Source organism: Coprinopsis cinerea, assembly GCF_000182895.1.
Source record: "Coprinopsis cinerea okayama7#130 chromosome 3 map unlocalized cont3.3, whole genome shotgun sequence".
NCBI classification, from domain to species: Eukaryota; Fungi; Basidiomycota; class Agaricomycetes; order Agaricales; family Psathyrellaceae; genus Coprinopsis; species Coprinopsis cinerea.
In genome coordinates this window covers 2,155,176-2,223,021 of record NW_003307542.1, presented here as the reverse complement: position 1 = coordinate 2,223,021, position 67,846 = coordinate 2,155,176, and the positions used below count along the sequence as shown (strand labels likewise).

At 49.7% G+C, this 67,846-nt stretch overlaps 12 protein-coding genes across 12 annotated transcripts in view; 6 read left to right on the top strand and 6 right to left on the bottom strand.

Annotated features, from left to right (window-relative positions):
• Positions 1-1,959, top strand: part of CC1G_14226 (CAP-Gly domain-containing protein) — a gene marked incomplete at both ends in the record, with an annotated part of 3,714 nt that extends 1,755 nt beyond the window's left edge. Inside the window, 8 exons of the mRNA XM_002911647.1 lie at positions 1-150; positions 200-664; positions 715-873; positions 925-1,109; positions 1,159-1,267; positions 1,320-1,487; positions 1,539-1,583; positions 1,636-1,959. The exon at positions 1-150 is cut by the window's left edge and continues 1,132 nt beyond it. Of these exons, the coding sequence (XP_002911693.1) occupies positions 1-150; positions 200-664; positions 715-873; positions 925-1,109; positions 1,159-1,267; positions 1,320-1,487; positions 1,539-1,583; positions 1,636-1,959 (1,605 nt within the window). The remainder of the gene's footprint in view (positions 151-199; positions 665-714; positions 874-924; positions 1,110-1,158; positions 1,268-1,319; positions 1,488-1,538; positions 1,584-1,635) is intronic.
• A 90-nt stretch (positions 1,960-2,049) lies between these two features.
• On the top strand, positions 2,050-3,063 carry CC1G_14225 (hypothetical protein; the record flags this gene model as incomplete). The annotated part of the gene is made up of 4 exons (XM_002911646.1): positions 2,050-2,398; positions 2,451-2,711; positions 2,760-2,880; positions 2,928-3,063. 4 exons carry the CDS (start codon positions 2,050-2,052, stop codon positions 2,953-2,955), a joined length of 759 nt encoding a protein of 252 aa, XP_002911692.1. The 3' UTR covers positions 2,956-3,063.
• An 87-nt stretch (positions 3,064-3,150) lies between these two features.
• CC1G_14224 (eukaryotic translation initiation factor 3 domain-containing protein) lies at positions 3,151-5,985 on the top strand (the record flags this gene model as incomplete). Its single annotated transcript, XM_002911645.1, has 7 exons — positions 3,151-3,436; positions 3,493-3,728; positions 3,783-3,989; positions 4,040-4,549; positions 4,604-5,391; positions 5,446-5,843; positions 5,903-5,985. The coding sequence occupies 7 exons, from the start codon at positions 3,151-3,153 to the stop codon at positions 5,983-5,985; spliced, it is 2,508 nt and encodes an 835-aa protein (XP_002911691.1).
• A 51-nt stretch (positions 5,986-6,036) lies between these two features.
• On the bottom strand, positions 6,037-7,978 carry CC1G_11538 (hypothetical protein; the record flags this gene model as incomplete). The annotated part of the gene is made up of 7 exons (XM_001830478.2): positions 6,037-6,238; positions 6,289-6,392; positions 6,451-6,934; positions 6,989-7,164; positions 7,219-7,678; positions 7,731-7,849; positions 7,902-7,978. The coding sequence occupies 7 exons, from the start codon at positions 7,976-7,978 to the stop codon at positions 6,108-6,110; spliced, it is 1,551 nt and encodes a 516-aa protein (XP_001830530.1). The 3' UTR covers positions 6,037-6,107.
• Positions 7,979-8,050: 72 nt separating this feature from the next.
• Positions 8,051-10,397, top strand: CC1G_11537 (STE/STE20/YSK protein kinase; the record flags this gene model as incomplete). The annotated part of the gene is made up of 4 exons (XM_001830477.2): positions 8,051-8,809; positions 8,857-9,017; positions 9,067-9,907; positions 9,960-10,397. 4 exons carry the CDS (start codon positions 8,051-8,053, stop codon positions 10,395-10,397), a joined length of 2,199 nt encoding a protein of 732 aa, XP_001830529.2.
• Positions 10,398-10,436: 39 nt separating this feature from the next.
• Positions 10,437-11,261, bottom strand: CC1G_11536 (adenylylsulfate kinase). Its single transcript, XM_001830476.2, has 4 exons — positions 11,134-11,261; positions 10,926-11,075; positions 10,672-10,876; positions 10,437-10,616 (listed from the first exon to the last, which is right to left on the bottom strand). Exons 1-4 carry the CDS (start codon positions 11,245-11,247, stop codon positions 10,483-10,485), a joined length of 603 nt encoding a protein of 200 aa, XP_001830528.1. The 5' UTR covers positions 11,248-11,261; the 3' UTR covers positions 10,437-10,482.
• Positions 11,262-13,358: 2,097 nt separating this feature from the next.
• On the bottom strand, positions 13,359-14,592 carry CC1G_11535 (hypothetical protein; the record flags this gene model as incomplete). Its single annotated transcript, XM_001830475.2, has 6 exons — positions 13,359-13,556; positions 13,649-13,742; positions 13,795-13,863; positions 13,927-14,057; positions 14,116-14,452; positions 14,507-14,592. 6 exons carry the CDS (start codon positions 14,590-14,592, stop codon positions 13,359-13,361), a joined length of 915 nt encoding a protein of 304 aa, XP_001830527.2.
• A 1,970-nt stretch (positions 14,593-16,562) lies between these two features.
• CC1G_11533 (hypothetical protein) lies at positions 16,563-17,643 on the top strand (the record flags this gene model as incomplete). The annotated part of the gene is made up of 4 exons (XM_001830473.1): positions 16,563-16,871; positions 16,925-17,209; positions 17,265-17,481; positions 17,534-17,643. The coding sequence occupies 4 exons, from the start codon at positions 16,563-16,565 to the stop codon at positions 17,641-17,643; spliced, it is 921 nt and encodes a 306-aa protein (XP_001830525.1).
• Positions 17,644-35,390: 17,747 nt separating this feature from the next.
• Positions 35,391-38,652, bottom strand: CC1G_13042 (hypothetical protein; the record flags this gene model as incomplete). Its single annotated transcript, XM_001830465.2, has 4 exons — positions 35,391-35,634; positions 35,942-37,836; positions 37,909-38,417; positions 38,598-38,652. The coding sequence occupies 4 exons, from the start codon at positions 38,650-38,652 to the stop codon at positions 35,391-35,393; spliced, it is 2,703 nt and encodes a 900-aa protein (XP_001830517.2).
• A 1,587-nt stretch (positions 38,653-40,239) lies between these two features.
• Positions 40,240-40,872, bottom strand: CC1G_13041 (hypothetical protein; the record flags this gene model as incomplete). Its single annotated transcript, XM_001830464.2, has 4 exons — positions 40,240-40,272; positions 40,310-40,501; positions 40,540-40,561; positions 40,616-40,872. 4 exons carry the CDS (start codon positions 40,870-40,872, stop codon positions 40,240-40,242), a joined length of 504 nt encoding a protein of 167 aa, XP_001830516.2.
• A 1,089-nt stretch (positions 40,873-41,961) lies between these two features.
• On the top strand, positions 41,962-42,645 carry CC1G_13040 (hypothetical protein; the record flags this gene model as incomplete). Its single annotated transcript, XM_001830463.2, has 4 exons — positions 41,962-41,975; positions 42,235-42,278; positions 42,482-42,504; positions 42,559-42,645. 4 exons carry the CDS (start codon positions 41,962-41,964, stop codon positions 42,643-42,645), a joined length of 168 nt encoding a protein of 55 aa, XP_001830515.2.
• A 20,940-nt stretch (positions 42,646-63,585) lies between these two features.
• Positions 63,586-66,056, bottom strand: CC1G_07424 (hypothetical protein; the record flags this gene model as incomplete). Its single annotated transcript, XM_001830457.2, has 3 exons — positions 63,586-64,260; positions 64,313-65,027; positions 65,158-66,056. 3 exons carry the CDS (start codon positions 66,054-66,056, stop codon positions 63,586-63,588), a joined length of 2,289 nt encoding a protein of 762 aa, XP_001830509.2.
• Between the last annotated feature and the right edge of the window lie 1,790 nt (positions 66,057-67,846).

Here is a 67,846-nt window from a genome sequence, read left to right as displayed (position 1 = left end):
GCGTCGCAGTCTAAGCTGGACGAGGATCTACAAGTGAAGGAGGCCGAGATTGAGGCGTTGCAGAGTAAGCTTGCTCAGGTGACGGCAGAGCTCGAGGAGGAAAGGAAGGAGCTTGGGACACAGATTGACGAGCTCAGGATTGCTGGCCAGGTGGGTATCTTTCGATGGATATTGTGGCGTTGCGCTAAAACGTGCACAGGAAACGATTGCATTGTATGAAGAACGATTAAGCGAGATCGAGGGACACCGATATGACCTCGAGACTCGCCTGAATGCCCTGCTCGAGAAAGCGGCCTCGCAAGACCAGCCGGAACTACCACCCCGAATGGGCGAAACGGCCGCTGAGATCGATAATGAAACTTTACGAGAACAAGTAATTCACTTACAGAAGAAGATATCTATGATGGAGGATATTATTGAGGATCATCGAGCCAATGCTGAGAAGGAGGAGGCGACTCATAGGGAGAGAATGAAGCGGTTGAAGGAGAAGGAGGAGAGCATGAAGAAGGAATTGAATGAGGGCAGGAAGGAGGTCGAGAGGGTTGTTAGGGCAGAGCAGCAGGCGAGGAATAGGGTTGAAGAGATTGAGGAAGCTTTGAGGGAGAGCACACTGGCGCTTGAGAATGCGAGGGCTGAGATTGAGATGTTGCGATCCGAGTTGGCTGTGAGTATCAAACGGTTGCCAGTGCAGGCCATTCTCTGACATATTTTTAGAACTTGGATGGCCTGGTGGAAGGAAGTGCTGATATGGATGGGGATCTTTCGACTCGGATTACTGCGTTCACGCGTCGTATGGGTGTTGAACGTGAGCAGAAGGACAAGGAAATCGAGAGGCTCAAGGCTGAGCTCAAGGCTGCTCGGGAATCTCCAGAGGTAAGACAGCTGGCGTGAAGGGAGGTCTTTTTTGCTGATCATGGCTTTCAGATCCTGGATCTTACCGCTCAGTTGAATGCTACTCGACTTGACCTGGAGGAACGGGAACGAGATATCAAGGAGCTCAAGAAACGGATGCGGGACGTGCCTGTGGTTAACGGCTCGTTGGATACCAGTAAAGCTCTCTCGCCAACATCTTCCAAGAGTGATAGCAAGGAGGAAGTCACTGGCCTCAAGTGTGTCCCATTGGTGCAGTGTTGAGAACGAAATTAACTGGGTTTCTAGGCATATCATCCAGGAACTTCAAAAGGACAACTCTGCTTCGCTCAGCAAGATCCATATGCTCGAATCTGAGAACGAGCACCTTCGCTCGGAAGTGGAGCAATTGCGACAGGTGGGTATATTGAAGTTGGGACCGGGCGGCCTGACTGACTGGTGTTTGATAGGAGGTTCGAATCTTGGAGGAGAATCTGGATGACAGTCTTCAGAATGACGACTTGCCTGATGATACGTCATTGTTGCAACGACGAACGAAGCAGCAAGCGCTCGAGATTGAGCAGCTCAGGAAGAAACTTTCGGATCTGGAGGTGAATCACGGGCGAACTATCCATGAGGTATGTATACCACACGTTGGTTGTACTACATGTCGCTGACGATCTCTGCAGCTGAACAAGGAGATTGGTGAATTGGAGGCGCTCGTGGAATCCAAGGTCGGTGGTGCCGTTTCCGTGAATGATCTGGGTTTTGATGTGCTATTTTTAGATTTATCGCGAAGACGAGCTGGAACAAGAGATTGAACGGCTCAAGGAAAAGATTTCTCGAGCAAAGAAGAGGAGTGTTGAACCGAGCAATGCCAGCAACCGATTGAGTACGAGCAGCGTGTCGAGCTCTGAGGTTGTGGGCAACAGTGGATCGCAGGTGTGCGAGATCTGTGAGCGACCTGGACACGATATCTTCAACTGCGACTTGCTCAAGGACGACATGCCAACGACGCCGAGCACGACATCGTCTGAACTTGTTTGCGCCGATTGCGAGACGCCAGGACACACGGCAAGCGAATGTCCATATTCACAAGACGTCTTCTGAGTTACATCATCATGACATCACTACTTTCACCACCAATATATACTTCTCATTTTAATGTATTTTCCATCCATTTTATTCGATTTCTCTTCAATGTCGTACGCCTCTGTCGCTGCTCAGAACGTCCCGCCACAGGAAAAGTGGCCTCAGCCTGACCCCGCCCTTCTCAACACAACGCCCCCAACAGACCACACCGTCGTAGACGACGCTGCCAAGGTCAATGTCGTCGGTCCTGACTTCAAGGAGAACCCCCATACCGCCTTTGAGGAAAACATTAGACGCAATGTCTCCACCTCCGAAAGCGAAGGCGACGACGACCGTGGCGATGGTTCCAAGAGACGAAAGCACCGACGCCACCGCAAGCACCACCCTCAGACGCTGTGGGACCAGGCGACCGAGTATCTCCTGAGACCAGGCGTCGCTGGCGGCCTGGTTGGAATCGGTAAGTAGATGGATTTTTCTCAAGTCAGGAATGGCAACTGAATTCATATCAGCAAACGTGGGGTTGTTGACGGGCGTTGGGTATACATTCTACTCGAAACCGTTGCTTCGACGTGACCCTGCGGCAATCAGCACGGCCGCTGTGTCTACCCTTGCACTATTGTTTGCGGAAGGATATCTCGCAGAGCAATACTCTGAGACACCTGAAGGACAAAGGCAAGTCCGCCGGGCCAAGGACAAGACCAGTGCTTTGGCCCGCTATGTCGATGATCTCATACATCGAACCACCACCCTCAATGTTCTCGTCGGCACTTGTGAGTGTGAAACACTCCATTGATATCCATATTTCTGACCCCCTGCAGTGAATACCGCAGTCGTTGGCGGCATTGGGTACGTTGCCTATGCCAATTGGGATCGCCCATGGAACCGCAGCACAGTTTCGACTGTCGCCGCTGGGGCTCTGGCTCTCTTGGGCTTTGACGGGTGGGTCCTCTGTCACACCCGTGAGCACATCTGACGGGGCATATTAGGTATCTTTTGGAGCAGTACAGGGAGTAGAACAGAGTTTTTGTAATTTATTTAGCTTTTGTAATTCCCTTTGTTGTGATGTATTTGGTCTCTGAGGATAGGCGCGAAAAATCTACTCGGATTGATTTGATCTCGTTATTATCAACGACCACGACAATGTCCAGGTTCTTCCGTCCCGCAGGCGACTCTGACTCGGATACTTCGTCCTCGTCTGAGGATGAGCTCATGTCCAGCGAGGACGAGGCTCCCAAGCCAGCAACCACCGTACCAAGGACAGGCATGGCTCGTTTCATGCGCGGCGTCGGCTCCTCCGATTCCAGCTCCAGCGAGTCCAGTGACGAAAGCGAGTCAGATGAGGACGACGAGGATGAGGACGAGGATGACGATGACGAAGACGAGAAGGGAATCCGCATCCTCAGTGCCCAGGAGAAACGCCTCAAGGAGATGGAAGCAACAGGCAAAGCTATCGAAAACGGTCTCAAGATTAACGATTGGGTAGCAATTTCAAACGGTGCGCTCACATCTTCTCAAAACAAGTGATATTCTGATCCTTTTTCTCTTATATAGAGTTCGACAAGCTCGGAAGAATGGTCCACAGACAGCAAAACATGTCAGAGCCTGCTGCCCCACTTTATCTCAAATCCTTGATCAACCTCGAATCGTCAATCAACACCACCGTTTCCAAGGAAAAAGAGGCAAAAAAGAAGATGAACGCAACCAACGCAAAGGCCCTTACTGCCATGAAGCAGAAGATTAAAAAAGCTTTGAAGGAATTCGAGGACGACGTTTCAAAATACCAAAAGGTATGTCCCCGCTCAATTATCGCCGTTACGTACAACACCTCAACCGAGTCATAGGACCCAGAGGCCTTTGAACGTGAATACCTGGCCCACATCTCCCAGGCGACACAGACTCCTGCTACTCGCGGTCCCGCTGCTGCCGCTGCCCCTGCTACCGACGCTGACGAGTTCACCACCGTCGGCAAGGGTGGACGAGCCCAGCAGTATACCTCTGAGACCATCTTTAAGCACTTGCAGGCCGTCCAGGAAGCCCGAGGCAAAAAGGTAAAAACACTTGATTTCATGTATAGAAAGCTATTCACTATTTACTATAGAACACTGACCGTGCCGAGCAAATCCGTATTTTGGAAAAGCTCCTCGAGGTCTCTGTTACACCATACCAACGCATTCGGGTTCTCCTTGCTTTGATCTCCTACCGCTTCGACTATAATTCGGCCTTGTCCACGCACATGCCAGCCGAACTTTGGCTCGCTGCTCAACGCGAGGTCGACCAGTTGTTGTCCATTGTCACCACCGACACCAATTACTCTGTCCAAGAGATCACTGACGACTATGACGAATTGGTGGAGAGGTCGCCCGAGACTGAAGGCGGTGTCGTCAAGATTCGCGGTTCCATCATCAGCTTTGTCGACCGATTGGACGATGAGTTTACTCGCAGCTTGCAGAACATTGACCCCCACGGCACAGAATACGTCGATCGCCTCAAGGATGAGAAGGTCTTGTACACCACCATCTGTCGCTCTCAGGCTTTCTACGAGAAGACAGACCCCAAGGACCCTCTTGCCCGCGTTATCATGAGGAGATTGGAACACATCTACTCCAAGGTGAGCTGTAACAAAAAATTATGTGTCAACCATTCACTTACCTGGTATATCAAGCCCAATGCTGTCGTGCAAGCGCTAGAGTCAGCCGCTGCCAGCGATGTCCAGGTCAAGCCCACAATGAGCTTGGAGATCCAAGGTGACACCACTGCTCTGATCCATGCCCTCTGCGCCCACCTCTACAAGTCTGGCAACTCTCTTCTCCGGACCCGTGCCATGCTCAGCCATATCTACCACCACGCCTTGTACAACAACTTTTACACTGCCCGGGACATGCTTCTCATGTCCCACCTTCAAGAATCCATCCACTCGGCGGATGTTGCGACCCAGATTTTGTACAACAGAACCGTGGTACAGCTCGGCTTGTGCGCTTTCCGACTCGGCTTGATCAAGGAGGCACAATCAACGCTCCTCGAGATCTTCACTACCCAGCGGGTGAAGGAGTTGCTTGCTCAAGGTGTCCACCAGCAACGATTCCAAACCCTTACCCCCGAACAGGAGAAGGCCGAGAAACAACGCCAGTTGCCATTCCACATGCACATCAACACTGAGCTCCTCGAAGCCGCTTTCCTCGTATCCAGCATGCTTGTGGAGATCCCTCTGTTGGCTAGCATCGATTCTGAGGAGCAGAGGCGCAAGACCATCTCCAAGCCTTTCAGGAGGTTGCTCGACTTTGCTGACCGACAGGTGTTCACCGGTCCCCCCGAGAGCACTCGCGATCATATCATGCAGGCTAGCAAAGCATTGCAAGACGGTGAATGGGAGAAATGCCGTGACCTTATCCAGAGCATCAAGATCTGGAGTCTCATGCCCGAGTGCGCGTCTGTGAAGGAGATGCTCGCCAAGTACGTCGTATCATTTCTTCCCCCATGAACTATCCCTGATTGTGTGTTTTCTAGACGGATACAAGAGCAAGGCTTGAAGACCTACTTGTTCACGTATGCTCCCCATTACAGCAGTTGTTCCCTCTCACTCCTCTCCCGAACCTTTGCACTCCCCCTTCGTACTGTGTCCTCTATCGTTTCCAAGATGATCTGGAACGAAGAGTTGTCAGCATCGCTCGACCAATCCGCGGGCGTTGTTGTGTTCCATAGGATGGAGCTTTCGCGACAACAGCAACTGGCGCAGACCATCGCGGACAAACTCGGTGTCCTTGTTGACCAGAACGAGAAGACACTCGATGTCAAGATGGGCGGATCAGTTGGATGGAATGAAAGGGGAGGGGACAAGGGCGCCAAAGGTGGCGAGCAGGCGCAGGAGCGTCGTGGACGAGGGGAACGAACGAGAGGAGCAAGGGGTAAGGAAGTTGTCTCAATTTTGGGGTTGAATCACAGGCTGATATGGGGGGCTTTACAGGAGGCGCTCGTGGAGGACGTGGAGCTCGTTTCGCTCAGGGCTTGGGCAACCAGATGCCAGGAGGCGGTCAACGGCAAGCGTAGTGGCGGACCTTTTTCGTATCTACATTCCCTCATTCTTGTCTCTGTAGTCTGTCTACGCCTTAAAACTTGTTTCTATTCTTGTGCGGCATTTGTGTATATTTCTACTTCCCTCTCTTGATATTCTATGACGAGTCGTCAGAATCGCCGTCATCGTCACCCTCGTCAGAATCTTCGTCGTCCGACTCGGGCAAATCGTCCAGTTTCGAGTCACCTATCCAGTCGTTGATGTCGAGCTTTTCCCCTTTCAGGACGTCTGAAGAAGGGTGAGGAGGGGTTAAGCAGTGATGTGAAAGGGGGACCTACCTCCGGGGTTCACTTCGAAACCTCCGCAAGAGATACAACGGCTGAGCTCTGCTTTTGCTCCAACCTTGGTGTTCTTGCCCAGAATACATCCATCGAGTTTGGCGCTACAAGGTAAAAGCGTCCAGCAACTTCTTTTTGTTCAGTATAAAGGACGTGACTCACCCATCTTCCACTATACAGTGGTCCAAGAGCACACAGCCTGAGATCTTGACAAACTTGCCAATTATACAGTGTTTCCCAATGACAGATTTCTTGATCGTAGTCCGTTCAGAGATTTGAGTCGAGTCTCCGATAATAGTATCTGTCGAGATTTGAGCCTTTTGGTCGATAAGGGAACGATCCTTAGGGTCAGTCGGGAGTGCATAAGATGCCTTGGAGAGCAACTGCCTGTTGATCTCGAGAAAGTTGTAAAGGGTGTTGATACGCAAGGCTTGGTCTGCGTCTTGGGAGTGGATGACGATGGAGACTTTATAGTTTGATTCGGAGGAGGTGTCAGAGTTGGAACTGGTTTCTCCATCTTTGTCGTCGTCCTTTATGGGGCTTGCAGGGATTGCCGAAGAGGGGTCTTCCTGTTTCAAGTGAGAAGATGTGGAGTGCCCAAGAGCCAGGGACTGAGAGAGTAGTGTACTTGAAGAGACGTCGTTTGCTGGGAAGTCTGTTAGATGGAGTCTGAGCTTGCGATGAAGGGATATATATATACTTTTGCCTTCAGGTTGGAGCTTCAGGGAGCGGTACTGGTTCCTGCATAACCAAGGGAGAAATTCCTCTCTGAACGAGTCAAATTCCTTTTTCTGATGAAGCATTGAGAGGATCTTATTTTGACAGATGTAGACGTGCGAATCTTGGAACGAGGCAGTAAGTTTTGTGCGGGAGAACCTGGAGAATACTTGAGCTTTTCATATAGGGATATTGGGAGACCGAGGAGCGCACCGAGAAATCATCCCCATGCTGAATTGAAAATCCTCGTTGTTCCTGTCCCGGTCATCTGGCGTATCGATGTGCAAGAGGCTGCCCGTAGCAGGATCGACGACGATCGCTGGTGGTGAAGGCGCAGGGCCCCATTCATCCGAGAGAACAGTCTTATCCGGAACATGAACGGGGTACCAACATGTTGTCAAAAGGTTGTTATCCGAGGTAGACTCCACCCTGAAGGTGTTCAACAGTTGACTGAGAGGAAGAGACGGGGGAGCGAGAAAGTCGCAGGGAACGAGCACAAAGTCCTCGGTTATTCGATTTGAAAAATGTCGGAGAAGTTCACATGTTCCTGCAGGGCTCTCCTGGGTTTCTTCATATGTTTGGAGGTCGATCCTGAGCGAGGGGGAGGAGACGTCAGAGTGGATGTGGTGGTAGAGCGCTGGACGGTGAATAGCCGGGCAGATGAGCAGGACATCTGGAAACCGTTTAACGTCGGATGATGACTGGGAATAAAGATAACTGCATACCCTTTATTCCAGCTTGCTCGAGCCAGGAGAGGATGTATTCGAGCAGAGGCTTGTTTGCAACGGGCAACAGGGCCTTTGGGTAGGGTTCATCGCCATGGTCGCTGGTGAGCGGTAAGAGTCTGTGGAACGATTGTCAGGGATGCTGTCGAGGACGATGAGGACGCGACAGACTCGTTGCCAAAGCCAGCGATGAGGACGGCGAGAAATTCGCGCTTTTGGAATTTTGAGTCGACGTTGTGGATGTCCATGGTCAAGGTCAAGGACAAGGTGATAAGATAAAAATCATAAACAAACATTGATCGTTTTGTTTCTTGACTTCCATGTCCCAGCCAGATGTCCACCAGCTCTACCAGCGTCTAGAAACAATAGGAAAGGGCGCCTATGGTTCAGTCCACAAGGGAAAACATATTCCAACCGGAAATGTAGTCGCCCTCAAGATCATCAACCTCGACACACCCGACGACGATGTCGCCGACATTCAGCGCGAGGTCGCCCTCCTCACTCAGCTCCGCGACGCCCCCAACATCACAAAGTACTTTGGCTGCTACATGGACGGTCCCCGTGTCTGGATTGTCATGGAGTATGCTCAGGGAGGCAGCGTCCTGACCCTCATGAAAGCCTCCAAAGACGGCTGCATCGAGGAGAAATACACTTCCGTCATCATAAGAGAGGTCCTCGTCGCCCTGAGCTACCTCCACAAGGTCCCAGTCATCCACAGAGACCTCAAGGCAGCCAATATCCTCGTCACCGCTACCGGCAAGGTCATGATCTGTGACTTTGGGGTCTCTGCGCTCCTCACGACTGTCTCCAGCAAACGGACTACCTTGACTGGCACACCGTATTGGATGGCGCCTGAGGTTATCCAGGGAGTTTCGGCGTATGATACCAAGGCAGACATCTGGAGCTTGGGTATTATGATTTTTGAAATGATCAAGGGGACTCCTCCGCATTCCAACCTGGACAAGTTCAAGGTCATGGACCTGATCCCACGAGCGAAACCACCTCGGCTGCAGGAGAGTGAGGGGAGTAAGGACATGCGCGATTTCATGTCATATTGCTTAAAAGAGTCGCCAACAGAGGTACGCGGAGCGCATTTCCTTCGGGAGGATTGCTAATCGCTCTTCAGCGACTCCCGGCAGAAGAATTGTTGAAGACCAAGTGGATCAAGTCGATTTCCAAAGTGAACGTCTCTATTCTGAAAGATCTCATTCTTCGATTACAACAAACGGGACCGAGAGCCAGTCTTGCTGGCCCGCTGGATTGGGAATTGGAAGAAGAGGCCGACCAGTGCGTACATTATTGTGCTTCGCTTGTATTTCTCTTGACGTCTGTCCAGGAATGCGCAACAAGACTGGGAATTTGACACAGTCAGGTTTGACCGGAGACCTTCGCTGGACGAAGAAGACTATAATGCACCATCTCAAGCAACACCTACAGACAGCTTTGAGACCGTCCGTGTACCCGCATCCGCCAAAACTCTTCCATCCTCACTGCGACATCTATTTGGAGATTCGGCCAGTACCGAGCCAGAACCATTCACTGTCCCTCCGCCATTTACGCGACCACTTACGCCTCCCCAATCCACGACTCCCGTGACCAATGAATGGAATACAATACACCACGTGCCATCTGCCGACGACTTTGCATCTTCTACATCCAATACCCTTCGCAGGGCAGATAACCCACCAATAGCCGAACCTGGAGAAGAACCGCAACCAATCATTTCTCCCGATGTACCCTCACCACTGGAGGCCTCTTTGGCCCCCCAACCCATCCAAATTCCGGAGCCACCGCGAGAAGAGTTACAACCTGCATTCATCCAACCACACCTTGGCCTCCCTGCTGAGGACTTACCTTCGTTTACACTTTCGCAGCAGACACCTGGCCGATCAACACCATCCCGGCTAGATCCGCCTGCGCGCTCCAAGCCTGCAACTCACCAAAGCACCATATCTTTGGACAATACATCTGCGCCTGGGAACGGAAACCTGGGTGTTACTTATTCTCCTTCGCCCATAGTGCGGACACGGTCGGCGACCACTTTACCTGCCATCCAACCACCGCCCGTTTCTATCATCCCTCGAGCATTTGTTCAGCAATCGTCTCCCGTGAAATCTGCTACGTTCACCGATGATCCAAGTGCACGAGGCGGCCCGGGTTTGAAGGATGTTTTAAAGGTGAGTTATTCTCTCTCTTATTATATGCATCGCGGCCTCAAGAGTTTGTCAGATCCCTTCACTTACCACTGAGAGTCATCTTGGGATGGTCGATCTTCTGCCCCCGTCACCCTCTGCGCTGGTTACTTCAAATCGCTCGCCTGGGGCACACGGAATATCGAAACCATCCCGATCTTATGGTGGACCTATGGACTATCCTTCACCGGCTACAAGCAAATTCGCAATGGAGCAAGATCGTTCACAACGAAGCGCGCAGAACTCGATATCAGTGGATGGTTTGCCGACTTTGGAACCTCTGAACTATGCGGCGTTGATTTCCAACGGGGACCCTCAAAATGAGCTCATGCAGACCATTGAGGGACTGGCCAGTTGGTTGAAGGTGGTTGATCAAGGGTTCCAAGCGATGTTAGAGCATTCGGCTTTTGGAGATATTCTTGAGGAGGGGAATGAGCAGTACGGGTCGTCAACGAATGAGAGTGATGGGCAGTAAATATGTGTGCTAGTGATACAATTTGGCTCTTTACTTCTGCTCCAGGTTCGTGCTCTCTGATATCGGTCTGGGGTTGGGTATACGCCTAGTTGAGGTAGCCTTTTGATTGGAGATAGTTGGTGATTTGTTCGACGGCTTGTGTCACCGAGGTTTGGTCGGTTTTGATGTGGAGCTCTGGAGATTCCGGGGCCTCATAGGGCGCAGAGATGCCAGTGAAATCTAAGAATAATCATTGGTCACGAAAGTCAGATGTAGTAATGGCCAAAGTGCGTACCCTTGATTTCACCAGCTCGAGCCTTTTTGTAGAGTCCCTTGGGATCTCGTTCCTCCACGACGCTGAGAGGAGCGTCAACGAAAACCTCAACGAACGGGATGCCTGCCTTGTCGTGTAATTCACGAGCTACGGCGCGGTCCTGGCGATAGGGAGAGATGAAGGCAGTGATAGTGATGGCTGAGGCATCGGAAAAGAGTTTTGCGACCTAGAAGCGGAATAAGAATTTTGCTGAGAGGAAAACCAAGGATACAAACCTCGCCGATTCGGCGAATGTTCTCGTTCCTTGACTTTTCGTCGAATCCGAGGTCTTTGTTGAGACCGAAGCGGATGTTGTCGCCGTCGAGGCGGTAAGCGAACTTGTGAAGATGGAGAAGGTGTTGTTCGAGTGCGCAGGCAATGGTGGACTGTCGTCGTGCGTTGGGCGTCAGGTTTGTCGGGAGAAAGAAAGGGAGCAATCTTCACCTTGCCGCTAGCGCTCAACCCGGTAAGCCAGATTGTAACTCCTTTTTGCTTGAGCAATGCATCTCGCTCTTCCCTCGTCACAGATCCTGCATGGAAAGTAATGTTCGTGGACATCGTCGACAATCTTGAGGATAAAAGGAACTGCGAACAAGTCCTTTTTTAACTATTGCGGTTTGAGCAAATCGGTGATAGTTCCATCGCGCAAGAAAGATGCAACTTTAGCGCGATGTGAGACCATCGCTCGCGGCGGCGGCGCCTGCCACCAAAATCAACTAACGCCCGCAATCAGATAATCACACCTCACGTGACCACTTGGATGGGTGATGTGTTTGTACATACGGTGACTCGGCAAAAATTTTGCACGCTGGCTATTTGATATAACTATGGATTGACTGGGCTGTTCGACTCAAAACTCTGTAGAGAGATACATATGCATATGGCATATCTACCGGCCAATTTTCAGATCGATTACGTCTCGAATAAGGCAGAGCACGAGTCCACCCGCGGATACACCCGTACCCGTGGTGACAGGTACCTGCCACCCAAAATAGCAAACCCGTATCCGTACGGGTTTGTTCCCACGGATATCCGGGATCCGCGGGTCCGTGAACCCATGGGGTTCACGGGTTTCTAGACACCCGCCGATTCTTCAGGTACCCACAAGTTACCCGCGAGTTTGAGGTACAAAAAAGCATAGAAAGACGTCACATTCAATATACTACTGGTCTATACATAAACTACTCCACTTCGACAACCTCGGGCTCTGACTCGGATGAAACTTCAACATGATTTGCCTTCTTCGGCCGTCAATGCTTCAACTTGAATTTCTCAACGATATCGGCGATGGGGATCAAGTTAGTTTGCGAGGCCCAAGAGCCAAGCACAACAGACGCGCGGGTAGTTTTGGCATTGAGTGAATGCCGCAACTTCCCCACAGTCAACCCACCCTTCGAGAATGCTCGTTCGACGTCAGTGGATGTAGCTAAAGTTTTTGTGAACACCCAAGAATGATAATGGGATTATACATACATACCTGGAATGCTCAGAAAGTCAAGTGCCATCTGGGCAAGCGGGTGCTTAGCAACCTTATTGGCGTGCCAATACTTGAGAGGATCTTCATTAGTAGGGACAGGCGGAGATGCCAACCACTCTTCCAATGGGTTGAGCGCGGTTGCCAACGGAGCATCATGATGTTTGTTGAATTCGCCATGAATCATGGCAAAGCGCTAAGGGATCATTGTATCAGCGTGATACAGACAGCCAAAGGGTGGGGAAACATACATCTTCATCGGAATCCTCGTCACACGGAGCTGCTGTCGTTGGCAACAATGATGTGGTCGACATGAGGGGGACCTTGTAGCGTGCATGCCATTCGTCCCGTGCAAGGTTCTTTGCAGCTTCGATCCACTCCGCGCTCCAACCAGCTCGGATAAAGTAAGATGTCTTGAGGGAAGGGTGTAGGACTTGGGGAAAAAATCAGTTATAGTCAATCGATAGCAATCAAGACACTTACGCATGGCAATGCGATAGACAACAGCATCATCAGTCTTCTGATAATACTTGTTCAGCACCAGAAGACCCCGAAACGCTGCATGACAAACAGCGGGGTGGGCATCTTGGTTGTCGATGAACCTGTCGAACACAGCAGTGATCGAGTCGATAAGGGGAATAATTTGGTGGACCATAGGAACGGAGCTTTTGGAGACCTCTTTCGTTGCATAAAGAATTGCCTAGAGCTGAATGAGCAACATGTTTCACATTTCAGACAACAACTTACGTTGAGCAAAGGCTTGATGCCTTTGAGAATGGCCCACTTGGCCTGCGAGAGCCGAAAGCATTCCAACCGCACGCCCCGTCCACGGTTAAACTCCTTTCGGATAACAAGGAGGTTAAGCGCCTTCTCAATGAGCAAGACACTGTGGATCAGCTCGGCCGAGCTGTTCCACCGAGTGGAGACATCGTGCACAATGCACCGGGAACGCAGGTTGGAAGCTTTGCAATCCTCGAGTCTCGACCAGTGCCTCGCAAATAGTTGGGGACCAGTGAATTTTCTGGGCAAGCTTTCGAAGCTGAAATGCGAGTGAGACAACAGGTGATACCAATAATAATTATTACATACCTTGGTCAAAGCAAGTTGACCTTCCTTTGCATCCCGAAGGCCCAGCGATGGCAAGCGATGCTCGAGTTCGGCCTCGTCCATGACCTCATCCACCACTGACATATCGCTAACCTCCACATTCCGGTGCCAACTCATCTCCATCCTCCCCATCGTCTTCCTCATCTTCCGACTCAACATCTTCATTGCCCACCATACCATCACCATCATCGTCCTCCAATGCGCCCAGCGCGGCATCAAGATCGGGGGTACTTTTCTCCACCATTTGGGATTTGGTCAAGCGACCCGCGAAGGGAGAGAGGATGGCCTGGAAGAGGGGTAATCAGCATCATAGGGTAGCTGAGAACCAAAGGTGTACCTTTGCTACAAGATTAATAACGTGAGCGAAACAATGAACACGATACGACGATCCGGCGAAGGTGGGAATGAGTCACGACAACTCTTCCACCATCGTATCGTTATTCGACCCGTTGTCGCAAGCGAGCCCCAGCAGCTACACAGAATAGGTGAGTTATCCAGCAAATAAATCAATGCAGTTGACTTACCTGAGGATCAAGACCAAACTCGCGAAGGCACACGGCCAATCATCGCGCAAGGTAGACCCCTGTATGAGCCTTCACAACCCTGCCCACTGCAATCAGATGGAGATCAAAGCATTGTGAGGGGACAGGGCTTACTTTACAAAGTCGAGCGTCAACATCTTCAACAGTCCTTCGGAGATATAGTGGACTGTGACTCCCAGAAACGCGAAGATGTTTGGAGAGGTCCACCCATCCACACCGATATGGATGGAGCCCTCGACGTTGTGCTGCAAGGGTCCCGGTGGTGTAAGTAATAGCCTGGGCAGAGTAAACAATGACACGTACCTCAAAAAACTTGATAATGTGGTCCTTAGTGTGGTTGTGGATCTCGATGATATCCCGGGGGACTGTGTGACGAGAAACGTGCTGGACAGCCGAGTTGAGATCCTCAAAGATCTCGCGGAGTTCTGGGTCCTCAACAATGGCAAAAGGGCGGTTACGCCGGGCAACCCAGATACCTAACTTGACCCAATGTTTGGCTGGGTGGTACGATGAGCCATAAGCAAACACTTTGATGGCCTCTGACTCTACGGACTTGCTGGGATCGCAGAGCTTGACATGCTTGACGAGGTTGCTCGTGCTATCGTCATAGCGCCGGCGCTGGATCTCAACCGATGGGTTGCTAGAGACACATGTCACTTCCCTTGTAAAAATAAAGAGCCAAATTGAAACGTACCGCTTGCAGACAAAGACATATGTCACCTCTCCTCTTCCAACGATAAGCTTCGGCGGCGATTTGAAGTGCTCGTAGACAGCGGACATCCAAGACTTCATCTGAGCAGCTGACCAAAATATGAGTCACAATCGTTGGCAGGAAGATGAAATACTTACCCAGTACTTGCTCACGTCCTTGAAGACACCTTGTACCGCTCCTCGAACATTGATTTCTTCAGCGCAGCGCCTGTGGGGTTGACGACATTGGCCAAACCTTCTGTTTGCGACGCTGAAGGGGTGGGCTGAGACTCATCAGGAGTAGGCGATGGTTGAGGTTCAACCTGAGAGGACGTGCGTTTGCGCTTGGTGGCACACTGAGCCTGCACAGCACGCTCAAGCTAGTGAAAAGCAAGGGTCGGCCAACCCCTGCGGGTTTTCGGGTCAACCCTGTCACGGGTCGGGTACGGGTTTCCATTCCCAGACCCGAGAACTTCAAAACGAGCTGTAGATCGTCCAAAACGGATGAGAAATGGTAGAGATACAGTCAAATAAGTATTTTAACCCTATCTCAGCCATTTCTTATCCGTTTTGGATGATCTAAAGCGCAACCCATGCGGAAAACCCACCGGGTTACGGGTAGGGTCAAGCCACGGGTCGGATCCGGGTCAGCCTTCCGAAACCCGGGGTTAACCCTAGTGATCACTAGCTCAAGCGCATAGTCTTACCCCTTCTCTGTAGCCCTGTCGTGAGCATTGAGCTGGCATGGACCGAGGAGTTTACTGACGACCGAAAACTTCAGCAACGATGACCTTATATGTGTGCGCTGGTGGCCCGGTAATCTCACTCACTGGAACCCGTTGAAGAAACCCGGAATCGAGAGGCCATGGTCCATGCCGCCGACCTACAGACTCGACCAATTGCATCGCACTAGAGCCCCAAACGATCGGCCAGGCAAGCAATGCGCAAGGGAGTTGGTGTGCCAAGGCGGAATGGCGTCACCAAGAATGGAGGTGGGCAGTAGAGAACATGGAACCGGTGAAGGAAGGGAGGGAAGGAGCGAGTTTGCTGGGAGACGACAGTGAGTGTTGGCTGGCTATATAGAAAAGAACCTGTGGGTCCACTGTGAGAGACGCGCTGTTCTGGACTGACAGGTGAGATGAAGATAAGTTTGGCGAGCTGAAATGAACTCACACCTTCCTAATTGGTCACCCACAGCGGAAATGATCTTCCCTCTGCTGTCGCTTTACGCCTACCTTGTGGGCTGGGTCAAGATTCATGTGGGGACCGGTCAGGGGTCCTCTTTTTTAAAATATATGGCCACTTACCTCTCCTGTTCCAGGTCCCAATTCACTACTTACTCAACTTCCAAGTGACGAAAATGAGCAACAATCCGGTAAACTCCCCCGATTCGGCACCGGCCTCAATGGATGCCGTTATCGTTGACAACTGTCTGCCAGCCACGATGGAAGAGCCGTGTGTTGTTTCCTCCTCCCCCTATTCCTCTTAAATCTTTCCTGACACTATGCTAGGTGTTGTGCATTTTTGTCTAGTAAACCAGCACAAAAAATACGGTGCAAAGCGCACCTGGTCAATCTGCGGGCGGTGCTTTCGACAGGTAAGCACCCACAACCTCGGCATCTTTAGCAAAGCTGGTCCTGATTTGGATGACGTCCGACATTTAAGTTCGCAAGGGTCTAAAGGATGAGGGCGAAAATTCTTGACTGTAATCCATTAACTATAGAACACCTAAATACATTGAAATAATTCAACATCTGGTATTTTGATTCCTGAGTGTAGGAATATGCAAGTACCTGTGGCAGGTATCTGCCACCGTAAAATCTAAACCTGTATCCGTACGGGTTTGTTCCCACGGGTTTCCGGGATCCGCAGGTGCCAAAATCCGCGGGTTTTCCCACAGGTTTACCTGTGAGTGCGACAGGTTTACCTGTACTCGTGCTCTGCCTTACCTTTGGAGGACCATTGTATTGTGTTCGCTGTTTTGCACATGTGATCAATCTTGTAGCAAAGGTACGGTTATGGATCCTGGTTCCAAATGAATGACACTAACCTTTTGAACCATGAAGGCTGTCCTCTCCGCATTTGTGGGTCACATGACCAAGTTCCAGTTGGCCGAACGACAAACACCTGATCTTGATGCAGAGCTTGCAGCGTTGGAGGATGAGGATGGAGAGGGTATCGTAGGCGATGAGGATGTAGAGTCGGAAGAAGAGGAGGGTGAGGTCGAGGACGGAGATGAGCTCGCACCTGAAGTCCGCGAGAGTGATGAGACGGTTGTCGATGAGGTGGCCGATGAGGCTGACCTCGAGCATCGTCTGCCATCGCTCAGTCTCCGAGACGCGAAGGCAGGGCAAATTGCGCTGACCAAGGTAAGTAGGGATGATTCATCTAGGGCTAAGACTGTTCTTACCTCACCCTGTAGCTACGAAAACTGGCGCAGAAGATTCACTGGTCACTGACGATCTGTGAAGCCCTTGCAGAAGACTGTGAAGCTGTCAATGTTTGGCCACGTCACATCGTCCGTGACGTCTCCACTCGGTGGAATAGTTCAACGGAACTAATTCACAGTGTGTTGCTCATCGAGAAAGCACTTAGTTGCCTTGTCATCCGCAAAGAGTTCAATCGACCGCGAGGTGTGCGATTGGAGCGGTTCATGCTTTCGCGTGCTGAGTGGGAGATTCTCAAAGGCATCAAGCCTTTGCTAGATGTAAGTCTTCAATATTCGCAGATATAGTTCGCTTCATTGATATAATGTGATCCAGGCTATTCTGTATGCGACCAAAGAGGTCTCTCAAAGTGCTGTTCCCATGGTTCATCCAATTATTCCCCTGATCAACTCAATTACTGCCATATTTGATAAGTTCATTGACAACCTCAACTCCCATCCTGCTGTGTGCCACGCAGCATTTCGTGGGCTTCTGATGCTCAACAAGTATTACAAGAGGACAGATGATGCTGTCGTCTATCAAATTGCTATGCGTAAGTCGTATCATTGTTTAAGTTTGAATTGGGCTAATGTATTCTCTTCCAGTCATGCATTCTTCCACGAAGACTTCATACTTCATCCGTGCCGGCTGGAGTGCTGAGTGGATCGGGGCCACTGTTACGCCTGAGGGTCGTTTGACCCTTCAAAAATCGTGAATAGTCCTCCGCCGGACTAGTTCTAATCGTCTGAGTGAGCATCTCGATAAATGACTGTTAAGCCACTAAGGCACTGTGTTCTTCATAACCGGCGGTCATTTATTCTGTCGTATGAGTTGAGACTGATGTCGAGCAAACACTATCTAGCTAAGGTGGTCCACTCTAAGACTTACCAGATAGAGAGTTATGTGAGGCCTAGTGGCTAACTACAAGAGTTGTGACGAACTCCATCTATTCCAAGGCCAGGGAGGGCCGGTATTTATAGTTTACAGGAAGCGTGACAGATGTGACATAAACTATATAAATATGGAAGGTGTGATGGGTGAGTAAGCAAATGAGTCATCATGAGTAAGAATGAGCGATAATGATGCAAGTATTAGCACCTGCTTATGTGACGTTCCAGAATGTTCTACACTAGAATGTTCTGGACCAAGTCTCACTAATCTAATCTAATCTACGATGTAGTCTACAGATAAGATAAGATAAGTTCAACACTCCCCCTCGCTAAGTGCAGCTATGAATAGTGCGCTGAGCGTACTCAAGAACTTAAGCCCTTCCAAACTCAAAGTCCGAGTTGTTCACGGAAATGCTCAAACTTGACATGACTGAGAGGTTTGGTAAACATGTCAGCAGGATTGTCGTTAGTGTCGATGCGAAGAATCTCGATGTCTCCATCTTCAACACGTTTGCAGATGTAGTGATAGCGAACATCAATGTGTTTGATTCAACATTCCTGTATAGGGTTTGAGCCAATGAAGCTTCAGCCACATGACCTGACAGCTACAATCAGAAAGTGCTGTATATTCGGCTTCTGTAGACGAAGTAGCAATGGTCTTCTGGGCATGGGAAGTCCAACAGATAACAGTGTTAGCCAACTTGACGATGAATCCAGTCACGGACCTGCGTTTGATGGGATCAGCGGCAAAGTCCGAATCCGAGTAGGTGATGAGTCCTTGTGAGGAAGAACCATCTAAGACCAGTGCGTAGTCCATAGTTCCTCGGAGGTATCGGCAGATGTAGAGCGCCTTGTCGAGGTGCTCCTTGGATGGATTTGCTGCGAACTGCGATAGCTTAGTGACAGCATACACAATGTCAGGACGAGTGCCTAACGTAAGGTATAGCAGCGATCCAATCACAGACTGGAAGCATTGTCGAAGTTGGTGATCCACAGGACCAGTATTCGGAAGAGGTTTGTATCCCTCAACCATGGGAGTTCGAGCCACTCGGCAGTCCATCATTCCGAAGCGTTCTAAGACCATTTTGAGATAGTCTTTCTGATCAAGGCGTATAGTTTTTCTTTGACGTTTGATCCGCATTCGGAGGAATTCGGTTGGTTCGCCAAAATCACGGCATTCCCATTTTTGCTTGAACTCGTCTTTCTTTTGATTGACAAGTCGCTTGGAAGGTCCCATGAACAGGATGTCACCGACGTATGCGATCATGATGATGAAGTTGCCATCTTTTTCCTGGAAAATAAAGATTCCGGTGTCGGTCGAAAGTCGTTTAAAGCCTAGAAGCTTGGCAGACTCTACAAGTTCCTTGTACCAGGAGTTGGAAGCTTGTTTGAGACCATAGATAGCTCGGAGCAGCCGGAACACTTTATGCTCCTGACCAGGTACCTTGAAGCCTTCGGGTTGTTCCATATAGATCTCCTCTTCAAGTTTGCCATAGAGAAAGGCATTCTTGACGTCGATGGCGGTAACATACCACCCTTCGAGTGCAGCGACAGCAAGCATCGTGCGAACTGATTCATAACGAACCACAGGAGAGAAGATCTCGTTGAAGTCAACACCTTCAACTTGGGAGAAACCCTTGGCGACAAGTCTGGCTCTAAGTCGACCGTCTGGTTTGACGTCGAACACCCATCGGCATTTGATCGCTTTACGACCAGCAGGCAGAGTGACGAGAATATAGACGCCACACTTCTGGAGTGCCTCAATCTCCAGCTTGCAAGCAGCTAACCATTTCTCACACTGTTTAGGTGGAAGTTTTTGGATGCCATGGAATGTATATTCACGTGGCGACTGCTGAAGGGGTTTATCGGGCGAAACTGCCTTAGAAAGCAAGTATGTGATAAACTCTACTCCCCCTTCCCTGACCAATCGGGCCAATCATTTCTCTAGGTCTCCACGCTCATCAGCAGTGCCACTATCGCGATCTGGATTATCGGCAGGATTTGGTCTGGGAACCTCATCTTGCGATCTAGACTTGTGATAACCGGCAGGCCTCCACTCGGTGTCTCCAACAGTCTTTCTCCAATCACGCTGCGATTGAGCATCAATTTGTGAAGGGGTTTTATCCCCATAGATGGAGCCTGGACGAGTAGCGGTTTTCCGCTCATGGCCAGATCTTCGAGGTTGGTCCGGTTGTGGTTCCGGAGCCGGTGGTTCCTCTGGTTGATCTCCCAGGGCAGGTGGCGGCGGATCTTGAGGTTGATCGTCGTCACGATCTCCCCCTCGATCCCTTTGGGGAAGGTCATCTTTTCGGGAGCTGGGACGATGGACAGAGTCATCATCGTCACCTCCTTCAGGAGAAATGTTGTCATCTCCGCGATCCGATGGTGGAGGTGGTTCATCGCCGGCACGAACACCACCTCGTTGAGGTTGTGCACCAGGACACTTTGGGAAGTAAGTCTCATCAAAGACAGCTGTAGCGCCTCGGAAGAGACTGTTGTTGTGTAAGCGCATGAAGAGATAACCCTTCATTCCCTCAGGATATCCTAAGAACACTGTCATGAATTAGACCTTTCTTTTCCTTTTCTCGCCGAAGACTTGTAGTTAGTAACATAGGATGTCACATGACCCAGACACGTGATGAGTCATGGGACCGTATCCCGCCAGCTGAACAAAACACTGCGCGCGCACAGACCATGGACCAAACAAGTACATACAAACTCAAGTAGTATATATAGAGTAGACTTGTAAGTGTAGTTTCCTCAGTCTTTAGCTGGTCTATTCCTAGCTACAACACTCTAGTCTTCACTGAATCCTATCACTTTTCGCCAAGTCTTTTCTAGTGCAGCTATTGATTGCTTGAACGACAGATCAAGTAGTTAGTTGCTGACATTAGCTAAAGACTACCCCTTCTCGACTGTGTCTATCCCCAGCACCCTCGAGTCTCTCATCGCCCTCCGCCCTAACAAGGCAACCCCCACTCGTGTTACTTACTTCCTTACATAGACCCTTTCCTCTTCCCCTTTTAGTAGGCTATCCTTGGCGACGCCCCTTCTGTAGGAAGGTAGCAACCAAGAGAGCTGCGGAACTTAGGTCCAAAGCACGTAGTGTAGCTCCCCTCTGTGTGGCTAACACAGTGACAACCGGGAGATAGTTTAGCTTTTCTTACCTTACCTTTTTCCTTCTCTTGCCCACGAGCCCATTGTTCCTTTTTTACGATACTATGTCCACCCACCCCTCCCCCTTACAAGTACCCCCTGCCAACGAGGGCCAACCCGCCCCTCAACTCCTCCAGCCTGACCAGACCCAGGGTCCAGGGTCAGCAGGTCTCTGCTTGGGACTACATGTACCAAGCCCTGGGAAGCCTTGCTGACAGCGTGGCAAAACTTGGTGGCCGCTGTTTCCGGCTACCAGCCAGCCCTTGCCCAAGCTTCAGAAGCGTTGGCCCAGTCCGCAGCTGCCAACACCCAGGTCTCCGAGGCCTTAGCCCAACGAGCTGACAAGCCCAAGACCAAACCGGACCCACCCAAAACTTACGATGGGAAGCCGGAAGATGCCCAGGCCTTCCTCGATGCCTGTGTCCTCTACTTCAAGCACACTGGAGAAGCAGATGAATTACGACAAATCTCCTATGCTCTCTCCAAGATCAAAGGAGGAACCAACGGCATGGCATCTGCATGGGCAAATTCTCAACGGGCCGAGATCATCGCTGACACCCTCGCTTACAATGACTGGAAGGGCTTCGCCAAGGCCTTCCTCGCCCACTTCCAGGTCCAGAACTCCCGAGCAGAAGCGATCTTAGCCATCCAAACCATCGAGATGGGAGATCGCTCCTGTGAGGCTTACAACACCGAGTTCCGATCATATATGACTCGTTCTGGATACAACGAAGTAGCACTCATCGAGGAATACAAGCGAGGGCTGAATGGCAGGCTGTTGGACAAGTGCCACAACCAGGAGAATGGTGGTTGCAAAAGTACTTTACGCTCCCGTAAGTTACCTAACTTACCCTGCGAAAAGTACATTAAATGTACTTACGCTCCCTTAAGGTAACTTAACCTACTGGGCCCATACATAAGGTACCGTAAAGTGATGGTAAGTTGGTGGGACATAGGAAAAGTGAGGTACAAACTTACCAAAACTTGTGGTATGTGTAGAGAGATAGCTGAGAGCCCGGTGAGAGTTCGGCCCTTATACGGTGGTCATACTATATATAGAATGACAACTTACGTATTAGGCCGAAGCTGAACCACCGAGCGAGCACCTCTCCTCGTTCCTGGCTTCCACCATGACGCTCGCCTTCGGCCATCCAGACAGGAACAGCAATTTCGACCTCAAAAGGCACAGGGCGCCTGTATACGATGTGGGATGAGCTGGCGCAGTAGCAAGGGACGTTGGGGCAAGGGATGGGTCCGGGTGGTCCTTTGAAACAGTGGGATAAGGTACGAGCAAACACACATTAGGGACAGAGTAGGATCTTTGGACGAAGAGACAGATGTTTCTCGTTTGGGTGAGGATAAAAGAGGTACAAAGCGCGTTAGAAAGTAGTTTAAAGTATCTTCTTATCTAATAGTACTGTAAAGCATTTGAAGGTTTACATTACACTGATTTATTAGATTCTTCATGCACATTTCCCCTTTCAAGTTACCTTAAGTTACTTTCCACTGCTCCCTTACTCCGGAATATTTCACAAGTGTTTTTCTCCACTTACAGCCACGAACTTTCCTTATAAACGTTACAGAATGCTCGCTAAGCTCTATCGTTCTATCTAAAGTAGGAAACTTGAATTGGAAATGATTTGAAGCAGGAATATTGATTTAAAGTGACCCTGGAACTGTAGGCTCATTTCACGAGCCTTGACAAGTTTTTGCTGCTTTGCTAGAAGCCACCAATGTCCCAGATGTGTACTAACGATGCTTTTATGTAGATCTGTACATTAATACCGAATCCCCGGTGTACTATAGTGCCCAAGGCGGAGAGGGTCCGAGGGAACATGGGACCTTCTGTATAACAGAGTGAATTATGAAGGAGGTTCCTGAAAAGGTATACTCCAATGAGACATTTGAACATGATAATGCATGTATTGGGTCCTAAAATAAAGTACTTACATGATGTATAAGTACAAGGAACAATGATAGAATAAAGGTACGGGACGTGAGGTTGATGCGGCATGTGGGCGCTTATCACTTTAGGGCAGGTCAATATTCACTACTATAACGAGCAAGGCCTGTGAATACGCACTTCTGCCAGACCTCCGTGATCATTCGTATTTTCCTTTGGCACTAGATCTGTAATTGCTCTGTAGAACACTCCTACCTATACGGCATTGCCGTCCGTTCCCCTCTCCAGATTCACAGTCGCGATTTTGCTCCCATCCCCCTTATCAAGAAGGCACTGGGTCTAAAGTTTACATATAGACTATATACGCTACCGCTACATATCAGTACTACCTCACCCATATTTCCCCTGTTTCCCTGGGACTCATAAACCGTACCATTAATCACAATCTCCCCAAGTTACCCTAAGTTCACAACTTCGTCGTAAGTTAAGGTTCTCACCGTGGGAATAAAGTAGTGTAAGTTCGCCCTATATGGTTTGGGTGGGCCGCACGGTAACTTACCTACATTATACCTAACTTTTCTTCCTATCCCAGGAGAACCTTCCCACAACCCTTGCCGGATGGATGGAGCGAGCTGCTAACCTTGATCTCCAGTACCGAATTTGTAAACGGGAGAAGACTAGATTCAAAACGGAAAAACCCGCTCCCAAGGCAACTAGCGCTCCTCCACCAAGGCCCTTCTTCCCTTCCTTCCGACCCACCACCCAACCCACTCCTACTCCGCCTCCCCCTTGTCCCGCCGACCCGAACGCTATGGACATCGATGCGCACCGACGACAGGGTCTCTGCTTTACCTGCCACCAAAAGGGACATATTAGCCGAGACTGTCCCAACAAGACCCAGAAGTTTAACACCAGAACCATCGATATCAGAACCCTCACGGAGGATGAACATGCTGCACTGAAGAAACAACTCGAGGATTTTTACACGGACCGGGAGTGAGCGCAGACTTGCCGGTCGATAGGAGTACCTTTGTTCGATCCCCATATGTACATATGCCGGAAGCTTGAATCACATGATGTTTATGCACGATCGAAAAGGGACAATGCGCGATTTTACGGAAAGAAAGTAGAACCGGGCTCTGCAGAATGGGTAGCCCAACGACTTGACGACTCAGAACCCTCGATGGTGTCGCGAAGAGCGAACACTAAACCAAACCAAACCTTGAAACCAGAGCGGAAGTGCCAGAGAGCTGAGAGCGAGGAGAGAGACGAGAGCGATGAGCGACTTGGTATGCCAGAAAGCTATGCGGATGTATTGACGAAGAGGTCAAGCTAAGGAAACACAGAGAAGACTACCTAGCTTATATACCTATTCTACTGTCTACATAGCCGCAGTGAGTCAGAATGACGAACAAATGGTGAAACATCAAAGAACAATAAGACAGGTCATGAGGCTGCGTGAAGGCTGCGCGAAGAACAAGGATGAAACAATAATGGAACAAGAGGGCATCAGAATGAGTCGAAAGGCAGTGCATAACAATAAGAACAATGGAAATAGGGCGAAGGGCAAGACAAGGCAGTGTTCCATGAGTGAAAGAGTCCATAGAGGGAATAAAGAGGTGAAGGAATAGGGGAAAACGAAATGATAAGATGCGAGACAGATCAGATAAGATAAAAATGAGAAATTAGGGGTTATACCTGGCTGTTCACGACAGATGGCAAGAGGAATTCTGATGTCTTGGGTGCATCCCAAGAAAAGGCAAGAGGTCACGGACAAAAAGATATCCCAGCTCAGACAGCTATTGGACAGACCAGTTGTAGAGGCCCTAAAGGAGATGGCTCAACCCAAACGATTTATTCGTGGCCATAAGGGCAACCAGCTGGATCTAGATATGGTGATGAGCACCCTAGACGACAAGCGGAGCTTCCGAACTTCTGGACTCTTAGATAGTGGTTGCACCGGAAGCTGTATAGACAGGGACTTTGTTCGACGGAACAATATCTGAACAAGAAAGCTCCCCATCCCCATCCCTGTCTATAATGCCGATGGCATGGAAAACGCAGGAGGAGCTATCTCCGAATGTGTCGAACTCCACGTCAAAATCTGAGACCACATTGAGAGACTGGAATTTGGAGTAACCAAACTAGGGAAAACGGATGTCTTCATTGGGTTTGAGTGGCTAAAATGGCACAACCCCTCTATTGATTGGAGGACTGGTACGATAGAGTTCAACCGGTGCCCTATAGAATGTACCCCACTTGTCAGATCAGACCCTGAATCAGAGGAAATCGAATACGGATGGGGAACACATTCTCATGGTGGACATTCAACGCGAGATTCGACTACGGGCATTCCAGACGACATCTGGAAGAATTGCTGAAAGGAAAGCCAAGGAGGAAAAAGCCAAGACATTTGAAGAACTGGTACCGTCACATTACCACGACTTCAAATTCGTGTTCTCGAAACAGTCCTTCGATGAACTACCTCCGAGGCGACCCTGGGACCACGCAATCGAACTCATCCCTGGAGCAGAGACCATGGACTGCAAGATCTACCCGCTGAACCCTGAAGAGCAACAAGCTCTTGATGCCTTCTTGGAAGAAAACCTGCAGTCCAGGAAGATCCGTCCGTCTAAATCCCCCATGGCCTCTCCGTTCTTCTTTGGGAAAAAGAAGGATGGCTCCCTCCGACCAGTCCAGGACTACAGAAGACTTAACGACATCACTGTGAAGAATCGATACCCCTTACCATTGATCCAAGAGTTAGTAGACAAACTCAGAAAGGCATGGTACTTCACCAAACTAGATGTCCGTTGGGGCTTCAACAATGTCCGCATCAAAGAGGGAGACGAGTGGAAAGCGGCGTTTCGAACCAATAGGGGACTGTATGAACCTCTGGTGATGTTCTTTGGACTTACGAATTCTCCCGCAACGTTCCAAACCATGATGAACGCCATATTCCAAGAAGAAATCAACCCTGGAAAGGTCATCATATACATGGATGACGTCCTTATCTTCACGGAAACATTGGAGGAACATCGGGAAATGGTCCGAAGAGTCCTGAGGAAGTTTGCCGAGCACAAACTTTACCTCAAACCGGAGAAATGCGTTTTCGAAGCCAATGAAGTGGAGTACCTCGGTGTCATTGTCTCCCACAACCAAGTACGCATGGACCCAGCCAAAGTCGATGCTGTTAGAGACTGGCCCACTCCACGATTGAAACGCGAGGTTCAACAGTTCCTTGGGTTTGCCAACTTCTATCGACGGTTCATTAAAGGATATGGAGAGGTTGCTAGGCCACTCACGGAACTGACTGGAAACAAGGAATGGAATTGGGGACAAGCGCAAGAAGCAGCGTTCCAAGCAGTAAAGGACCGGATCTGCTCCGCACCCGTTCTTGCTATCCCCAATGACACTGGGAAGTTCTGTGTTGAAGCTGATGCATCCGAATTTGCAACTGGAGCAGTCCTCTCCCAACAACAGCCCGATGGGAAATGGAAACCAGTAGCCTTCATCTCCCATGCCCTGAACCCGACCGAGCGGAATTACGAGATTTATGACAAGGAGATGCTCGCCATCATGCGTGCACTCTCGTATTGGAGACAGTACCTCCTTGGAGCTAAACACGTCTTCGAGATCCACTCCGATCACAAGAATCTCGGATATTTCCAAAAACCCCAGAAGTCGAATTGCCGCCAAGCTCGCTGGCTCACTGAGATGCAACAGTACCATTTTACCCTTCATCACAAGCCTGGGAAACAGATGACCAAGGCTGATCTCCTCTCGCGACGGGCCGATCATGATCGAGGAGCTAACGATAATGAAGATGTGATCCTCTTGAAGGAAGAACTCTTCAGAAGGGTCGAAGTGGGCGTCTCAGGACCAGATGCCAACTTCTTGGAACGGGTCAAGCGCTCTTGGAGAAGAAGGGACAAAGCGGTGGCCAAGGCTCTACTGCAGAAGGACCCAGACTGGATCGAATCTGACGAACACCTCGTGATGTTCAAGGGAAGAGTGTACGTGCCAAAGGATAAGGGACTCCGAGAGGACATCATTAGATTCCACCATGACTCCCCGGTATCGGGACACCCTGGTCGATATCGTACCCAGGAACTGATCACTCGGAACTACTGGTGGCCCCGAATCCAAGCAGACATCCGAACCTATATTTGAAAGTAATCAGTGATCGAGGCCCACAATTTGTCTCATACTTCATGAAGGATCTGATGAAACTCCTCAGCATTGAAGGAAACCCCTCCATGGCATTCCACCCCCAGACCGATGGTCAGACGGAACGGATCAATCAGGAGATAGAACAGTACTTACGGGTCTTCATCAATCAAAGACAAGACGACTGGGCCGATTGGCTCCCCCTGGCCCAATTCTCTTACAACGACAAGATCCACCAGTCGACCGGGTACAGTCCGTTCTACCTGAATTACGGGCAACATCCATACAAGGGAGGCGAACCAAGAGGCCCAATACGGAACCAGGCCGCAGAGGACTTCGTTACCGAGATTAAGGACATCCGCAGGGAAGCCGAAGCAGCCTTAAAACAAGCTGCCGAGACTATGAAACGCTACTATGATCGGAAACGAAGACCTTCCAAGCCCTTCCGAGTGGGCGACATGGTGTACCTCAAGGCAACCAATATCAATACGCAACGACCAGCCAAGAAGCTCGATGATCGAAGATATGGACCATTTAAGATCATCAAGAAGGTCGGAGCTTCTGCCTACGAACTCGCCATCCCCAAGACTTGGAAGGCCATACACCCGGTGTTCAATGAGTCACTCCTCACCCCGTACCACGAACCCCATTTTCCCTCTCAGAAGAAACCTCCGCCCCCTCCTCCCGAGCTGGTAGACGGAGAAGTAGAGTATGAAGTCGAATCCATCGACGACTCTAGGCTCTACAGGGGAAAACTGCAATACCTGGTGAACTGGAAGGGATACCCAAAGGAGGAGAGGACGTGGGAAGATGCCTCCAACCTGAAGAATTCACCTGAACTCGTAGAAAAGTTTCACTGAGAGAATCCCTCCGCACCTCGGCGGATCACCAAGAAACTCCGATTCATACCCTACAAGAACTTCACCGAACCTTCCAGAAGAATCTTCGACTGGACCGCTGGGAAGTTTGAAGCCTCCTATTCCCAAAACCGTCGACCCAAAGGGACTGCCGAACCAATGCCGGAAAACTTGCCAAAGTGCCGAAAAGGGTGGTGCCCTAGATGCAACGATGTTCACGAGGACGTGAACCTTAAAGGGGGGGGGGGTGATGTCATGAATTAGACCTTTCTTTTCCTTTTCTCGCCGAAGACTCGTAGTTAGTAACATAGGATGTCACATGACCCAGACACGTGATGAGTCATGGGACCGTATCCCACCAGCTGAACAAAACACTGCACGCGCACAGACCATGGACCAAACAAGTACATACAACTCAAGTAGTATATATAGAGTAGACTTGTAAGCGTAGTTACCTCAGTCTTTAGCTGGTCTATTCCTAGCTACAACACTCTAGTCCTCATCAAATCTCACTGCTTTTCGTTAAGTCTTTTCTAGTGCAGCTATTGATTGCTTGAACGACAGATCAAGTAGTTAGTTGCTGACAAACACCATAAGTTCAGATTTGGGTGATAGTTTGTTCTTTCGGACTTCTTCGGGAAGGTAGACATAAGCGGCACAACCAAAGATGCATAAGTGCGAGATGTCAGGGACCTTCTTGTCACGAGTGGAATTGTGAGTGATTGGAGTACAAATAGATATTGGACATAAATATTTAACTTAATAGAGTAGATAGCATCAATACAAGAGCAATTGAGGTCGAAACAGTTGCATACAGAAGCATTTTTCCCATTGGCACTTGAGACTCTAGTAACCCGTGGGTCAGGTGGGTTTAAGTGTGGGGGCCGCAAAAGTGACCCCACACCACATCCACCTTGACTCTTACCCACCAACCCACAGGGTCAGCCCAACCCATGTCCTTCACTATCTGTGTAATAGCTCATACAGAGTTTTCCACTTAAGATGTCTGACAGGCGTGCAATTGTAGAGATGCACAGCATGCGACACCGAGAATTCCCACCAGGACTCAGGAAGACAGGCGTCAAAGCGAAGTGCCTGGGCCTTATCCATAATGGTCCTGATAAAGCGCTCAGCCCTGCCGTTTTGTTGGGGCTGACGTGGAACGCTCTGTAGAATTTTGATGCCAAGTTCCTTTAGTGCGTTATCGAATTCTTCAGACTTAAATTCTCCCCCTCCATCTGACATCCACTCTTTGATGGAGGCGTTGAATTGAGTTTTGACCATAGCAACAAAGTCGCGTAAGGCCTTGATGGCATCATCCTTCTTTCGGAGAAGAATGATCCAACCATGGGGAGGTATAGTCATCGAAGAAAGCGATGAAGTATTTGTACCGGTGATAGGAATTCTACCGGGAAGCTCTTAAGATCAGAGTGAATCTTCTCAAAAGGCTTCTTTGCACAAGAAGTTGATGGTGGAAATGATTTTGATGGCATCTTTCCCTCATGACATCCCTTGCAGGGAGACATCTTTTCAGGTACAGAGACATTCTGTGGGAAACCCTTGGTATGTCCCTTCGCTTTCTCAAGCACTTCCTTTGAGGGGTGCCCAAAGTGTCGATGCATGGTTTGGTAGTCGACGGAATAAACCATCAAGAGCTGTTTTGCCGCTAGACTCTTTACGGAAGTGATCCGAGTCTTAACCCAGAAAATGGTATGACCAGGTATAGCCGGACAGCAAACGATAGCTTGAGATTGATCGGGCTTATAGATGCCGATTGATTTGTTATTACTGTGAACGTAATGTCCACGTTGTTGAAGAAACTCTCCCATAGAGAGTAGTCGTCCGTGTAGGTTGGGGACATGATAGACAGGATATAGACAAGTCCTGACTTCTTGATATTTCCCATGAGAATCTTTGACCATGTGTTTGATGAAGACGGATCCAACTCCAGCCCAACGAAGAGTAGCCTTTTTATCGGCTGTGCGAATTTCGGGCGAATTTCTTAATGGAATATAGGATGCGAAATCGGTCTCATCACTAGTGACGTGCATAGAACAACCGGAGTCCATCATCCAGACGTCATACCCGTGGAATGGACTGTGGCATTCAGAACAACTCGCGAAGAACGAAGAAATAGACATATATTGCCGAGCGAGGTAATTCAAAGCAAATACATAAGTCCATATACAGATCATCACATAATACAGCAGCATCGATTAGAATAGAGCGCTGTGTGAGATCAGCAAGTTGTTCATTCAGCCGACGGGATGACACACACCTTTGTTCGTCGATGTGACCGGTGTCGAGTTCCATGGCAGTGTCCTCAATCTCCGTGTCTGCTTTGAAGTCGGGTTCGTCATCTGTATCCATGCCAAGTGAGACTGCATCGTCATCGTCGGAGTCTGTGAAGACTCAAGAGAGGAGACTCGGAACAAGCACATTTAGCAGGAGGAGGTGATTCAAGACAATCTTCAAGAGACTTCTTGACAGGGAAATCCATGAGGGGTCGGAGATTTTTGGCAGTGCGAGGAACATGAAGCTGATCGCAGATTTCCTGAGCCTGTGCCAAGTCCGGATAAACAGGATGAGTCCGGGGGTCGTTGGTCTTCTTGGCAGCAGCTGGGGTGTAAACTTGAGCCGGAAGATTGACAGGGTCTTTGTTGACCTTGATGCCGAACGAGGTAAACGAGGCGACAGAGGTGGTGGTGGGAGTAGGAGTGTACAGGTACCTGTGGGTAGGTACCTGCCAGCCTGTTTGTGACAGTGCCCAGCATAATACTGCTTCAAAACTACTCATAATTGAACCTAATGCCTGTATGTCATAGTAGGGAATAAATGCACTTATTAATTGTCAATAATTGAGGTCCACAGTCAAGGATCATTGAGGTGATTGACTTCTCACTGATCCCTTTAGCAGGTACCTACAGGTTTACCTTTGGGTACCTGTAGGACCTGTGCCCAACAGGTACCCATGGGTAGGACCCGCAGGTAATAGGTACCTGTTGGAAAATACCTGTGAGGGTGCAGGTATGGATTTTGGGGGCATGGGTACCTGTGTCAAGGGTGCGGGTACCCGTACAGGTGCACCCGCGCTCAGCCTTTCAAAGGGTGTGGATAGGGTACCCTTTCCATCCTTGGAAAGCTTGAAAATTTTATAAGGTAACAGACCCCTATCCATGGGAGACTGAAGTGCCATTGATAGTGATTTGGAATCAGTTGCAAGTTTGGAGGATCTGGACCTTTGGGAAGCTAATGAATGGGTTGATTTTGGAGTTGAATAGATTGCTAATATAGACTGTATTTACGGACTACCTGCTCCTCATTCTCCCACAAATAGGGATAACCACGGGTCAACCCGGGGTTTTTGGAGACCAACCCCAACCCGACCCCATCAAAAACCCGACCCTTCCACCAGGGTTCGGGTTCGGGTCGGGTAATTTAAAGGGTTGGGCAGGGTTTCAGGTTTCTGGGTCAACCCATCGGGTTTGGTCGGGTTTTGAGGGTTTCAGTTGGGTTCCGAGGGCAAATGTTATTGTAATGACTATATCTAAGTACAGTAAACCAATTCAGAAGTGTAATCTAGAAATAGTGAATCAAATACATTAGGAAAGCACAATATATATAACCTAGTCATCAATATCGGAGATGTCAATAGCATCCCACCCCTCCTCCAAGGTGATATCTTCATCACCCTCAAGGTCTTCTGCATTACAGACAACACGGACAATGTCACTGTCCTTGACCAGACCTGCAAGACTCCAATAATGAAGGCACAAAAGAGCCCGAGTGGTTTCAGCAGAGAGGCAGTTGCGGAGGTGCGAGAGAATGATACGGCCACGGCTGAACACCCGTTCAACGTCGACCGATGTGGCTATTAATGTGATAAGACATCGGGTTTTACGTACAACAGAATATTAGACGCACCTGGGATAGACAAATAGTCCCGAGCCATTCGAGACAAGCGCGGATAAACCGCAGCCTTCTTGGTCCACCAGACTAGCACGTTGTCCACGTTAGGCTCAATCTCCTCAGCCAAGTAACGCGATAGCTCGTCTTTGAAAGGGATGTCAATGGTGGGAGCTGCAAGTGCAGGCAGTGTGTCAAAAATGTTTTTGCGTTTCGGGTTAGTCTGTGAATGGAATCAGCAGATGAGTATAAATCAAAAGGATTACCCGAATCTTGAACGTACCTGAGGGTCTTTACCGGTAACGAGACGTTCCGTCTCCTTTGCATCACCCGCAAGACCAATATCCATCGAGCTATACGAGCGCTCAAACTCTTCACATGTGATGGCCATGGCAGTCTCAATCCAGTCGGAAGGCCACTGGCGGTCCTTAAAGTACTCGAGTTTGTAACAAGGGTGGAGGACTACAAGTAACATAGATAGTTAGAGCTAATATCAACACGCGAGGAATGGATAAACGTACCCATTGCAATGCGGTAGGTCTCCGAGAAGTCGGTCTTCTTGTAGTACTTGTTCAAGGTCTTCTTGGCTAATGAGCATGCAGCCCGAATGGAGGGGGAGAAAATGGTCGCATTGATAGCTTGGCCAGTGAGGAGATCATCAATGTGATCCATTGCTGGGATAACCGTGGGCAGGTTGGGCGTTGAACGCGAAAAGTAAAGTATCGCATCCTTGAAGACCTAGAAATGAGTGTCAGTGATAAGGACACAACAATATAGGCAACAGCTTACCTCTAGGATCTTTGTCAACTGGTCTACAATACCCCACTCATCAGACTTGAGTTCGTACTTGCGCAAACCGAGATCTTGATCAGCCGTAATGGCTGCAATAGCCTTATGGTACTCCAAGGCGAAGACGAGCATGTCGTAGGTCGAGTTCCACCGCGTCTTGACATCTCGAGGCAGCACCCGAGGTTTGAGGTTGAGTTGGTCAAGGATCTGGTACCATTGCGGCAGGAGAATCGTCGACGAGTTGATGATGGAGTAAGCGAGTTTCCGAATCTAGACAAATAGTCAGTTGTGGAAGGTATCGTGTATCGTATAGATGGAACTCACTTTAGCAATCGTCAGCTGCACCGGAAGGACATCACGAGCAAGCTGTTCGCGTTGGGCACCCGTCAACGCCTCCGTCTCATCAACCCACCCTTCGACACTGCTCTCCAACTCGTTCTGGACCTGTTCCTTGGTCTTCTCAAAGTCATTGACGGCCTCTTCAAAAGCCAAACGCATAAGCGTCTCGGCCTCTTCAACCTCAATGTTGGCCACAATGTCCTGGAGCTCTTGTTCAGCACTGGTGAGGGTCTCAGAATCTTTGGCAGTGGGAGTTGAATCGAAGACAGAAATTATGGATTTGGCTGTGAGGTTTGTGACGTGTAGGAAGCATCGTGTAAGGTTCGCGTTGCCGGGGAAAACATCGATGAGGTCTGCGAGCTTCTCAATCATGACACCGTTGTTCGATGCACTGTCGCAGGTTACACCAAGGATCTGTATACGTATGCATTAATTATACGAAGCCGTGCAATTGGGGTGGAGCACATACCTTGTGCTCAATACCAAACTCCTCCAGCAATCCGTCGCGAAGTGAAGAGCGCCGGGGTGTTCCTGTACAAAAAACGGTCAACATCGTCAATACTCATGCAAGACAGAACTCCCGTACCTGGAGAAGTTTGGCAACCCGAGAGCGGGTGCGCCCAAAGACGAGTTTGGTGTCCCAGATGATAGTGCTTGCTGAGGGAATCCAATAGTGGGGCCGGCCGGTCTTCATGAGGCTGCGGAAGCCACGATTGTTGACGATGTTAAATGGCCGCATGCTCTCGGCCACCCAACGAACAAATTCAGCCCTATTCAACAGTTAGACGACACCTGAAATGCGATGAGGCTTGAAATGCACCGAGTCTCTGCCTTGGTGTGAGGCTTCACCAAATATGTCACCTTGCCCTTTCCCTTGCGCTGGAATGCAACCGTGATTGCCTCCGTGTTGAGTATGCCGCCGTTCTTGAGCTTGATTTTACGAACGTCGTCCGCATTTGTGTACTTGTCCAGGGCGTCGAGGGCGACTTGACCGAGACATTTGAGGACATGCTGGTGAAAGTTCTTCATGGAGCTGGCATCGCGGGTGTCCTGAAAGCGATAGACAAAGCGTGAGGGCCCTCGACAGTGGTCTGCTGCGCATTCAAAGGTGTGGCAAGGGCAGTCATTTCGTTTCCCAACAACGGGGACCTTGAAATACCCATAAATGGGCGCGTTGAACTTGGGAACTGACAACAATCAAGATGTCAGTTGACATGGGCGCTCTCCGCAACGGATCTGTCACCTACCTTTAGGCTCCGGGACTTGACCCTGTCCCCTGTCCTCATTACCCTCGCCTCCCTCCTCATCCGAATCGCTTTCAGAGCCGCTTGAGACCTCGATAATTGACGTGCCAGATCCAGACTCTTCCAAGAGGTGGGATGAGCCAGCAGGAAGACTGCCACCAACCGATGAGCCGTGGGACTCGTCAAGGTCAGCGATAGACGTTCGACATCGCTTCTTGGGCGGTGATGGAGCCAAAGAGCCGGTTTCGGAGGTTGTCCCAGATATAGATGTGGCCTTGTTCTTTTGTGGGTTTTGTTTGAGGGATCCGGTGAGTTTTTTCGTAACTTTGGCGGCCTTTTTGACAGTTTTTGATATAGAGTTGCTTGCGTTCTTGACGGTCGTCTCGATGGCGTCAAGTTTCCGCTTGGATGCAACAAGAATCCGTCCCGACCGTGACTTTTTGGTCATCTCAGTGGAGATAGAAGGTGTGGGACTTGGGTGCTGATCACCCATTTTCGAAGCAGCGGCTTTAGGTCGCTTCCGAGACTCTCGGGGATTTGTTTAGCTATACACGGTTAGTAGACAGACTGCCAAACCTTAATTTGGAACTGGATAGTTCTTCATTTCGGCGACGAACGGCGCTGAGGCAAAAATTGATCCTGCCGCCAAGCCGGATTGGGACCCAAATTGGGAAGGAAACCCCTTGAAACCTGAGTCCGATTCAGGTTTGGCCGCGGGTCCCAAAACAGCAACCCTAGCCCGACCCGCGCTCGGGTTGACCCTAAAACCCTATCGGGTTAGGCAACCCCTGCCTGTCACTACCCACAAAGCACCCACATATGTTAGACGACTAGCCACTTTGCTTGCGATTAACACGTATGCATGATTTCTCTGTATGAGCTTCTTTTTTACTATTATACCAATTTACACAGTAAACATACAAGGTTTGTGAATACCAGAAATAGGCAAGTAACTAGGACATGTACCAGTCCAAATGGATGATAGACGGAAATGTGGATAAGACCCCAGACACTCTGTGACTGTCACACTGATTGGATCACTGATGGTTGGGCAAGAACAAGGTACATACCTAACCAGGGGTAGCCCCCCTAGTTACGGTGGATATGGATAAGTGCAGTAAGCAAACAGGGCTAGGTGGGGTGGACAAGGAGAGGAGTGGATAGGAGGGTCTCTAGACCCTTGGAAAGGCCAAAATTTTTATAGTCTATTAGACCCCTATCCATGGGTGACTGAAGTGCCGTTGTTGGAGCTCGTGTTGAAGGGTGGCCTGGTTGTAACGACATTGTTCAGCAATGAGGGGGTTATCTGTAATCTCTCTCCAGTTCTCCGTCCATCGGGGCATGGATGGCCAGTGTGAAAGCGAGTAGCCTGACTGTTCGAGAATGGTGTCGATGAGGTACAGCCCATAGTCATAGATGAGGTTGTCCACCGGGTTCTCAAAGCCAAGCTGCCTGAGCTTGAAGGCAAGGTCTTAGCAAATAGACGGCCGGAACTCCTCCCAAAGCTTGTGCGGCTCTCCTGGTTCTCCAAAAAGGAGGATTGTTGAGAAGAGATGGCGAAGCTGGTGCCCTGTCTGTATCTCGGAAGCCTCAATGAGTGCGATCCTCCATTCTCCATCATCTGCAAGCAAGCCCCGAGCAATACATGCAGTATGGAAGGTGGGAAGGGGCTCTTCCGCACCAGGGAGTGTTCGGAGATCCTCGAATGAAGTAGGGCCCTTGGTAACACCCAGGAGTATGCAAAGGTAGAAGACCTCACCGGCGGTAGGCTTGATGTAATACATCCATCCTCCTCCTCCTTGTCCTCCTCCCCCCGGCTTCCCCGTCCTCCCCCTCTTCCCTATTCTGCTCTTGACTACCTCCAGCCCGACCCTCCTCCTCTAATCCTCCTCCTTTGTTGCCCTCCTGCTCCAACATCCTTGCAAACTTCTTCCGAATTGTCCATGCACATCGGTTCTTATTGAACACAAATAGGCTCGGAAACTCAGGATATGTCAGCGGCCTCGCAATTCTTCTTAAAGCGCCGCTATCAGCATTGGTGTTGAAGAAAGTGGTGAGAGAGGTTATGATGGTGGCGCCACGCTGGATGATATCCTCAAGGCGAGAGTTCGGATTGAAGTTGACAGTGTGGTGGCCAGGAAGGTGGACCTGAAGGCGGACAACGGTCGGCTTATTGTCGTGGATCTTGAAGCGAAACAATCGCCAAGTTGCGTCGGGTGCCGAGATGTATCTGCCATCAATCCACTGCTTCACTTCATCCTTCTCCTCAATCTCCAGCGCACCCCTGTCTGGACCTTTCTGAATATACTTGAAGGTGTACTTTACCGACCCAAGGCTATACGTGCACTCCATGTTGATGTGGCAGTCAAAGTCGGCGATGAGAGACGGAGGGTGAGGTACAATCCACCGGTTGTCGACCATATGTCTATTGACCTCAAAGGGACGACCATCGTCTCGATGTCTGTAGTTTGGGTATCCATTGGCGTCCATGGTCATCACTTCATTGAAAGACTTTGGATAGCCTTTCGAACACTTGCCATTGACCATGCATGGCGACCTTGGGTTGTAGGCGCCGCAAGGGCCATGGACCATCGACCGCTTGACCGACTCAAAAAGGAGAGGCTGTGTAGTGGGATCAGGCCATTCGGCGGAGATGCAAGAGTCGACGACCGAAGGGGTAGCAAGCTTGTGGGACGCTTTGAGGAAGATGAGGAGGTGCATATGGGGGAGACCGCGCTTCTGGAATTCGATAGTGTAAACATATGCATCCACCTTTCCAAAAATCCCAGTTTTCACAATAAAATCAACCAACACCTTTCGCTTCATCTCAAAGACCCTTGCCACCAAATCTGGCCGGTCGTATGCTGTCTGGCCAGGCTCAAGCTCACGAAGGATCTCTGGCCAGTGCGGGTTTGTTGTCATAGTGAGGAAGATGTCGACCTTCTTGTAGTGACCCACAATCACCATCGAGTCTTGGTAGCACTGTGTCATGAAGTGTGGTCCACCAACATATGAAGATGGAAGGAAGACCCTTTTCCCAATCTCGTTCACATCGGCATCGTCAGGGTCATTCAGCTGAGCGTCGGTCAGGTTGCTAAAGCGGGCAGCACGGATGGTGGATTGATTGGAGTTAATGAATCGGAGCCGATTTTGGTCTACAGAAGTGTACATGTCCACAATAAGCCGGTTGAACAGCCCTCCCGCACGATGGAGGATGTTGAACTGGCCCAGTCGGAAGTGCATGTAGTACGCAGCCCATCGAGTCAATGTCAACCTACGCTCCCTCCTTGTAGCCTCTGGTATAGCCAAACCCCGCGCCTCTCTCTCTGCCCGTTGTGCATGCAGCCTCTTCAGCCGGTTCCATTGTTGCTCTTCCGTCTCCACCAGCTTCAGGTCCGGATGCCAGCCGTTCTCGCCTTGGGGATACAAAAGTGGGTACTGCAGTGGGAGGTATGACGGATGCAGGTCACTGATCTGTTGAAGAGGTCCATGATGAAGCCGAAGCACGATATCGTGAGGTTGGGTGGAGTGTTGGGTGGGCAAGATGATGGCAACCTCGGGGTGAGTAGGAAGGTTGTACCGGCGTCGATCCATCTGCGGGTCCAACCGAAGGTGAACAGAAACATCATTGTTGACATTGTACCCTTGGAGGATCTGGTGAGCATGTCAATAGATGGCAATGTATTGGTTGTGGTCGTTAAGCAGCTGCTGCAGTGATGAGATGACGTGGCTGTTGAGGTCCGTGTTTTGTTGTTGCCGGATGGTCAATGAGGCATTGGGTTCAAGGATGAAGAGCTGTGAATACCGTGGGACCATTCCGGCCGGTGCCATGAGAGCGCCACTGTTGTGATGAAGCTCGCCAGAGATGCGGAATACAGGTGGACCATTCCCTCGGTTAACGCTATGGTCTTGCTGGACCCCGAGTGATGTGAACAAAAATGTGCGGTTGTACTTCCATATGTCCTCGCGGAATTTTCGGGAGACCGGGTCTTGCTCTGTGAGGTATCGGTCCAATGGATATGGTGGTCGAGGAAGCTGGGGCAGTTGGATCTGGTTCTGTGCACAGCAGGAAGCAAACTTTGGTGGCCCGTTTTTCGGAGAGGCGGCCAAGCGCTCCTGGTACCAATGGGCAGCACCACAATGAGCACAGACAAAGGACATCCGTCCCAAATCGTGGCGGTGTAGAGGCTCTGTGTAAGGTTCCAACCCAGAGAGAAATCGGTGATATGGGAGTGCTGGAAGGAAATCAGCAAAGAAAAACATGTTAGATGGGAAAAGCACATGCACCGATAGGATCTCCTCCGTTGGCCTGGGCATGCTCACCCTCATGGCGTGCCTGCTGTGCAACAGCCCTGATGGACACCACCCTCCTGTCATCCTCCCGCTCCGCTCTCTCCCTTGCCCTCCGGGCTCACTGTGCCAGTGCCTGCCGTGAAACCCCCTCCCTTCCTCCCATTTCTCCCGGCCCATCCCTCAACCCCTGTCCCCTCCTGCTTGCACTTCTCCCGCCTTTCCAGCGCACTCCCGTGCACGTCTAGCCTGCTGTGCCAGTGCACGATTGGATGGTGTGGATGTGGATGGACCTGGTGTAGAGGTCATACTGGGTCAGAATGGGCGGAAAGCTGGCAAACAATTGCTCGCCTTTTCATACTCAATGATAGCCTGGACGGGCGGCTGGTGGTATCCTGGGCTGAGGATAGGAGCGATCCTCATCTTCAACAATAGGCTGGACAGGTGGTTGGCGGCCTGGGCTGGCGGTTTCGATCTGTGTTTGAGAGACAATCACGGTTGGACCATTTCGATAATCGATGCTGACGGACGCGAAGTCGAGGCAGGAGTGTGCCCTGGAATAGACATTGGTTGTGGGAAAGGGAAATGATGAAATGATATTGTAGGACAGCGTTGCACCAGTTCGATGATGTCAGTCAAAGCCGCAGCGACGGTTTTTGTGGTGATGACTGACGTCATCGCATGCACACCGGACCACCGGTCGAGCCAAGCCAATGGAGTTTTTAAATTTTCACTCCTGAGTGCCGAGTCAGGACAGGAGGAGAGTTGCGTGCATTGACGTCCGCAGGGATTGAGTATCACAACCACAGAGGGTTGAGATATTTGGTCGCCGCTGTGTAGTCGTTGCTGACGTGGCCAGGGTCGTGGTGGTTCAGTGCTGAGTTGTGACGGTTGCGCGCGCGACGGAGCTCCCAATGTCCCACAGTGCAAAATCTGTGCCCGGTTTCGCACCGTGTGAACCTGAGATGACGGGTCAGATTTTGAATGGGAAGGGAACTGGCACTGCCGCGGCCAGCGGTCATTCCATCTATGTCTGGCGTTTGTGTTTCAAATTTTTCGAAGGGATAAATGTTTACATTTTCATAGGGAGATATATCCATTAATTGCGATAGGTGAATACAAATCTAGTTGGTTGATCCATATCAATCTGGCAATGGTAGTACAGGAGCAGAAATGATCTATCATTGTCAAGCTATTGTCAGTGTTAAATTATGTTTGAATATTAGTTGCAAAGACAAAGCACAATACGCAAGGACTTGTGAGGTTGGATAAAGAGCTGTGACTAGGGAAATTTCCTCCTGTGACCATGGTCATCGGAAATGGGCATGACCAAAATTTGTGGTCAAGGCTTTGGGAAATTTTCCCATGACCAGGGAAATATTTCCGTGGGACCGTGACCTGGTCATGACCATGCTGATCCGGTTTATGTCATATTCCTGACTCTGATCTGCATGATGTCATGACCTTGTACCTGATCTGCATGACATCATGTCCCTGACCCTGATCTTCATGACATCATGTGGCTGTTCCTGTCAATCATTGATATCACTGATTGACTTCCATCATCAAAAGTCTATCTACCATCACATCCATTCCATATGTGAGTGCCAAGAACACCCACTAGGACCCCAGACACCCCTGGATAGGTCATGACCAGGGTCAGGGAAATGACCCTAGGAAATGACCAGAGGACGTGGTCGGACAGGCAGAAGCTAGAGCGTCCAACAGGCAGGAAATTGGTGGGAAATGACCAGGGACGGCCCTATCTCAAAGGCCTTTGGAAATGGCACGGACACCCATCTAAGAGACTGGTCAACCTGAGTGACTGAGGTGCGACCTTCTTGGTAGCACGATAGGCCGAGCTAATGTCGAAAGGATCAGCACCGGCAGGAAGAGGGACAACAGGCGTGTTGACGGCTGCACCAGACCAAGCCAAGTGACAAGAGACCTCCGCCGGAACAGCGAGATCGACATCCTTGTCACCGCAGAATTCCATGAACACCTTCAGAGCCAGGAACATGACTCGAAGCTATTTCTGGATGAGGGCAGTGAAAGCCATCTGGCCACCGTAGAGACGACGCTTGGGATACTGAAGAAGAAGCGTAAGAAAAGGAGAAACGAAAGAGAGATAAGGGAAACTCACCATGAAAGTGACAAGCTCGAGAGCCGCCGCCTTATACTCCTTAAGGAGGCTAAAGGGATGATGGCGCGAAGGCGAAGGTGCAAACCGGTGAGCTTGTGAAGCCCACGAGTGATGTTGGCGTTGTCACCGACATAGGTGCGCTTCATGTTGTCCCATACTGCCGGCGGGATAGCCTTAGCTGGAGGAGGGAGGGCAGAAGAGACCTCAGGGTCGAAGGAGGCGTGCTCCTGGAAGACAGCGTCAATGGTGGAAGACATGGCGAGGATAAGAGGAGTAGAAAGAAGTAGAAAGATAGGGAAAAGAGCGATAGAGCGATGGGGAAATGTGGAAAGAACCAGAGGTAGTTGGCTGAGGAACTTGACCAAAAACCAGCGGGTTTTTATAGTCAAAACCCCTTAGTTTTAAAGGATTTCTATTGGAAGACGTGTTCAGGTGAAAATTGACAGGGACACAATCTCACAGTCATGAATCGGCCATGCAGAACATGCCCCAAAAACCAAAAAACATGAGTTTCCTCTAGAGTGTGAGCAAAGTCGAGCTTCCTGAGTTGAGAAGGAGACCAAGGACGACCATCCCTGGCCATAGGGAACTCTTGCACGATGAAAGAACTGAAGATGTAAGGGGCATGAGGAGGATTGGCAACGGTGGGGAGGAGATCGTCATCAGGAATGGGGACACCGGTGGCACAACAAGAACAAGTAAAGAGCTCGTCCATACACTGGTTACCGAGATATTTACGTTTTACTTCGTTTTGCTAATAACTCCGAAGCCAAGCCCCGGATTGCTTGACTTCGACCTTGCTTGTGTTCTCGCCTATGCCGACCTCCGTCTCCCGACATTTCATAGTCCGCAATTGTGTTATATAGTCGCAGCATCATTCCGGAGTCCCTCAGTGCTTTCCTCTCACTGCTGGACTTCAGGTATGTGCTCCCTTTGATTATGAAAAAAGGAGGATGACGTGGCCTTCGGTTTGGCAGAAAATTGCAAAACAACTGCTGGAAGTGTACAGTTTGTTCAGGGGTTGAGATCTGTCTGCAAGAAGAATGAACTCGTTGGTGGCCGGGATTTGGCCTCCCCTACTCTGGGCGCAATGTGGCGCAGCTGAGACGGCAGCTGCGCATCTCTTGCCCACTTCAACACTTTCAATGTTCCTGCTCTAATTTCTCTTTGGCATTCTCAGACTGCTACCAGCTGTCAGCCGGATTCATTTGGGCCCTCAGGCTGCCAGAATTTCCAAGGCTAAAAAGCCAAGGCAATCATTGCTTACTCCATATCTGGTGTCTTCACCAGTGCCAGCACGTCTACTGCACCTATTGCTCGCTGATTTGGGTTCTCATCGTATGAGAATGACCAGGATTGGGTGAGTCATTACTCCACAGCTGGTCTTTGGGCTCTCTCTGACCGCCTTTAAAGGCGAACTTGGTTCTATCCATACTGTTCCAAAGCAGAGCGTGTTAGAATTTGTGACTTTGGCACAACTTCTTGGTCGATTTCCTTTGGGTTTAGTATCATTCGAACCAGCCTTTTACGCTCTTTCTAACGGTACTCGGGGGACGGAAATCCGTCCATTGGATACCGAGATATTTACGTTTTACTTCATTTCACTAATATCCCCGAAGCCAAGCCCCAGATCACTTGGCTTCAACCTTGCATGTGTTTATTGGTATGCGGAGCTCCGTCTCCCCACGTGTTACCATCCACAATTGTGTTATATAGTCGCAGGATCATTCTGGAGTCCATCAGTGCTTTCCCCTCACTGCTGGACTTCAGGTATGTGCTCCCTTTGAATATACCAGTGCTTTCCCCTCACTGCTGGACTTCAGCTTGCTGTGCTAATAGAGGGGGACGCTGGGCTTACTGCGCTAGCTGGGGTTGCTGACTATGAGAAGGTGAGTGCAGTTGATATAATGTAGGTCATTGTTCTAATGTATTCTCCCTTCTAGGAACCAGGATTCACCTCTGTGTTGGCATCTGGAGAGACCTCCCAGGGTTCATTCTCCAGCTCCAAGTGCCAATTCAGAGGCTTCTGAATCCTCTAGGAAGGCAGATAAACCCTCCTCGGATACTATCTCCCTTCAGCTGGCTGGAGACAAGGTCTTGACCTTTTCCGCTTCTGATCTCCCTCCCCCACCCTCCGCTACTTTCGCTTCAGACTTGTCAGTACTTTTCCAGATGTGGGATGACACCTCTCCCAGGTGGAAAGGAACATCTTTCCTTCTGATCCGTGGTACCCCCATTCTCGGAGTGCCATAGTGATAAGGGTCAACACCAATGAAGGTGATCCAGTAGCGGTATCCCTCGCGAGTCTTCAACGCCTACGACGACCTCTTCTCCATCGTCGTCGCGCAAATGACAACTCCACCGCCGCTCTAGCCCATTCCGCTTCGACCCCGCCCTCCTGCGACTTCTGTGGCATGAACAACCACGCCATCGCTGCCTGCTATGCCTACAGCCGTGCCCAGGCCAATGCCAGGGACAACGTCGTCAAGCGTCGCAAGAAGCGCGGTCAGCAGGCCAAGCAAGCGCAAGACTCCGCTCCCACTGATGCATCGGTCTCCCAAGCCTCTGCAGACGTGGTTGCTGACTTCGATTGGATTGCAGACACAGGCGCCACTTCTCATATGACCCCCCATCGTCACTGGGTGCGGAACTATGTCCCCTGTCGCATTCCAGTCAAGTTGGCAGACCACAGCATCGTCTATGCTGTCGGTATGGGCACAACAGTCTTCCAGCCTGTTGTAGATGGGAGGACCTCTCGAGTTATCACGAGTCTTGCATGTACCAGAGCTTCATTTGTACCTTACCCGGGTCAAGGGCTTCAATATACTCATTCCTCTTCACAACTTCGCTTCATGCGTGCTGGTTCGATTATTCACCGCCACCATCCATCCCAACAACTCTGTATCGATCAGTCTCTCACAGCGCCAGTACATCGTCGACATGCTCAAGCGCTTCAATATGGACGCCTGCAACAAGGTGGACACTCCTCTACCCGTTGGACAGCCTCTGACGAAGGCCATGGGTCCCCAGACCCCTGCTGAAGTCGAAGAGATGTGCAATGTTCCCTACCTCGCTGCCGTCGGTTCCCTGCAGTACCTCGCCACCATGACTCGTCCGGACATCGCCCACGCCGTCAGCTACCTTGCCCGGTTCAACTCGAACCCAGGCCTCAAGCACTGGGCTGGTGTGAAGCACCTGTTCCGCTTCCTTCAGGGCACCACAGGCCCTCTGCTTCCTGGCATCTTCACGGCCTACTCCGACGCGTCTCATGGCGACTGCAAGGATACCGGACGCTCCAGTGGTGGGTATGTGACTGTGGTTGGTGGTGGTGCTATCAGCTGGGCGGCTAAGCTCCAGCCTGTTGTTTCGCTTTCCACATGTGAAGCGGAGTACATTCAGGCTGTTGAAGCTGGTAAGGAGATTCTCTGGCTTCGCCACCTTCTGGGGGAGCTTGGCTACCCCATCACCACTCCCACTCGCCTCCTGATCGACAACGCCAGCGCAGTGACAGTCAGCAAGAACCCGGAGCACCACGGACGCATGAAGCACCTCGACTTGAAGTTCTTCTGGCTCCGTGACACTGTGGAGTCTGGTGTCATTGCTCCAGTCCACATTCCTGGCACAGAACAGGCTGCGGACATCCTGACCAAAGCCCTGCCTGTGCCCAAGGTCAAGGACTGCTGCGCTCTCCTGGGTCTAGTGGATGTCTGAACTGCCTCAGTCATGGGGGAGTGTTAGAAGTCGTGACTTTGGCACTTCTACTTGGTGGATTCCTTTTGTGTCTGGTATCATTCGAACCGGCCTTTTACGCTCTTTCTAACGGTACCCGGGGGACGGTAATCCGTCCACTGGTTACCGAGATATTTACGTTTTACTTCGTTTTGCTAATAACTCCGAAGCCAAGCCCCGGATTCCTTGGCTTCGACCTTGGTTGTGTTTTCGCCCATGCGGACCTCCGTCTCCCGACATTTCATACTCCGCAATTGTGTTATATAGTCGCAGCATCATTCTGGAGTCCCTCAGTGCTTTCCTCTCACTGCTGGACTCAAACAACAGGCTGGAGCTTAGCCGCCCAGCTGATAGCACCACCACCAACCACAGTCACATACCCACCACTGGAGCGTCCGGTATCCTTGCAGTCGCCATGAGACGCGTCGGAGTAGGCCGTGAAGATGCCAGGAAGCAGAGGGCCTGTGGTGCCCTGAAGGAAGCGGAACAGGTGCTTCACACCAGCCCAGTGCTTGAGGCCTGGGTTCGAGTTGAACCGGGCAAGGTAGCTGACGGCGTGGGCGATGTCCGGACGAGTCATGGTGGCGAGGTACTGCAGGGAACCGACGGCAGCGAGGTAGGGAACATTGCACATCTCTTCGACTTCAGCAGGGGTCTGGGGACCCATGGCCTTCGTCAGAGGCTGTCCAACGGGTAGAGGAGTGTCCACCTTGTTGCAGGCGTCCATATTGAAGCGCTTGAGCATGTCGACGATGTACTGGCGCTGTGAGAGACTGATCGATACAGAGTTGTTGGGATGGATGGTGGCGGTGAATAATGAACCAGCACGCATGAAGCGAAGTTGTGAAGAGGAATGAGTATATTGAAGCCCTTGACCCGGGTAAGGTACAAATGAAGCTCTGGTACATGCAAGACTCGTGATAACTCGAGAGGTCCTCCCATCTACAACAGGCTGGAAGACTGTTGTGCCCATACCGACAGCATAGACGATGCTGTGGTCTGCCAACTTGACTGGAATGCGACAGGGGACATAGTTCCGCACCCAGTGACGATGGGGGGTCATATGAGAAGTGGCGCCTGTGTCTGCAATCCAATCGAAGTCAGCAACCACGTCTGCAGAGGCTTGGGAGACCGATGCATCAGTGGGAGCGGAGTCTTGCGCTTGCTTGGCCTGCTGACCGCGCTTCTTGCGACGCTTGACGACGTTGTCCCTGGCATTGGCCTGGGCACGGCTGTAGGCATAGCAGGCAGCGATGGCGTGGTTGTTCATGCCACAGAAGTCGCAGGAGGGCGGGGTCGAAGCGGAATGGGCTAGAGCGGCGGTGGAGTTGTCATTTGCGCGACGACGATGGAGAAGAGGTCGTCGTATGGCGTTGAAGACTCGCGAGGGATACCGCTACTGGATCACCTTCATCGACGACTGCAGTTTCCGCGTTGCTGTGCCTCTCTTTTGGACATTGGTGTTGACCCTTATCACTATGGCACTCCGAGAATGGGGGTACCACGGATCAGAAGGAAAGATGTTCCTTTCCACCTGGGAGAGGTGTCATCCCACATCTGGAAAAGTACTGACAAGTCTGAAGCGAAAGTAGCGGAGGGTGGGGGAGGGAGATCAGAAGCGGAAAAGGTCAAGACCTTGTCTCCAGCCAGCTGAAGGGAGATAGTATCCGAGGAGGGTTTATCTGCCTTCCTAGAGGATTCAGAAGCCTCTGAATTGGCACTTGGAGCTGGAGAATGAACCTGGGAGGTCTCTCCAGATGCCAACACAGAGGTGAATCCTGGTTCCTAGAAGGGAGAATACATTAGAACAATGACCTACATTATATCAACTGCACTCACCTTCTCATAGTCAGCAACCCCAGCTAGCGCAGTAAGCCCAGCGTCCCCCTCTATTAGCACAGCAAGCTGAAGTCCAGCAGTGAGGGGAAAGCACTGGTATATTCAAAGGGAGCACATACCTGAAGTCCAGCAGTGAGGGGAAAGCACTGATGGACTCCAGAATGATCCTGCGACTATATAACACAATTGTGGATGGTAACACGTGGGGAGACGGAGCTCCGCATACCAATAAACACATGCAAGGTTGAAGCCAAGTGATCTGGGGCTTGGCTTCGGGGATATTAGTGAAATGAAGTAAAACGTAAATATCTCGGTATCCAATGGACGGATTTCCGTCCCCCGAGTACCGTTAGAAAGAGCGTAAAAGGCTGGTTCGAATGATACTAACCCAAAGGAAATCGCCCAAGAAGTTGTGCCAAAGTCACAAATTCTAACACGCTCTGCTTTGGAACAGTATGGATAGAACCAAGTTCGCCTTTAAAGGCGGTCAGAGAGAGCCCAAAGACCAGCTGTGGAGTAATGACTCACCCAATCCTGGTCATTCTCATACGATGAGAACCCAAATCAGCGAGCAATAGGTGCAGTAGACGTGCTGGCACTGGTGAAGACACCAGATATGGAGTAAGCAATGATTGCCTTGGCTTTTTAGCCTTGGAAATTCTGGCAGCCTGAGGGCCCAAATGAATCCGGCTGACAGCTGGTAGCAGTCTGAGAATGCCAAAGAGAAATTAGAGCAGGAACATTGAAAGTGTTGAAGTGGGCAAGAGATGCGCAGCTGCCGTCTCAGCTGCGCCACATTGCGCCCAGAGTAGGGGAGGCCAAATCCCGGCCACCAACGAGTTCATTCTTCTTGCAGACAGATCTCAACCCCTGAACAAACTGTACACTTCCAGCAGTTGTTTTGCAATTTTCTGCCAAACCGAAGGCCACGTCATCCTCCTTTTTTCTGCCACGTCCCCTCGAACGTGCACGCTACCACCTCGTACAACCACGAACGCCCCTCGCTGTTCGTTCACGTGCTATTCGCCTTTCGAATCCGCTGTCCGTTCTCTGTGAGCTGCGTACTCCAATTCATTTCGACTCTACCAGCTTAGTTTCGCCGTTCTGCTTGTTTCTTCGTGCACGTCCCTGCGTCCTCGTGCACCACCGTCCACCACGATCTCAACGTCGACTCCGACCTTCGCCAAGCTAGGCTCAACGAACTACAGTCTCTGGGCTGGTGACATGGAGGCCTGGTTCCGGGCCCTTGGACTCTGGAGCATTGTCAATGGCACCTCCCTTCGCCCCACCCGTGTTGGGGACATCACACCCCCAGACGCGGTAGAGGCCTGGGAGACCAAGGCAGACAAGTCTGCTGGCTGGATCTGGCTTATGCTGGAGGACAGTCAGAAGATCCATGTTTCTTCGCACAGGGACGATCCCTGCAAGATGTCGACGCTGCTGCGTGACGCCCACATGCAGCAGAAGCCTAACGCCTACGACGACCTCTTCTCCATCCGGAAACGCGAAGACGAGTCCCTCCAGGCCCTCATGAGTGTGGACAACGTCATGAAGCTCATCAAGGACCTCCGGCCCTCCGACTTCACCCTGGACAAGCTGGACAACGAGCTGACCGCGATGGCAGCGCCTTCACCTCGTCTCTTCTGCTCCTGGACAAGCTCGACAGCGAAACCATCCGTCAGGCCTTCATTGCTGAAGAAGCCCAGCGCCGTCACCGTGCAAATGACGTTGGTTGTGCTTTGCAATGCCGTCCAGCTTTGCTAGCACGTGTCGTCCAATGCTCAGCGACTTTGTGGTCGATGGATCAACTCATGACTACGTCAAGGGTTCTTCGCCTGTAGCTTTGTGAACCTCGGGCTAGACTTTGAGCGATAATAAGAGATGTTTGTATTTGCACTGAGACTTGTAATAGACTTGTTGAACAATTAAGAACGAAGTGAGGAAACTAACTAAGAAACTAGAGTCTTTATATACTAGAAGACGTGTGTTAACCATGAGGCGTAGTCCTCATGGATAACATGCGTGTTCCGCGGAATGTATGTAGGTTTCAATGTGTTTTTAATGAGTATCAGTCAGCAATCAGCAATGCGCAGTAAATATGAGTAAGAGTATGAGTTGAAATGAAAAACATAAGGTGGAGGTGAGGCGAGTATAGTAATACGGTATAGTAAGCATATATGTTCGTAACATTACCCCCCTACTAGAACTAAACTACTCCTGGAGTTTACCTTTTCCTTTGCGGCTAGCGAGATGCCCTGTCTTGCGGCAAAGATTGCAAGTTGGGATTCCGATTTGGCGAAGGCGAGAGATGAAATCGCGAACCCAAATTGGGTTTAGTTTGGAACCTAAAGGTTGGTTCCATGGTTGGGTGGGGTCGTTGACGTCGATGATCTCTTTCTGGGGAGCAGGTGGGGGAGTCGGTGTCGGAGGGTATTGGAGGGGAGGAAGATCGTTGGGATCGAATGAAGTATCTCATAGAGTTGCCCGGTATATGATGATGGAGGACGGTCCGGGGGTCGGCATACAAGGTTGAGGTGGTTGTTGCATAATAGGCGAGGGAATGTCGTCAGGGATGGGCATAGGAGGTGGAGGAGATTGTTGGGGAGCGTGGTGATAGAGTTGGGGACCTGGAGCTTCAGGTTGGGGGTTTCGAAGCTCCAGTATGAGATCGGTGATTTCGGGACGGTGTACGAGGTGCTCGTGAATCCCGAAGACGAACTGGTGAAGGGTGTTGACTATGCCCATAAGTTGGGCAATGATGAGGGCAATCATATGCCCGATAGAGACGATGCTAGCGACGGACTCAGCACTGTTAAAACAGCGAACTGGAGTCCAGCAGTGAGAGGAAAAAAGGCAAGGAATCCGGGGCTTGGCTCCGGAGTTATTAGCAGAACGAAGTAAAACGTAAATATCTCGGTAACCAGTGGACGGATTACCGTCCCCCGGGTACCGTTAGAAAGAGCGTAAAAGGTCGGTTCGAATGATACTAAACATGAAGGGAATCGACCAAGGGAAAGTGCCAAAGTCACAAATTCTAACAAGCACCAGGGGTCTCGAGAAGTCTATTCTCGAGTCGGACGGCGTACTGGGCGTTGGTGACCATGAAAAGGGACTCCTCCTCGTTGAGAGGGGGAACGGGCATAGCAGGGGCAAAGTAGTGTATTGGGAAGCAAACATGTTGTTGGGTGGAAGTGGCTTGTCAAGTGAAGTTGGGGAGTTTGTTGCTTCCTCAATCGAGTTTTTCTTTCTTCTTTTAAGTCTAAGTCCTCATGTTTTCTTGGTTGATGTCATGGGCATGTGTTTGAAAGGTGTTCAAGATAAGGGTACATGTCGTCTTTGAGGTTTTCATGTTTCAGGTTTATGAAATGTGCATGTTGGGCATGTGGCTTCCTCATGTGAGCTTATGTTTTCGTTTGTACGTTTTGAGGATTTCCTTAGCATGGGAAAGTTCCTTTTCCTTTTTCCACTCTGCTTCGGAGAGAGGATATCCTTTCCATGATACTAAGAATTGTTGTTGATTCCTCACGACTCGATGTTTGAGGATTTTGTCGATTTCATATTCTTCTTCTCCATCAATTAATTCGGGAGAAGGGAGCATATAATTGGGTCCATGTGTTTCTGTTTCGACATATGGGGAAAGTAGAGTTGCATGGAAGATGTCATGGATTCTCCAGGTCGGGGGAAGTTTGAGGCGGAACGTGTTTGGTCCCAGGACTTCGGTGATTTCGAAGGGACCCTCTCGTTTTGTTGTCATTTTCTTGGAGTATGGGAGCTTGATATTTCTGGCTTCCAGCCACACTCGATGACCCTTGCGGAAAGGTCTTGGTGTCCCCTTTATTCGTTGGGCCATTCTTGATCCGGCAAGCTCGTGTGCTGCCACAGCTTCTCTCCTATCTTCTTCCAGAGCTCTGAGTCGTTCTTCCACTGATGGGAATTGAGTTTTGGAGAACGTCGTTGGTAAGGCTTTGGGTTGGAACCCCATGATGAGTTCGAATGGAGAGTGTTTTCGATCTGCATGCCTTTGGCTGTTGTATGTGAATTCAGCGAGGGCTAGTTTGTCTGCCCACGATTCTTGGTTAGTGATGCAGTAGATCGATAAGTATGTCTCCAATTCCTGATGTACTCGTTCAATGGCTCCTTGAGTTTGTGGATGATATGCTGTGGATAGCGAAGAGTCTATTCCAATGAGACGGAACAGTTCTCTGAGAGCTTTTGCTGCGAATTGGGGACCCCTATCAGAGCCAATTTTATCCGGTAATCCGAAGCGTTTGAAGAGATTCTCCATAAGGAGTTTTGCGATATCGTCGGCAGTTGCCGTTTTCTTTGTTGGAACAAAGATCACCCCCTTACTGAGACCGTGGTCCACCATGGTCAGGACTGAATCATATCCGTTTGATTCTGGCAGATCCGTGATCATGTCAATGACAACATAACCAAACGGTCGATCATTCCCTTCTATAGGCATTAGGGAGATCTTGTGGGGGTTTCTCTTGATTTTGAACTGCTGACATTGTGCGCACCCCTGGATGTATGATTTGATAAACATCTTCATTCGGGGCCAGTAGCAATGATTCTTGATGGCGTGGAATCTCCCGTTCTCCAGGATGTCCAGCAGTCTCGGTGCCGTGATATCGCTGAACAATCTCTTTTCAGATGTTATTGTCTTTCGGAATATATTGTCGGTTCTTGTAGAAGAGTGTGGTTTTTCCATCTTCAGTAATGACCATCCAATCGTGGAGTCCTTGTTTCATTTCGTTTGATCCGCCTTCGACTAGGGTTTTCATGGCCTCAATCGCGGTTTGATCCATTCCTGTAGACTGATCAATTCATTTTTGGAGTTCAAGGTCAATCAAACCTATGGAGGTATCCGTGTCGAGTTCATCGATAAATAACTGTTCCTTTCATAAAATGGTTGGTAGGTCGTTTTCGTCTTTTTCGGGTATGTGGTCGGGTCTCCGAGAAAGGGCGTCAGCTTGAATCATCTTATTGCCAGGCATATTTTTAAGATTATAGTAGTATTCGGACAGTATCAGGGACCATCGAGCTTGTCGATCGTTGAGCTTTTGTGGTTGCCTGAAATAGGTTAGGTTCTTGTGATCAGAAAGGATGTGGGTGGCAAATTCTGATCCCTGGAGGTAGTGTCTCCATTCTTGCAAGGATCGTACTATTGCAAGGAGTTCGCGATCATAGATCTCGTATCGGCGTTCGGTGGGTGTGAAGGTTTTTGATAGGAAAGCTACTAGATGTCTTTTGCCATTTTCGTCTTCTTGGGTGAGGACGGCTCCATATGCGTATTTGGAGGCGTCACATTCGATTTGGAATGGTCTAGACATATCCGGCATCCTGAGGACGGGTTCTTCAATGAATCGTTGTTTCAGGGTTTTGAATGCGTTATCACATTCCTCAGTCCAAATGAACTCTTTTTCTTTGGTTAGGAGTTCGTTTAGGGGCCTGGCGATCTCGGAGTATTTCATGATGAACTTTCGGTAAAAGTTTCCAAATCCTAAGAAGGATCGTACTTGCTTCACCGTTGTGGGGGTGGGCCATTCGGCCATCCCCTTGACCTTTTCTGGGTCCATCATGATTTTGTCGTGCTCTATGATCATGCCGAGGTATTCGATTCGTGTCTGGGCGAATTGACACTTTTCGACTTTGAGGAATAGATCGTTGTCCCTGAGTTTCTTGAGAACGATTTTAGTCATGTGATCCAATTCTTCGATGGTATTTGCAGGGATCAATATGTCATCCATGTAGATGATCACAAGTCTCCCATCGATTTCAACGATGAAGATGTGATCCATCATCCTTTGGAACGTTGCGGGTGAGTTACAGAGTCCGAAGAACATGACTAGTGCTTCGAAGAGTCCTTTCTTGGTTTTGAATGCAGTCTTCCATTCGTCCCCTTCCTTGATGCGCATATTGTTGTATCCCCACCGGACATCGAGTTTAGTGAAGCATTGTTTTCCCTTCTCCCGGTCCATGATGTCGGATATTAGAGGTAACGGGTAGGCATCCTTCACTGTCCATTCATTGAGATATCTGTAGTCTTGGCATGGGCGTTTCTTTCCATCTTTCTTTGGCACGAAAAACATGGGTGATGCCATTGGTGATTTTGAGTGACTGATATATCCCTTTGACAGGTTTTCTTCAATGAATTTCGTGAGTTCTTCCTCCTTGGCCGGCGTGAGATTGTAGATGGGAAACGATTTGGGTTTGAAGCCTTCCTTGAGGTTGATCGCATGATCCCACTCTTTCCTTTCTGGGAAACGGTTTGATGCTTTTTCCGAAAAGACACTTAAGAATTCATGAAAAGCATGGGGAATTTTGAGTTTGAGATCCTCTTCAAGAGGTGGTTCATAGTCAGTATCTTTTTCTTCAGTGCTGGTCACGTTGACCCATTTCTCGTTGATTTCTTTTGTGGCTTTTCCTTCGATGAAGGGGAGGAGAAGGTCTTGGTCGTCTTGCTCCATGGTCGGAGATATAGTGTTTCTCCATTTGACCTCTCCTCGTTTCCAATTGATATCGGGGTTCTCGTTCTGTAACCACAGCATCCCGAAGATAAAGTCCCACTTTCCTAAACCTGTGACATAGATAGTGTATCTTTGTAGTCGTCCATTGATGTTGATGGTAGGTTCAACTGTCTGTGAGATGGTTCCTTGTTTGTTTGCAGTTCCATCTACATTTCGGACTTTGATGGGATTTTTGAGTGTTTTTGTAGGGATCTTATATTTGTCGACCATCCGGTGGTGGATAAATAGATCATCTGCTCCGCTGTCTATTAGGACCGTTGTGTCAATGCCACTATTGGGTATTTCAATTGGTAAGACGATCGATTGTTTGTTTCGGGTGGTGATCGTCGCCGTTCCAATTGACAGTTCGGGGACGATCTCCATCGACCTTAAGATGTCCCCTATGAAAAATCCTCCTCGGATCCTTCGCCCTTTGTTGTGGCCCGAATGTTTGAGCTCCCCGAGCCAGGGTGTTTGGGGCAAGCTTGTGTCGTGTGTCCTAGCTGTCGACATATCCCATTTGGGCTTTTGACAGGCTCGCGCCGGATGTCCCTTTTCCTTGCAGATGAAGCATTTCCATTTCTGTGTGCCGGATGATTGCTTTGTTTGGATGGCGTCAACATCCATGGCATCAGGGTCTTTCTCTTCCCTCTTCGCTGTTTGTGGGGCGTCCCTGTAGACCACCTTGACCTTCTGTTGTGGCTCGCTGCGATATTCCCGTTCTGTTCGCCATTCTCTATCCACTTCCATGGCTGCGTCCTTCCATTCTTGGAGAGTGGGTGGAACTTTCTTTTGTTCCGCGGGTCTGGCAGCGAATTGGGTGGCGACTCTTAGTCAGAGTTCGGGGTTTACCCCAGCCTTTTACTTATCCGGTAGCTTCTGCGTAGCTGTTGAACATTCCTGTGTACCAATCACAAGTATTCTTTCCCATGTGAAGTTGCTTGAGTTGCTTCTTTGCGGTTTCCTTGTTTGGGAGTAGGCAGAAGTATTTTCGGAACTGATTGATGAAGTCGTCCCATGATTGGTAGTACCCTTCCGGATCTGTGAAGGTTGGGTCTGTCTTCTGGGCTTCTTTCGCCTCGAGCCACTTTTTCTTATATTCGGTCGTCTTCCTGTATTCGATGGATGCCCAATTTCGGGTTTTGTCTTTCTCTGTTTCGTTCACTAGTGCGACGATGTATCGTATTCTTGCAGTAGCTTCATACTCATTTTTGCTATCCAGGTATGTTTCTACCGCTTGGATGAAGGTTTCAACATCTTCTGCTTTTCCAGAGAATTTGGGGGGTTTAGGAATATCCAACTTCGGTTTGGATTCTTCCCTTGCTTTTCGGGCTTTTTCCGGAGTAAGGAAGTCGTCATACTTCTCTAGCATCGCTTCTAAGCCGGTTGCCACTTTCGTGGTGCCATCATTGATTCCTTCAACATGTGGTGCGGTTTTCGTGAGGGTTTCGCTGATCGTGATAATGGCTTTATTGGCTAGCCCCCAGATTTGATATAGGATTGCTCCTACTCCTATCAGGAAGACTATGGTGTGGACTTCGGATAGTTTGTCCGTGAGTCCATCGGCTAGGACGGGTGAAGATGCTAATCCTGAGAGTTGTTCGATAGTCTGCCAGGCAGACTGAAACATTTGTTCGGCCATGGCTAGTCGTTATAGCGGGCCTTGGAGGTTTGAGACTTCGTTCTTCTGTTAAGGACTATACGTGATACAAGCACGTGTCGTCCAATGCTCAGCGACTTTGTGGTCGATGGATCAACTCATGACTACGTCAAGGGTTCTTCGCCTGTAGCTTTGTGAACCTCGGGCTAGACTTTGAGCGATAATAAGAGATGTTTGTATTTGCACTGAGACTTGTAATAGACTTGTGACACAATTAAGAAGCGAAGTGAGGAAACTAACTAAGAAACTAGAGTCTTTATATACTAGAAGACGTGTGTTAACCATGAGGCGTAGTCCTCATGGATAACATGCGTGTTCCGCGGAATGTATGTAGGTTTCAATGTGTTTTTAATGAGTATCAGTCAGCAATCAGCAATGCGCAGTAAATATGAGTAAGAGTATGAGTTGAAATGAAAAACATAAGGTGGAGGTGAGGCGAGTATAGTAATACGGTATAGTAAGCATATATGTTCGTAACATTACCCCCCTACTAGAACTAAACTACTCCTGGAGTTTACCTTTTCCTTTGCGGCTAGCGAGATGCCCTGTCTTGCGGCAAAGATTGCAAGTTGGGATTCCGATTTGGCGAAGGCGAGAGATGAAATCGCGAACCCAAATTGGGTTTAGTTTGGAACCTAAAGGTTGGTTCCATGGTTGGGTGGGGTCGTTGACGTCGATGATCTCTTTCTGGGGAGCAGGTGGGGGAGTCGGTGTCGGAGGGTATTGGAGGGGAGGAAGATCGTTGGGATCGAATGAAGTATCTCATAGAGTTGCCCGGTATATGATGATGGAGGACGGTCCGGGGGTCGGCATACAAGGTTGAGGTGGTTGTTGCATAATAGGCGAGGGAATGTCGTCAGGGATGGGCATAGGAGGTGGAGGAGATTGTTGGGGAGCGTGGTGATAGAGTTGGGGACCTGGAGCTTCAGGTTGGGGGTTTCGAAGCTCCAGTATGAGATCGGTGATTTCGGGACGGTGTACGAGGTGCTCGTGAATCCCGAAGACGAACTGGTGAAGGGTGTTGACTATGCCCATAAGTTGGGCAATGATGAGGGCAATCATATGCCCGATAGAGACGATGCTAGCGACGGACTCAGCACTGTTAAAACAGCGAACTGGAGTCCAGCAGTGAGAGGAAAAAAGGCAAGGAATCCGGGGCTTGGCTCCGGAGTTATTAGCAGAACGAAGTAAAACGTAAATATCTCGGTAACCAGTGGACGGATTACCGTCCCCCGGGTACCGTTAGAAAGAGCGTAAAAGGTCGGTTCGAATGATACTAAACATGAAGGGAATCGACCAAGGGAAAGTGCCAAAGTCACAAATTCTAACAAGCACCAGGGGTCTCGAGAAGTCTATTCTCGAGTCGGACGGCGTACTGGGCGTTGGTGACCATGAAAAGGTGACTCCTCCTCGTTGAGAGGGGGAACGGGCATAGCAGGGGCAAAGTAGTTGTATTGGGAAGCAAACATGTTGTTGGGTGGAAGTGGCTTGTCAAGTGAAGTTGGGGAGTTTGTTGCTTCCTCAATCGAGTTTTTCTTTCTTCTTTTAAGTCTAAGTCCTCATGTTTTCTTGGTTGATGTCATGGGCATGTGTTTGAAAGGTGTTCAAGATAAGGGTACATGTCGTCTTTGAGGTTTTCATGTTTCAGGTTTATGAAATGTGCATGTTGGGCATGTGGCTTCCTCATGTGAGCTTATGTTTTCGTTTGTACGTTTTGAGGATTTCCTTAGCATGGGAAAGTTCCTTTTCCTTTTTCCACTCTGCTTCGGAGAGAGGATATCCTTTCCATGATACTAAGAATTGTTGTTGATTCCTCACGACTCGATGTTTGAGGATTTTGTCGATTTCATATTCTTCTTCTCCATCAATTAATTCGGGAGAAGGGAGCATATAATTGGGTCCATGTGTTTCTGTTTCGACATATGGGGAAAGTAGAGTTGCATGGAAGATGTCATGGATTCTCCAGGTCGGGGGAAGTTTGAGGCGGAACGTGTTTGGTCCCAGGACTTCGGTGATTTCGAAGGGACCCTCTCGTTTTGTTGTCATTTTCTTGGAGTATGGGAGCTTGATATTTCTGGCTTCCAGCCACACTCGATGACCCTTGCGGAAAGGTCTTGGTGTCCCCTTTTATTCGTTGGGCCATTCTTGATCCGGCAAGCTCGTGTGCTGCCACAGCTTCTCTCCTATCTTCTTCCAGAGCTCTGAGTCGTTCTTCCACTGATGGGAATTGAGTTTTGGAGAACGTCGTTGGTAAGGCTTTGGGTTGGAACCCCATGATGAGTTCGAATGGAGAGTGTTTTCGATCTGCATGCCTTTGGCTGTTGTATGTGAATTCAGCGAGGGCTAGTTTGTCTGCCCACGATTCTTGGTTAGTGATGCAGTAGATCGATAAGTATGTCTCCAATTCCTGATGTACTCGTTCAATGGCTCCTTGAGTTTGTGGATGATATGCTGTGGATAGCGAAGAGTCTATTCCAATGAGACGGAACAGTTCTCTGAGAGCTTTTGCTGCGAATTGGGGACCCCTATCAGAGCCAATTTTATCCGGTAATCCGAAGCGTTTGAAGAGATTCTCCATAAGGAGTTTTGCGATATCGTCGGCAGTTGCCGTTTTCTTTGTTGGAACAAAGATCACCCCCTTACTGAGACCGTGGTCCACCATGGTCAGGACTGAATCATATCCGTTTGATTCTGGCAGATCCGTGATCATGTCAATGACAACATAACCAAACGGTCGATCATTCCCTTCTATAGGCATTAGGGAGATCTTGTGGGGGTTTCTCTTGATTTTGAACTGCTGACATTGTGCGCACCCCTGGATGTATGATTTGATAAACATCTTCATTCGGGGCCAGTAGCAATGATTCTTGATGGCGTGGAATCTCCCGTTCTCCAGGATGTCCAGCAGTCTCGGTGCCGTGATATCGCTGAACAATCTCTTTTCAGATGTTATTGTCTTTCGGAATATATTGTCGGTTCTTGTAGAAGAGTGTGGTTTTTCCATCTTCAGTAATGACCATCCAATCGTGGAGTCCTTGTTTCATTTCGTTTGATCCGCCTTCGACTAGGGTTTTCATGGCCTCCATCGCGGTTTGATCCATTCCTGTAGACTGATCAATTTCATTTTGGGGAGTCAGGTCAAATCAACCTATGGAGGTATCCGTGTCGAGTTCATCGATAAATAAACTGTCCCTTTCATAAATGGTGGTAGGTCGTTTTCGTCTTTTTCGGGTATGTGGTCGGGTCTCCGAGAAAGGGCGTCAGCTTGAATCATCTTATTGCCAGGCATATTTTTAAGATTATAGTAGTATTCGGACAGTATCAGGGACCATCGAGCTTGTCGATCGTTGAGCTTTTGTGGTTGCCTGAAATAGGTTAGGTTCTTGTGATCAGAAAGGATGTGGGTGGCAAATTCTGATCCCTGGAGGTAGTGTCTCCATTCTTGCAAGGATCGTACTATTGCAAGGAGTTCGCGATCATAGATCTCGTATCGGCGTTCGGTGGGTGTGAAGGTTTTTGATAGGAAAGCTACTAGATGTCTTTTGCCATTTTCGTCTTCTTGGGTGAGGACGGCTCCATATGCGTATTTGGAGGCGTCACATTCGATTTGGAATGGTCTAGACATATCCGGCATCCTGAGGACGGGTTCTTCAATGAATCGTTGTTTCAGGGTTTTGAATGCGTTATCACATTCCTCAGTCCAAATGAACTCTTTTTCTTTGGTTAGGAGTTCGTTTAGGGGCCTGGCGATCTCGGAGTATTTCATGATGAACTTTCGGTAAAAGTTTCCAAATCCTAAGAAGGATCGTACTTGCTTCACCGTTGTGGGGGTGGGCCATTCGGCCATCCCCTTGACCTTTTCTGGGTCCATCATGATTTTGTCGTGCTCTATGATCATGCCGAGGTATTCGATTCGTGTCTGGGCGAATTGACACTTTTCGACTTTGAGGAATAGATCGTTGTCCCTGAGTTTCTTGAGAACGATTTTAGTCATGTGATCCAATTCTTCGATGGTATTTGCAGGGATCAATATGTCATCCATGTAGATGATCACAAGTCTCCCATCGATTTCAACGATGAAGATGTGATCCATCATCCTTTGGAACGTTGCGGGTGAGTTACAGAGTCCGAAGAACATGACTAGTGCTTCGAAGAGTCCTTTCTTGGTTTTGAATGCAGTCTTCCATTCGTCCCCTTCCTTGATGCGCATATTGTTGTATCCCCACCGGACATCGAGTTTAGTGAAGCATTGTTTTCCCTTCTCCCGGTCCATGATGTCGGATATTAGAGGTAACGGGTAGGCATCCTTCACTGTCCATTCATTGAGATATCTGTAGTCTTGGCATGGGCGTTTCTTTCCATCTTTCTTTGGCACGAAAAACATGGGTGATGCCATTGGTGATTTTGAGTGACTGATATATCCCTTTGACAGGTTTTCTTCAATGAATTTCGTGAGTTCTTCCTCCTTGGCCGGCGTGAGATTGTAGATGGGAAACGATTTGGGTTTGAAGCCTTCCTTGAGGTTGATCGCATGATCCCACTCTTTCCTTTCTGGGAAACGGTTTGATGCTTTTTCCGAAAAGACACTTAAGAATTCATGAAAAGCATGGGGAATTTTGAGTTTGAGATCCTCTTCAAGAGGTGGTTCATAGTCAGTATCTTTTTCTTCAGTGCTGGTCACGTTGACCCATTTCTCGTTGATTTCTTTTGTGGCTTTTCCTTCGATGAAGGGGAGGAGAAGGTCTTGGTCGTCTTGCTCCATGGTCGGAGATATAGTGTTTCTCCATTTGACCTCTCCTCGTTTCCAATTGATATCGGGGTTCTCGTTCTGTAACCACAGCATCCCGAAGATAAAGTCCCACTTTCCTAAACCTGTGACATAGATAGTGTATCTTTGTAGTCGTCCATTGATGTTGATGGTAGGTTCAACTGTCTGTGAGATGGTTCCTTGTTTGTTTGCAGTTCCATCTACATTTCGGACTTTGATGGGATTTTTGAGTGTTTTTGTAGGGATCTTATATTTGTCGACCATCCGGTGGTGGATAAATAGATCATCTGCTCCGCTGTCTATTAGGACCGTTGTGTCAATGCCACTATTGGGTATTTCAATTGGTAAGACGATCGATTGTTTGTTTCGGGTGGTGATCGTCGCCGTTCCAATTGACAGTTCGGGGACGATCTCCATCGACCTTAAGATGTCCCCTATGAAAAATCCTCCTCGGATCCTTCGCCCTTTGTTGTGGCCCGAATGTTTGAGCTCCCCGAGCCAGGGTGTTTGGGGCAAGCTTGTGTCGTGTGTCCTAGCTGTCGACATATCCCATTTGGGCTTTTGGACAGGTTCGCGCCGGATGTCCCTTTTCCTTGCAGATGAAGCATTTTCCATTTCTGTGTGCTGGATGATTGCTTTGTTGGGATGGCATCAACATCCATGGCATCAGGGTCTTTCTCTTCCCTCTTCGCTGTTTGTGGGGCGTCTCTGTAGACCACCTTGACCTTCTGTTGTGGCTCGCTGCGATATTCCCGTGCTGTTCGCCATTCCCTATCCACTTCCATGGCTGCGTCCTTCCATTCTTGGAGAGTGGGTGGAACTTTCTTTTGTTCTGCGGGTCTGGCAGCGAATTGGGTGGCGACTCTTAGTCAGAGTTCGGGGTTTACCCCAGCCTTTTACTTATCCGGTAGCTTCTGCGTAGCTGTTGAACATTCCTGTGTACCAATCACAAGTATTCTTTCCCATGTGAAGTTGCTTGAGTTGCTTCTTTGCGGTTTCCTTGTTTGGGAGTAGGCAGAAGTATTTTCGGAACTGATTGATGAAGTCGTCCCATGATTGGTAGTACCCTTCCGGATCTGTGAAGGTTGGGTCTGTCTTCTGGGCTTCTTTCGCCTCGAGCCACTTTTTCTTATATTCGGTCGTCTTCCTGTATTCGATGGATGCCCAATTTCGGGTTTTGTCTTTCTCTGTTTCGTTCACTAGTGCGACGATGTATCGTATTCTTGCAGTAGCTTCATACTCATTTTTGCTATCCAGGTATGTTTCTACCGCTTGGATGAAGGTTTCAACATCTTCTGCTTTTCCAGAGAATTTGGGGGGTTTAGGAATATCCAACTTCGGTTTGGATTCTTCCCTTGCTTTTCGGGCTTTTTCCGGAGTAAGGAAGTCGTCATACTTCTCTAGCATCGCTTCTAAGCCGGTTGCCACTTTCGTGGTGCCATCATTGATTCCTTCAACATGTGGTGCGGTTTTCGTGAGGGTTTCGCTGATCGTGATAATGGCTTTATTGGCTAGCCCCCAGATTTGATATAGGATTGCTCCTACTCCTATCAGGAAGACTATGGTGTGGACTTCGGATAGTTTGTCCGTGAGTCCATCGGCTAGGACGGGTGAAGATGCTAATCCTGAGAGTTGTTCGATAGTCTGCCAGGCAGACTGAAACATTTGTTCGGCCATGGCTAGTCGTTATAGCGGGCCTTGGAGGTTTGAGACTTCGTTCTTCTGTTAAGGACTATACGTGATACAAGCACGTGTCGTCCAATGCTCAGCGACTTTGTGGTCGATGGATCAACTCATGACTACGTCAAGGGTTCTTCGCCTGTAGCTTTGTGACCTCGGGCTAGACTTTGAGCGATAATAAGAGATGTTTGTATTTGCACTGAGACTTGTAATAGACTTGTTGAACAATTAAGAACGAAGTGAGGAAACTAACTAAGAAACTAGAGTCTTTATATACTAGAAGACGTGTGTTAACCATGAGGCGTAGTCCTCATGGATAACATGCGTGTTCCGCGGAATGTATGTAGGTTTCAATGTGTTTTTAATGAGTATCAGTCAGCAATCAGCAATGCGCAGTAAATATGAGTAAGAGTATGAGTTGAAATGAAAAACATAAGGTGGAGGTGAGGCGAGTATAGTAATACGGTATAGTAAGCATATATGTTCGTAACAAAAACTGAGGTGTGCCTCTCAGCACTGCCTGCAAAAGTACTTGTCCTTAAGATTCACAATCTCTATACACTTGTTAATCGTTCAGTACCATTTTCCTGCTTACTTCTATCGAGATAGCTAAGAAAATGGGAGAACACTGACCAGTGTCCAGCTAGCACGTGACATACTGTACGTGAAGAACAAGGGTGAAACAATAACACGGTGTCACAAGGCAGTGCAAGAAGAGAAGAACAATAAGAAGTAGCGCAAAGGATGAAACAAGGCAGTGTTCCATGAGAAAGATAAGGAAGGCGATAAGGAAAGCTGAAGTGATAACATAAGATAATGAAAAATAGGGGTCTGTACGCGATGTTCACGATACTGCTCATCCTGAAGGAAAGTCTGAACAATATCAAGAACCACATATTTGAGTATAGGTTCCAGAAGCACCAAGATTGTAAATGTACTCTCAATTGGCATTGAATGAGAGAGGGAACCCGCACCCATGATGCCTTGGTAAGTCTTGAATGTGTGAGGAGAGACACTCAGAAAGAAGACCTGGACCTTGAATGTTTGATAGAGGCACTGAGAGAACTGGGCTGTATTATCGACTCTGGTAACAAGGTGGACCAGCTTGTGTCTCAGCCAAGGGTGATGTGAGTGGCTGGTGAGGCTAGAACCAAGGTCAAAACAGCTTTTGGAACTATTAGAAAATATACAGACTGGTAAAAGCTGCTGAATGCTCATTCCTGACCAAATTGACCTATAAAGCTGTCAAAAAAAGTGTGGGCCAGCCCCATCGGAAAATTGAGCACACTGCTCCAACAAACTCGTCTGTATCCACAACTGAAGCATTAAATGAGGGAAGGCAAATATTCTGCTGTGACCTTCCAGATGTCAGAGGAAAGACGTAGTCCCTTAGGACCTGAGTGTCTGGAAATGTTTTGGGAAGTTTTGAAGTGAGATCCAGATGGCAAGAACGAAGAAGTGAGGATTCATTTGTTGAAAGCTCTTGGAAAAGGTGTTTATGCCATATACCAAGGTCCAGAGCTGATTGAGTTTCTCCTCCATCCAGGGTAAGTGTGTTAGAATTTGTGACTTTGGCACTTCTACATGGCCAATTCCCTCCATGTTTAGTATCATTCGAACCAGCTTTTTACGCTCTTTCTAATGGTATCCAGGGGACGGAAATCCATCCACTGGTTACAGAGATATTGACATTTTATTTTTGTTTTACCAATATCTCCAAAGCCAAGCCTGGATTGCTTGGCTTCAACCTTGCATGTGTTTACAGGTATGCGGAGCTTTGCCTCCCGACATTTTAGCATCCACAATTGGCAGCATCATTCTGGAGTCCCTCAATTCTTTCCCCTCACTGCTAGACTCCAGCTCGCTGTTTTAACAGGTTATGAGCCCCAGGCTCCTTCTAGCCACCTCCTGAACAGTCAACTGTATACTGCCAGCAGTTGTTTTGCAAGTACTCGTCTCCCAGATCCCAGAGATCCCTCCTCTCCACTCCAGCTCGATGCTGACTTCAATTGGATTGCAGACACAGGTGCCACTTCTGTCGGGAGATCCAGGGTCCCAGCGGTCACGTGACTCTTGGACCGTCGTCCTTTGATGGTCCCAGGCAACGCTCGGCACGGTGCTGAGCATTTACCTCTGTGGGTATAAGATAGCTATGGGAGTTGTCAGTAGTTGTTAGGTGGGAGGAATATGACAGTGTGATATTCCTCCACCAAGGTGGTTGTCTGAGGTATCTGGAGTATTAGCTGTGTCAGAGGAAACCAAACTCAGGCTAGGTCCGAGTTTGGGGAGTTGCGGGGGTCTGCGGCTTTGCCGGCGCGATGGGCGTCACGAGAAGATCACGTGACCCAAAGGCCATGTGCCCAAACGGTGAAGTCCGATCGGCGAGGAATCGGCCAATCGGGGAGTTGGAAACCGTAGGCAAAGTCCGCAGGTCCAGAATGTCTGGACAGCCAGTCCGGAGCGATGGGAAATCCGAGCCAGCCAGCCATGCCGTCTCGAGCTATAAGCTCTTAACTGGCAGGCTGGGGAGGTAAGAGCAAGCCGGACTGACACCCCCAACTGAGAGCGTATAGCTCGGGAGGAAGAAGGGGACCAGATGAACAGGGAACATCTATATTAGGAACACAGTCAGTTAAGGTAGGGTGATGCAAAGGTATTGTACAGTGGGTATTGGAGTCGTAATGCTATGGGTGGTCTATGATGAATGCAGCAGAGGGAAAAGAAACATGCGGAGAGCGAGTAGCAGAAGCGAATAATCGATACAGATAAGTTATGACGTGGCGTGCTAGTCTTCGAGGCATGATGCGGGCAGCTTGTTGTGAGCGCGATATCGTTCAAATATTTTTGCGAGGTCCTTGAGAGCGTTCTTGCGGTAAGCGTTTGCGGTGCTGAGAGGGACAATCTCCTCTATCCTCCTCCAATAGGTGAGGAAGGCCAGCGAAGTCCAACCTCCCGTGGTGGCCACCACCTGTGCAGGCACGCCAGCGAGCAGGAGAGCCACTGTTCCTCCGATGCAGAAACCATGCCCGTAAACCTCGGCGAACCCGTTGTCGCGCCAGAAACCATTGACAAACCGAAGGAAGGAGGGCTTCGAGGTATGGATCCATTCGGAGCCCGCACGGTAGGCGAACAGGGAGGTGGTGGAGGGTGCGTTGGCGTTGACCTGAAGGTGGTTTCGGAGGGCTGAGACTGGACAGAGGTCGTCATCTCGGGAGGTGAGGATAATGCGGCCTCCCTTCTCCCGGGTGGTCTTCGTCCAAGGGATGGTGATGATGGCTGATTCGATACCATCTGACAGATCATTGAAGGAGACGGTGGTGGAACGGGAAGCGTGGGTGGTGGGGTCAAATTTGGTTTGGGAAGGGACCGTGGTCTCGCCCAGTCGGCGGCATCCAAAAAAGGTGGCCGCTGCTACAGCCCATATAGCCGCATGCTGGGGATTGGACATATCAAGAGAATTCTGGTTGGTCAGGGGTTAGCATTTGTGGTAAGATAGAAAGGTTGGGGCGTACTCGGAGCGCACGAAGTTGTTCGATGGAGACAGCCGGCCTAGGCGGCTTTTTTAGGTGGACGCCATCCTTTGCGGCAGTGCGGAGGGCGAGGTTGACCCATTCGTCACGACCGTGCCATCCAGCATGGTGGTACTGATGCCACATACGGACACCCATGACCCAGTTCTTGATCGTGGAATGCGCGAACGAGCCCGAGGCTTCCGCAACAAATCCTGCAAGCAAGACGTAAGAAGCAGGCATCCTCGAGTCCTCCGGTATATCCCAACGATCACAAAACTGCTGGTACCGGAGGAGGCCGGCGGCATAAGTGGATTGGGTGCTGGGAGCGAGCGAGCGCTCGACAGACGACATGGCGATGTCAACAAGGTCGGGTGGGATGATATCTTCGTGGTGTTTGCGGTTGGCGATGCTGAAGGGGGACTCCCACTCGTACAGGCGTCGTTTCGCCGGACAAGGTGGGCGGAGGCTGCTCGGTGTGATCTCGCTCCCCTTTCTCGGTTTTCGTTGTTTCGGGTATAGCTCAGATGACGTGGCAAGGCGAAATGTGGATTTTGGGAGACTTGGAACAAAGGCGGGCTCGTGTATAGGTCTCTGCGAGGTCAAGGCGACAGGTTTCGATGTGGGTTTGAGGTCGTAGATGGTGGCGGGGGAAGGCGATGGGGCACAGGAGAACCGAATTGGTCTCGAGCGAGGTGGCTGTTTAAGCCGTCCGTCGCTAGAGGCGAACATACTGAATCGCGCTGCTGAGGTCGTGTGGCAAGGAGGGCTCGAGGTTGATGTGGGACGTGGGAGGGAAAGAGCCCCGTGAGATGGGATCAGCTGGGTTCTCCTCCGATCTCACGTACGTGAGAGTGTGAGAAATACCAAGAGACAGCAGAACATCGTATGTTCGGCGCACACTGGCGTTGATGTGGTGGTTAGGGCTGCGACCTTTTGTCATCGCTCCGATGGTACCTTGGTTGTCCGAGTGGATGAGGAGATGGCAGTCCTGCCAGCCCAACAGCTGGATGAAGTATACCAAGAGTTCAATGGCCACCGTTTCCAGCCAACCAATGTCCCTGCCTTTGACTTTCCAACTATCGCGAAGGCGGTAAGCAGCCCAGCGGCCGCCGACAGAAATGCCGATACCCCACGAAGTTGAAGCGTCGACGTAGAGGCCGAGATCTTGTGGAGGCCCCCGATGTCTGATGGAACGAGGTTTGGCAGGCGTGGAAAGGCGGTCTCGCCACCAGCGCAGGTCCCGGATGACGGGATCAGGGAGGAAACGCTTGGCAAGGTAGCTCTCCTTGAACGAGGTTGCAAAGTTGGAAAGTGCCGCAAGTCGAGAGCGACCCTCGATGTGAACGAAGGCAACATGACAGAGAGATCCGTGGATCTTCTCGACGTCCTTCAGGGTGCACGACTGGTGACCCTCGAAGTTGTCGAGGAAACGCCGAGTCCGTTCCCGGAACTTCAAGCGTTTGTCGTCTGGCAGGCTGACCTCCTTCCTCTCGAGGTCCCATAGGAAGCCGATGTACTGGAAGATGGTCCAATAGATGCCGTCGCCTTTATCGGGGTGCCAAGGTACCTTCAGCAAACCGATACGACTAAGCGCCTCTGGCCCGTCGTAATCGTATGCGTAGTCTCCCTCGACGAAAGTTCCCGTAAGCGACGGGCATCGCAACGAGCCGTAGTCATCCTCGTACTTCAGGGTCGGCTCCACACCTTCCCCAGCCCATACGTCGACGACGGTGTTACCGACCATCCCCGCAATGCTGCTCGCACTGTGGGTTCCAAAGGGAATACAGTGGTCAATATAAAATTGACCCCTCTTCCCTTGGATGACGAGCCAAGGCTTGTGGGAAGGGTGGGCAGGGCAAGTCCGGTGAAACTTGGCAATGTCGGGGTGGTATCCACTTGAAAAATCTCTTTTTTACGGTAATTACCGTGTTTTAGAAATGTCCGTTACCGTAGGTAAGTAATTCCTCGGTAATACCGAGCGATATTTATTTTTCCGGTAATTACCGAGCGAAAGATTTCGCTCGGTAATTACCGCACGATTTCGCCTGCGGCGAAATCGTGCTGTGAACCCAAACACTAACAAACACTAAACCAAACCCTAAGGACCCTAAACCAAACCCTAACAAACAAACCCTAACAAACCTAACCCTAAATTACTATTGAACGTAACGTAAAATAAATATATACCCTGATCCCTAACCCTAACCGAACCCTAACCGAAACCCAACCCTAAACCAAACCCTAACCAACCCTAAACCTAACCCAAACCCTAACGGGCACCCCGGGTGCACGCTAATCTTATCAGATGTCGCCCCGAGAGGCCATAATAAAATAAGAGTAGACATATAACTTTTAAAATGTGGCTTTTTGATACATAATCAATCCCATCAATAATTTCGCATTCCGATCGATTAGAAACCGATGCTCCGGCATTACCGAAGCATAAAAAAGGCTTCCGGTATTACCGAGAGGCAACTGTCGCCCGGTATTACTGAAAAAAAGCGATTTTCTCGGTAATACCGTAAATATCATTATTTACGGTATTACCGAGGGTATATAGCATGGTAAAAGTTGCCGGGGCATTTTTCCGGCAACAGACATTTCTAAAACGCGGTAATTACCGTAAAAAAGAGATTTTTCGGCTGGATACTAGTGAATGTCGAACGTGGTGGCTTGTGTGCCGGGGGGTGCAGCGGAGACCTGCAGTAGGATTTAATTAGCGCAGTCCTCATGACAGAGGGACCGGCGTTGGCTACCGCGCATGGCCATGATGTCTGGATGCGGGAACTGTTTCGCCCATGGAATGGCCGCAGACGCGGATGCCAAGGGGTGCGAGGTATGGCCGCCGTTGATGTGCTGGCTAGCACAGAAAGCACAAAGAAGAGCAAGAAAACAACCGACGGTCCCGAATCGAGTGGAACTTGTTGTGAGACAAGTGACGCGAAGATGAAGACCGACGGCCAAATCTAAAGACTTTTAAGTACTGTCTGTACGTTGGCACGCAAGTTCGATGGGGTTGTTGTTTTTAGTAGACTAAGTTAACGAGGAGAAGACTCTGACTTGTATAGAACGGTTTTTAGGGTTTTTAGAGCTTTGAAAAGGCTCCTGACTTTATGCGGATGGTGTTTTGTATTTTGTTGTGCTCTACACACAAGGGAAACACTAAGTTCGACTCGCGACTCGGCTTAAACACGACTTAGACTCGAAACTCAAATTTGAACTCGAAAACACTTAAACTCGTCCCGGCGGGATCACTCGTTGACTCGTTTTTAAACTCGGACTCGTGTATTCACGCGCAAACTCTAACTCGACTCTAACTCGCTAACTTGTTAACTCGACACTCGGAGAATTCCTCTTTATTTTACTGAACGACTTGTGCCGATCAGGACAAGATATACAATCGAGTCAAAGGGGTATCTGTTGATTCTCTTGCCCGGCGGGCCTATATATATGGTACAAAATGTTTGACTACGAGCTTTAAAACAAAGACTAGCAAAGACTATAAAACAAACCGAATACGTGCGCATGATACAG

Coding starts and splice junctions, on each gene's coding strand:
- CC1G_11536 (XM_001830476.2), bottom strand. CDS start 11,247: ATGTCCACGAACATTACTTTCCATGCAGGATCTGTGACGAGGGAAGAG. Junction 11,076..11,133: donor GGTTGAGCGCTAGCGGCAAG/GTGAAGATTGCT, acceptor GCACGACGACAG/TCCACCATTGCCTGCGCACT. Junction 10,617..10,671: donor TCGAGCTGGTGAAATCAAGG/GTACGCACTTTG, acceptor GATTATTCTTAG/ATTTCACTGGCATCTCTGCG.